This window comes from Pogoniulus pusillus, chromosome 31, assembly GCF_015220805.1.
Source record: "Pogoniulus pusillus isolate bPogPus1 chromosome 31, bPogPus1.pri, whole genome shotgun sequence".
NCBI lineage: Eukaryota > Metazoa > Chordata > Aves > Piciformes > Lybiidae > Pogoniulus > Pogoniulus pusillus.
In genome coordinates, this window is record NC_087294.1 from 10052835 (window position 1) to 10123013 (window position 70179).

Here is a 70179-nt window from a genome sequence, read left to right on the forward strand (position 1 = left end):
GAGAGGGACCTGGGGGTGCTGGCAGATAGTAGCTGAACATGAGCCAGCAGTGTGCCCAGGTGGCCAAGAGAGCCAATGGCATCCTGGCCTGGATCAGCAACAGTGTGGCCAGTAGGACAAGGGAGGTTATTCTTCCCCTGTACTCAGCACTGGTCAGGCCACACCTTGAGTGCAGTGTCCAGTTCTGGGCTCCTCAATTCAAGAGAGATGTTGAGATAGCAGAATGTGGCCAGAGAAGGGCGACAAAGCTGGTGAGAGGCCTGGAGCACAGCCCTGTGAGGAGAGGCTGAGGGAGCTGGGATTTTTAGCCTGGAGAAGAGAAGGCTCAGAGGTGACCTCATTGCTGTCTACAACCACCTGAAGGGAGGTTGTAGCCAGGTGGGGTTGGTCTCTTGTGCCAGGCAACCAGCAACAGAACAAGAGGACACAGCCTCAAGCTGTGCCAGGGGAAATTTAGGCTGGAGGTGAGGAGAAAGTTCTTCCCTGAGAGAGTCATTGGACACTGGAATGGGCTGCCCGGGGAGGTGGTGGAGTCGCCGTCCCTGGAGCTGTTCAAGGCAGGATTGGACATGGCACTTGGTGCCATGGTCTAGCCTTGAGCTCTGTGGTAAAGGATTGGACTTGATGATCTGTAAGGTCTCTTCCAACCCTGATGACACTGTGATACTGTGAAGTGTGTAGTGCTGGAGCTAGAGAGACCAGGCACTGTGTAGAGTGCCAGCTCTGTGTTGCAGGAGGCGTAGGCTGTGAGAGGAGGTCAATTGTATGCCACATTACAACAGAGGAATCTTGTCATAGATTGGCTTAATCCTTGAAAAGATTTCTCCTCCTTCCCCAGCCTAAATGGACTCTTTTTTTTTTTCCTTTCCCCAAAACATTTGAATAATTTCTTTAGAAGTTGCCCTTATTTTTTTGCACATACTGCATGAAGAAACACTGTCTCTCTGGAGGTGGCAAAAAAAATTAACAGCACTGAGAGCATCTTGTACCACCTGGCAGGAACGTGGAAAATAGGTTACACACAAGAGTAGAGCTAGGCTGATTCATTTAACTCCATGCCAAAGGCATTGCAGAAACACATCTGCCTGCCAGAACTGGTGTCCCCATAGCATCTATGACACTCCAGTTTCTGAAGCTGATAGCGAGGCAGCTGCCAGATGGGGCAGTTAGAGTGTCTTTTGTCATTTCATTCTTGTTAGGCAAGCAAGAATGTTGTGCCTGCTCTACTCAAGGAAAAAAAAATGTTTAGGAATTCTGTTTTTTGGAAACACTCCAAAAGCCACCAACTTTCCACCTCTGACTTCCCTCTCAGGCTATCTGCAGGCGTAAGTGTATTAAAACAAAACCAACCAAGACAAAACAGCAAGTGAAGAAAGGGAAAAAGAGCACAAACAAGAAGCCTGCAGCACTGCCAAATTATACAACAGTGATTCCCAATGGGGACAGCTTCCACAGCTGAGGCCAGCAGTTCTGCTGAGAGCTCTTGGAGGCTCCCACACCAAGACTTGGACCCGGACCCAGACCAAAAGCAGGACCAGGATCAGGATCAGAACGAACATCAGGACCTGGACCAGAATCTGGACCAAGATTAGGCAGACAGTTCCTGTGGGCAGCTTGCCTGCATCTGCTCTAGTTTTCCTCACTGCTGCAATCCAGCCTGGGGCCACTGCTTCCACTGAAGCTGGCAGGGATGGAATGACTTCTAGTGAGTCTCAGAATAAAGCCTTTCACTCAGTATGACTGAGACAGTCGCAGTTTTCCCACAAATAACTGACACTGGAAAGGAGGTTGCTTGCCCCTCCTTCGCTTGTAAAATAGCACATGCATCTATGCCGGGAAGAATCCTGACTCCTGCTGCTGCAGTTCGCAATGGGCTGCCACGGATAGGCACTTTTTTTCTGTGCCATCTCTCACCACAACTTGCTCACAATTTACAAGGATGAAGCGAGCTCACGTCTCTCTGCTCCGTGCCCTAACTTTAAGCTGAGGCAGCAAACACTTCGAATCCTCTCCTTCTGTGCGCCTTCGCCCGTGCAAAACTGGTGGGTAGGAAGACCAGCGGGAGAAGGAAAAGAGAAAGAGGGAGAGCGAGAGAGAGCCTTTAAGCTAATGGGTAAGGAATGTGCAGGCAGGGTGGACGCTGGTGCCTCCAACTATTAGTTAAGAGGCAAAAGCAATGCTTCCGACAGACGGCCCTCCCCTCGCCTGCAATAGGCTCCCAAGAATAGCAACAGCCTGTGTCACTGCAAAGGGCAAAGCCTCTGAATAGCAACAAAGTTGTTCGCAGACCACTTTTGTGCTTTGCACTCGGTTTCAGCCACCTTCGGCAACTTGTTGCCATGAGGAAAGGAACCTGTCCTTCCCTGGCCGGCCGGGGAAGGAGCGCTGCCCTGTGAAGAGCTCCGGCCCCAAAGTGCAAAAAGAGGGTGGCCATGGTACCTGGGCAGGGCACGGAGGACCTCGACCAGCAGAGCCAGACGATGAGAGCAGGGGAGGATGAGGAAAGCAGCCGGGGCGGCCGCCGCCGCCACCTCCGCGGGCTCCCAGCTGCAGCAGGTAAAGCGGCCAGCGCCGAATGCCAGCTGCCAGCCAGCAGCTGCCCCTGCGGCCAGCGCTCGGCGCTGGGGGCGGACAGCCCTGCCAAGCCAAAGGCTCTCGGGACACGCTCTCCCAGCTTCTAAAAGTGTGAGAGGGGGCGATGTGAGGAAGGAAGGAAGGAAACGCTGGCTTGGATTTTGAATGAAGCTCTATGTGATGCTTCCCCCCAAAAAGGCCTCGGTTCCGCTGTTAGTGCATGTTGCTGTCTGCGGTGTCAATCCTTTTCCTTTACGAAGTTCAGTCTGCTGAAAGAACCGGAGGAGCCACAGCCACCTAAGAGAACAGTGGTGCTCCAGTCCTTGCGCACGTAGGAGCGATTCAGCCTCTCCCACCGAAGCGTGGGGAGGTCAGGCAAGCATTGCACCTGCTAACGCAGAGGGGAAAGGACAGGGTGGGGGCATGAGGACTCTCTCCAGTCTTTTTCTCCCCTAGCATTTCAGGAAGAAACAAGGTTTCTGTGCTTATGCTGTGGACAAAAAAAAAGAATCAATGTAAAATTCCTTCTGCAAAAGATTTTTGAGTGCTGAGGCTTGATTTCATAGCTCCTCACCTTTGCTGTGCTGTGTCCTGCCCAGCCAGTTTTTCTAAGTTACAGCATAGTTTTGCGTCCTGAGTCTCTTCCACTGACGATAAGATCAAGGGGAAAATGACCTACAGTCATGACATTTCTCACTCCCAAGACAGCTGTACCCAAGACAGGAAAGCAGGTTTGTAAACCAGAAATTACTGTGTCCAAAAATGCAGGTTTTGTTCTCTCTTGAAAATGAATGAACTGTTTAACCTAGAAATGATCACATACCGCAGGCACAAATGGTTTGTTGGAGTGTACCAGTGACTGGCCCAGCAACACCTACTGATGCCTGAAAGCAGAGATTAACCAAGAACAGAAATCCAGACAGTGTGAGATGTTTAACATTACCTTAGGGCACGAGGGGAGCAGTGCAGGTGGTAATAGGATAACATTATCAGAGGGAAGCACAGCAGTTGCTACAGACAGACAGCAAAATTACTGCAGCACAAGGGCTATGGTTAGAAGAGTACGTGCAAATTACACACTTGATCTTGCCCTCAGAAATTAAAGCAGTAATTCAAGGAATTTATAATTACCTAGCTAGGAATTAACAGGACATGTTAATTCTTACTAGAAATAATAGAACAAAATCCAAATCCCGTTTAATGTAATGAAGAGCAGGCTGGCTGTTGACAGAGTGAGAATACATGGCAGAGCACTGAGAGAGGAGAAGACATGTCCAACATGAGTCTGTCCAGGATCTGCATTCCCTGTCTTTCCATCAGTGCCAGCGAGCATTTGCTCATGAAATATGAATATTACACACATAATACCTCCCTTGGGCTTACACTACACAAAGTATGCAGTGCTTCCTACCATCACTGGAATTTAGATGTGTTTAAATGTGTGATCTGTCACCTTCCTCCTGCCTTCGTTTTTAATCCAAACTTTTGGGTTTGCCTCTCTTGCGTGAGTGAGAGGAGTCACACTTGTCAAACAGGCATGGCCCTACGTGGCCTTCACACTATTTGGGGGTAAATAGAGTATTTTCTGAGATTTCCCAGCTCTGATTGCAACATTTGTTTCATCTCGTAGGATCTTGCTGGGTAATTGTTCTAAATCCCGTGCCAGACTTCTAGATGAAGAATTAGATGTATCCTAGCTAATTGGAGAAATGCATGTATTGAGCAGCTACTGGATCCAAAGAAATCACAGGCATTAGAACAGATCGACAGGGAAATGCCTATCTCTTTACACCAGACAACCAGACGAGACACAGAAAGTAACTGTGGCAGTGCAGTAAAGATCATGACAGCACGAAAAATGGAATATTTACCCCATTTTCTCAGAAAAGAGAATGATATTGCATTCTCATTTCTGAGAGGCAAAATCATGATTTAATTATACAGCAATTCCCAACAGAAGCCATTAAATATTTACCTTACAAAGCCATGTGATCCACACACTGTACTCTTCAAGGAAAATGCTCCTCTAAAGAAAAACCTGGGATTCTTAGACACTGTTTCCCCATAAAGGTAAACTTTTTGTACATCAGACAGCACTCAAAGAAAAAAAATGTTGCTACAGAAAGCTTATAATTTTCAGATACAGATGCTGTAGTTTAAGATTTATGATAGATAAAAGTAGATAGCCTCTTCTGCTAGAAAAGGGAGATTTCACACTGTGAACACACATCTCTGCAATGCACTCCACTCGTTGCTATTTTCTAACCTGTGCTTACTAACAAAGCATTGTTAGAGTTCAATCTCACCTTTCAAATGGCTAAACGGATCAAAGAATCCCCAAGGATTTAGAGAAGATATATTTGACCTTTCAGGAAATACTTTCTTTCCCTGCCAAATTGAGACCTATCTCACCTCAGCTTAAAGTCCACAGGAAAAAACTCCACCATGCTAGAAGAGACTCTCAAGTGCCCTCCTATTAAAATAGATGTATTTGCTCAGGTCACAAAGAGCTGACCTCATCCTCCACTCCATCCCACTAGTTTTCTTTGCACACACTGCATGTGCTCTTGGGAGAAAGGAAAGAAAAAAACCACATCACAAAAATCTCAGTTAGTGCTGCCCAGGTGAGCTGGAAAGGGCTCCCAGGCACCTTTCCCACAGCTCTCCTCCACATGAAGTGGGGGAAGAGCGGTGTTGTTTCCCAGCTCAGCCTGCTTACAGATCTTCCCTGGCACAGATCATCTATCCATAATGCTCATAAAATGCACGGAACAGAACAAATCATTTGCCTTTGGAATACATCCTAAACATGTGCTTAAATGTAAGTGAAGGGGCAGACCCTCACTAGTTGGCCCCATCCACTCTCATCAGCAGTAGACTCTGCTGTACTACAACTGTGCTTGGTCTCCTTTTCAGGAACAAAGCACAAACATTTCCAATGAATGTTCTTAAAGATAAGTTTGTTTGCCAAGTAGTGCTGCTTTTGACCTGAGTAACAGTTGTGAGAAACCATTTTGTTTACATGGTGAAACTAGAGAATAGACTTCCAATCACTTGTCACATACCAGCCACATACTCATTAGCCATGGTGTTTGCTGCAGGCAGAAGGAGAAATTTCTCTGAAAGCCATCGTTAAAATATTTCACTCCCTTGGACTGCACACTGCCATGCATTTTGCAGGCATCTCATAAAAACAAGAGAAATATACATTTGAAGAAGCTTTTTATTTTTTAGACAAAGGAATGCCTAAAGCTGCCAGCACCATCATTAAAAGTGACACTTAAAAGGACTGTGAGTACAACTACACCACCAGGCTTTATCTGGAAATGTTAAAGCCAAGCATACACTGAAGTCAGAAGCAATTTTGTCTGGAGGAGGACCATGAAGGAAAAACAGGTGGAGATTTCAGGGTTTAACTCAGTGTGGGCAGTTCTGAGCAAGTCTCAGGTACAGCCGTGGCAGCAAAACTTCACAGTGATAGAAAGATGTTACTTGGCACAATGGTGTCTGTGAGGGGCAAGAGACACTGAGTTAACTGCTGAGTTTGCTGCTGCTAATGCAGAAAGATGATATGTTTCCATTTGAATCACATCAGAATCTCCTCTTCTTTCAAGGGTTTGCTTTAGAAAGAGTCCTCCACTATTTCTTTGTGACTGTGAGTCTCTCTCACTGGACACATAAACAAGGATATTAGCTGATTCAGCAGAAACAAAACAAAGAAACATTAAGGCATTGGTCAAGCTGCCATGCTTGGAGAAGCAAGAAATATATGGGTTTGAGTGCTTCCCTGACAACTTCCCAGGTGTCCCAGTTCCACATCCAGTATGTGCAGCCTCTCGGATTAAAAATAATCACCTTGGTTGCTCTGATCTGAGAATCACAGGCTGAGGAGAGCACAGCCTGGTCTGTAAAGAACCGTGCTGATAGTGGACTCTGTCAAGATATTTGACTTGGCACTGGCATTTTGAGTCAGAAACTGGGACCATACAAAACTGACAGTTGCACATTTAAAGAATTAAAAGCCATGCAGGGCAGAGACCTCTAAGTATCAATAGGAGACACTGACCACACTACTGTGCTTCTGCAGGAGAGCCTTAAACTCAGTTTTTTGTCCCTATGTTGTATAACAGTTATTCTCACTTGTCTGAAAGAAGATAACAGCAGATTGTTTGTGGGTGATAAAGGTGATGGGTGAATAATAAATGGGATAGATCACTGGATGAATGCAATTCGTATGGCTTGGCTTGCTGACTGTGAGTGAATGTGCTGTCTGGGGTTCCGCTCTTCTAACTTTAGACACCCGCATCTGAGCAAGGCACACAGATTCCTTTTATAGGCAATGGAGAGAAACAGGCATCTGACCTACTTCAAACATCTAGAAGTACCTTTTTCTCTACAAGCAGTTACAGCAGAAATCTAGAGATGCTGTAGTTCTCTCATGCTTGTGTGAACTGAACCCATTCCATGTGTTTTGATGTAGATAAACGTAAAGTGATCTGCATTCCTAGGTAGGATGCAGAAGGCAGGGCATAGTTAAAGGAGAAGCAGTGCCTTGGAAGTAACCCAGACAGAAAATAAATTGGCTGTCCTGGAGGGTAACCAGCAGAAGATGAGCTCCTGTATATGCCTACGACAATTCTCAGGCAAATAAAGGGGGAAACACCCACCAGGAGCAGGACCATTACGTCAAGTTTGGCCACAATAACCCCATGCAGCAATACAGACTGGGGGATGAGTGACTGCAGAGCAGCCTGGCAGAGAGGGACCTGGGAGTGCTGGTTGACAGCTGGCTGTGAGCCAGCAGTGTGCTCAGGTGGCACAAAAGGCCAATGGCATCTTGGCCTGTGTTGGGAATAGTGTGGCCAGCAGGACTAGCAAAATCATTCTTAGAGTGGACCTTATCACTCTCTACAACTACCCAAAGGGAAGTTGTAGTTAGGTAGGGGTCAGATGCTTCTCCCAGGCAATTTGTGACAGGACAAGAGGGCATGTCCTGAAGCTGTACCAGGGGAGGTTTAGGTTAGATGTTAGGAAGCACTTCCTCATGGAAAGGGTGATCAGGCACTGGAATGGACTGCCCAGGGAGGTGGCGTCACCATCCCTGGAAGTCTTTAAGAAAAGACTGGATGTGGCACTTGGTGGCATAGTTTAGCTGATGTCGTGGTGTTAGGTTACAGGCTGGACTTTATGATCTCAGAGGTCTTTTGTAGCCTCAATGATTCTGTGATTCTATGTGGCACTGTGCAACCACTGCAGAAGCACTGAGTCCGGCTCACTATTTATTCAAGAAGAATTTATTGAGGAGTTGGTAATATGGGCAGAGTTCAGAGACCAAGGCTTTGAATGCTTAAGGGAATGGTAAACTTGCAAAGCTTCACAGGCTAAGCAATGTATCAAGAGGACATCTGTGGGAGGAATCAATGACAGGCTATAATTTTCTACTTAGTGAACTGCAGCTAAGTGCAGGCAAATGGAGAATGGCTGGAAGCTGAAGTTGCAGGAATTAAGTCCAGAAATAATTTACAGTGAATGCAAGTAACCACTGGGACAACTTACAACTTAAAGTCATTGGCTCTCACCTGCTAGAAAATTTGAAATCAAAGGTGAATAATTTAAATGGCCTAGTTGAAATACAATGTTATTTAAATGTGTCTGAAGGGTTATGGTGTGAGGTTCATCAGTGTCAGAACGGATGACCACAATGGTCTCTTTTGGCCACAATAATACATAAATTAAGGTAAAGTCTTAGGTTAAGTCTACATAGCTTAATGATGTAAAACACAGAGATGCCCAAGAAAGCACAAGCATCAGCACTGAGCTGTAGCTGGGGCAGAGAACCATCCAATCAAATTAGCAGTGTCTCTTCTGATACTTAGGCTCATTCATTCAGCACAAGGCTATGTTGTTACCAGCCCTAAATTCCATGCAGGATTCACTGGAAGGATGTATTCTCCAAATCTAATAAGGCAAGTAAAAAGTGTAAAGGAGGGGAGAAATTAGATTTTGCACTGACAAAACATGTATTCCATGTATTCGTTAGAGGATGGAGCACATGTAGCACAAAGCAGCTTAGCTGGAGTCAGTAGCACATCCCCTGAGATGTTGCTCAGAGTGTGAAGGAAGCACAGAATCACAGAAACATTCAGGTTGGAAGAGACCCTCAGAATCACTAAGTCCAACCAATAACTCTACTTGGCAAAGTCCACCCTAAATCATATCCCCAAGCACCACATCCAAACAACTTTTAAGCCCATCCAGGGGTAGTGACTCAACCACCTCCCTGAGCAGCCCATTCCAATGCCTGACCACTTGCAGTCTAAACCTACCCAGTTGCAGCTTGAGGCTGTGCCCTCTCATCTTATCACTGTTTACCTGTGAGAAGAGACCAGAAGCAGCCTCTCCACAACCTCCTTTCAGGTAGCTGTAGACAGCAATGAGATGCCCCCTCATTTTCAAACTCCTCTTTTTCAAACTAAACAGTCCCAGCTCCTTCAGTTGCTCCTCATAAGATCTATTCTCCAGGCCCTCCACAGCTTTGTTGCCTTCCTCTGCACTTGCTCCAGCACATCCCTCTTTTATTGAAGTACCCAAAACTGAACACAGTACTTGAGGTGTGGCCTCACCAGAGCCAAGTCCAAGGGGTAATCACCTCCCTCCTCCTGCTGGACACAGCATTTCTAATCCCAGCCAGGATGCCATTGGCTTTCCTGGCCACCTGGGCACACTGCTCATATTCAGCTACTTGTTGATTAGAACCCCCAGATCCCTTTCCTCCAGACAGCTTTCCAGCCACACTTCCCCAAGCCTGTAGCATTGAAGTACAGCAGGATCTTGCCCTAGCCCATGTCCTACGTGAAATTACAATGGATACTGTGCACATAAAGGAAGAAAAAGCTCTAGACATATACAGACATGGACAACAATACAAACCAAGACTTTTACCTTGCAATTTTGTTTCTGTCATTTTCTTCTAGCTGCCCCATCTCCATCACAATAAATCTGCCATCCACCCCCAACCTCTGAAAGTCTCCTCACAATACTCATGTTTGCTCCAGGCCTTTACAGCCCATCATAGCAAAACCATGTAATTTTTGACCATCTCTTGTCTGTTTGTGGCTTGCCAGCCACCCGAGCCCAGGGGCAGAGTGGGCTGAGACATGATGGGTGAGCTAACTAGCTCTGGGCTGCTGCCACCTGCATTCTGTTTAGCTCAGATGGAGAGAACTGAGAACAAGGTAGAAGACCTACATGGTCTGGTTGATTGGATAGGGCTGGGTGACAGGTTGGACTGGTTGATCATGGAGTCTCTTCCAACCTGATCTACTCTATTCTGTTCTATTCTACTCTATGATGCTTATCTTAATAGGCTTAATGGGCTTACACACTTCTCCTGGCCGTGGAGATATGTCTTATAGTCACACAGTAATACACTGATACCTTCCAAAACAAACCAGTCTCCTGTAGATTGTTTGTAGAACATGATGGTTGGTCCCACAGGTGAAACAAATTGCTCCCAGAGTTGTTAGGAGAGTGTAAGGTAGTTCAGGGCACAGTCATGCCAGAGACCACATTACCAAGTTAGCAGCACAAATGTCCACATGCCAGAGTCTGGGCCTGGGCTCTGACACTGTTTATTTCAGTAGTGCAAATGTACTACTAGGGCTGGCTCTGCTTCTCTTCACAATTTGTGTTAGAAATGTAATATCCTCTGTCAAATGGGACTGATTCCCCACCACTGTGCCCAAAAGTTATTGGCAAGGAACTCCAGGCAGTCTATGTGATCAAAGAGTCTTAATGCTTCAGAAAAATATGCTGAAAGTAAACAAAGCCCATGTATAAATTTCAATTAGACCACATACCACATTGCTAGGCAAAGCTGGAAAGTTCTTATTCCAGGAGAACCAGCTGAAATAGGGACTCTGTTATGTTGTGAAAGATGCCTCTCCTCATGTCCCATATCTCCAACTAACTGGAGAGTCAGAAGTCAATTTACTCTTTCCTAGCTGTGTGGCAGCCAACATCATGATGAGAGGAAAATCATGCTGGGAGAAAGAGCAAGGCCAACAATAACAAACTGATATATTCCTCAAGGTTTAGGGTGCAAAAGGCTTCACAGTTAGCAGAATGCAATCAGTCAAATCTATCTTGTAACAATAAACAGTGAACCACAGTTGTATAAAATGAGTTTGTTTTAAAGTGGACATTAAAAGGCATATCATCTTCATTTGGTTTATGTTTTGCCATCTGCTTTTTATTCCTGACATCATGACTGCTGTAAACTATGCAAAATATTTGATCCTGATATTCCAAGGAATCTTGAGATTAGTGATAAGCAAAGGCTACAAAGTTCATGAATCTGTCCCTCAAAGGCTGGTTTCCCTAGAATATTCCTGCTATCTGGATCAGTCTGGTGCTCAGTGGGTAAGTTTCCATTAGGCAAAATAAAAACACTGGTACCAGCAGCCTCCACTGCATCCTTGTGTAAAACAAAAGAATTAGTGTGATCACAGAGTCACAGAATTAACCAGGTTGGAAAAGAACTTCAAGATCATCAATTCCAACCTATCACCTAACACCTTCTAATTAACTAAACCATAGCACTAAGTGCCTCATTCAGTCTCCTTTTAAACACTTCCACGGATGGTGGAGGAGCACCACCTCCCCAGGCAGCCCATTCCAATGCCAATCGTTCTTTATGTGAAGAAATTCTTCCTAACTTCCAACCTAAACCTGCCCTGGTGCAACTTGAGACTGTGTCCTCTTGTTCTGTCACTGTGTGCCTGGGAGAAGAGACCAACCCCCACCTGGCTACAACCTCCTTTCAGGTAGTTGTAGAGAGCAATAAAGGTCTCCCCTGAGCCTTCTCTTCTCCAGACTAAACAAGCCCAGGTTTAGCCTAAGAGCTAACTCAACCCATGACAGCTAGTAAGTGGTGAGGAAAACTTGTTGCTTACTCAAGTCGAGATCAAAGCAATTTGGCTGGAAAACGACTGCTTTCCTTTCCCATGGTACACTGGTTAGGTGGACAAGAATTCCTCAGTCCAGGACAGGAAAAAATCAGTCCAGCATAGGAAAAACAATGAGAACATCTCAAGGCGAAAACTGCTTTCTCACCAAAAGATTTGTAGGCAACACCATTCTGATCTGGAAGGTTTCATTATTTAGGGCCTGATCATTTTGGTCTTGTGGAAAGTGTCCCTGTTCATGGCAGGCAGGTTGGATCCTTCCCAACCCATTCTATGAATCAAATACAAATCCAGGCTGGGCAGTGCCTGGCTGGAGAGCAGCCCTGAGAAGAGGGATATGGTGGTGCTGGTGGATGAGAAGCTCAGCATGAGCAAGCGGTGTGCACTTGCAGCCCAGAAAGCCAACCAGAGCCTGGGCTGCATCAGAAGTGTGGCCAGCAGGTCGAGGGAGGTGATTCTCCCTCTCTACTCCACTCTGCTGAGACACTCACCTGGAGTACTGCATCCAGCTTTGGAGCCCCTATTACAAGAGGGATATGGACATGCTGGAGCATGTCCAGAGAAGGGCCACTGGGATGCTCAGAGGGCTACAGCAGCTCTGCTATGAGGACAGACTGAAAGAGTTGGGGCAGTTCAGTCTGGAGAAGAGGAGGCTCCCAGGTGACCTTCTTGTGGCCTTCCAGGATCTGAAGGCGGCCTACAAAAGAGGCTTGGGTGGGGCTTTTTAGGCTCTCAGGGAGTGACTGGACTAGGGGGAATGGAGCAAAGCTGGAGGTGGGTAGGTTCAGACTGGGTGTGAGGAGGAAGTTGTTGAGCATGAGAGTGGTGAGAGGCTGGAATGGGTTTCCCAGGGAGGTGGTTGAGGCCCCATCCCTGGAGGTGTTTAAGGCCAGGCTGGATGAGGGTAGGGTGTCCCTGGGCATGGCAGGGGGGTTCAAACTAGATGATCCTTGTGGTCCCTTCCAACCTGACTGATTCTGTAAATCTATGAAACCTTATTAACATCTGTTCAGGATGATAAGGAGCCCCAAAACATGAGAATTAGAGAAAGTGCTATGATTATTTCTTCTCTTCTTTTCAAACCTAGCCTTTTAGGTCATAACTGCTGCTGGGCTTGTATGCACCTCACTGCTTTGCATTAAAGTCACAAAAATGATTTTTCAGCCTGGTGGAAAAAAAAAACAAAGTTATTGTTAGTTGTTAGAATGTTGCAGAGTTTTACACTTTCAATTTTCTGTGGTTTGTTTTTTTTGTCTTATTTCAGGCTGTGGAACATTTACCTTTCTATCTTCTGCCGTGGCTGCCATAAGTGGACTTCTGATGGGTTATGAGCTGGGCCTTATCTCCGGAGCTCTTCTTCAGATGAGCAGCACATTAGCACTGTCCTGCAAAGAGCAGGAGATCGTCGTAAGCTCCCTGCTTATTGGGGCTTTATTTGCATCCCTTAGTGGTGGATTCCTAATAGACCAGTTTGGAAGGAGACTTGCTATCATTATTGCATCTTCCCTGCTTGTGCTGGGGAGTCTGATTTTGCTGCCCTGCGAGTCGTACGGGGTTCTCATCGTGGGGCGGATCGCCATCGGCGTTTCCATCTCGTTGTCATCAATTGCAACCTGTGTGTACATCGCTGAGATCGCCCCCCAGCACCGAAGAGGCCTCCTCGTGTCGCTGAATGAACTCATGATCGTGATGGGCATTCTGTTGGCCTACATCTCCAATTACGCCTTTGCCAGGGTACCTCAGGGCTGGAAGTACATGTTCGGCTTTGTGATTCCATTGGGTGCTTTGCAGGCTGTTTCCATGTATTTCCTTCCCCCAAGTCCTCGGTTTCTTGTCATGAAAAACAATGATGAAGCTGCAAGAAAGGTACTGGAGAGGCTACGGGAAACACCAGATGCTACTTACGAACTTACCGCGATCAAGTCGTCCCTGAAAGAGGAGCATCAGTACAGCTTCTTGGACCTGTTCCGTTCAAAAAACAACATGAGGGCCCGAATGCTGGTAGGACTCACTCTGGTCTTTTTTGTGCAAACAACTGGGCAACCCAATATTTTATTCTATGCATCAACTGTTTTGAAGTCAGTTGGGTTCCAGAGCAACGAAGCTGCCAGCTTGGCTTCTACTGGAGTTGGAGTGGTTAAAGTGGTCAGCACGGTCCCAGCCACGTTTTTTGTGGATCAAGTTGGAAGTAAAACTTTTCTTTGCATTGGTTCATCTGTTATGGCAATCTCCTTGGTCACGATGGGCTTAGTGAACCGTAACATACATGTGAATTTCACTAATGTTTGCAGAAGCCAGTCTCCCGAGGATTTCTTTCTCCAGAGATCAGGAAATCTCACTGGTGTCATCAATGGGAGTCTCAAGGAGCTCTTTGCAAGCGTGGTTTCACCAGAAAGATTGTCATCTGATGCACAGAGAAGCCCAGATATTGTCAGGACAGAACTGAACAGGACGGCCCTGGCAGGAGGCAAGAGCAAAGCAGGGTCTCTCATGGAAAGTGAGGAGGTTCCTGTTGTCCTGAAATGGCTCTCCCTGGCCAGCCTGCTTGTATATGTTGCTGCATTTTCCATAGGCCTTGGACCAAGTAAGTGTTTCCTTTTTCTGTCTCTCTGTAATGGTTTCCTTACAAGAGGATTAAATGCTGGGATGGCATGCCCAGCTTGGCACCAGATACTTCCCAAGCTGGGCACAGCAGTATTTTCTGCTAATACGTGCTTGTATTGCCATGTAGCACCTTGGGAGCCTGGGGTGCACTTCTTACAAAGAGATGCTGTCCATTAAGGTCAATGGCCTAATCTGCTTTCAATTCAGTGAAATTAACTGCTCCTCTTCAGTGAAGAGCTGCTGTGAGCTTTGCATGGCAAACTGACAGAGCCCCTGGCCATCTTCTTTCCCTTGCCTTGGCTACCGCATCCTTACATTAGGAAGGTTACCACGTAGGCATTTGCTGGTGCTAACTCATAACCCCCTAGACCTCTGTATGGTATGACACTATTGAATCCATGAAATGCCAGCATGCCTGAGTCCCACTTAGGATTTGGTACTCTGACTATGTAACAGTCTTCAGATACACAAAAGACATTCGAGGTGTCATAGCTCATGGACAAACAAAGTGTCAACACCACTGCCTGTGCTGGACACAAAGGTGTGTCACTATGCAAACAAGGTACTGCTGCAGCTACCATCACACTTGCTCCAGAGGAGAACAGTCTGCCATTCCCAGGTATTAGCAACGAAATCCTTCCTTTGTTTGGTTTGGTTTTGTTTCAATAGCACTTGCATCATATTGTACTTTGAAGGGGTTGATTTTTAAAGCCACACTGCAGAACCCACATGCATAGAGCCCATTATTTATTAACTGACTTCACATGCTCTTGTGCCCTGGCTCAAACTTGCCTTGCAAACACACCATACTCCTGCTGCACTATTATGATAAAAAGCTTTCCACAAGAATAAGACCCAACAATTGCACTAACAGCAACTCCCCTGCAGTATTTATTTTAAACATTACTCACTGGGAGAGCAGTGTGAGATGAGCATTCATTGCCAGGGCAGCAAGCCCAACTGTGTTATTGAAGCCTTATTCCCGCCCTTGCACACCATCTTGGGGCTGAATTCTGCTTTCAATTACACAGGTTCAAGACCAGGGCTGCAGCCCTGAAAAGGAAATGTTCTTTGAGCTGTTACTTGGATATTTGGAACACACAGCTAATGACCCTCAAGGCAGAGGCACACATTGAGGCTTGGGCTCCTGTTGAAAGCTACTTTCCTGCGGACCCGGCTGATCATTTGAATTGGCCTAACATATGAAGTTAACAGTAATGGCATCTAGCTCTTTGAGGGCTACAGACACTGAGGTGTCTCTGCCCAGCTAATCTGAGAAGTCTTTGAGACCTGAGCTTATTTTCTGAGCTCTTTCTTGACCAAGATCACAACTGCTTTCAAGCAGTAAATAGGAAAGATCGAGGCACTGCCTCAGCTCCAGCATGTTGAAATCACATTTGATAAAGCCATGGTGAGGCACTTGAATACATTTGTGCAGCATGTGAATCCCAGGGCTAGGAGAGATACAGGTATTTTGAATTGCAGTTAAGCACATCCAAAATATGTCCCTGCCTTTAAAAGTACACTATTCAGTTAAAACTCACAATGTACATAAAGTACAAGGGTCAGAGAATCAAGAGATTGTTGGAATCTGCAAAGGATCTGTTGTGGTTAAATAGACTGGGTAGGGATGCAAGGTTATGATTTGTATGTCATATGTCACCTTCAACATCGGGTTGTTTAGCCTAGAGAAGAGGAGGCTCAGGGGTGGCCTCATTGCTGTCTACAACTACCTGAAGGGACATTGTAGCCAGGTGGGGGGTGGCCTCTTCTCCCAGGCAACCAGCAATAGAACAAGGGGACACAGTCTCAAGTTGTGCTGGGGAAAGTATAGGCTGGATGTTAGGAGGAAGTTCGTGACAGAGAGAGTGATTGGCATTGGAATGGGCTGCCCAGGGAGGTGGTGGAGGCACTGTCCCTTGAGGTCTTCAAGAAAAGCCTGGATGAGGCACTTAGTGCCATGGTCTGGTTGACTGGATAGGGCTGGGTGCTAGGTTGGACTGGATGATCTTGGAGGTCTCTTCCAACCTGGTTGATTCTATGATTCTATGATTCTATGACTTTCGTATTTTAATTATTTTGTCCTTCCCAAGATGCACATCTCTGCAGTCTTACTTTGGAAAACAAATCTGCCTGTCCATGAGTTTGGCTTTCCTACTTCCTGCCACTCAACACATTTACGGAGCAAAGCTAGAGGTGGGTAGGTTCAGGCTGGACGTGAGGAAGAAGTTCTTCACCATGAGAGTGGTGAGAGCCTGGAATGGGTTGCTCAGGGAGGTGGTTGAGGCCCCATCCCTGGGGGTGTTTAAGGCCAGGCTGGCTGAGGCTCTGGCCAGGTTGATCTAGGCTAGGGTGTCCCTGGGCATGGCAGGAGGGTTGGAGCTAGATAATCCTTGTGGTCTTTTCCAACCCTGACTGATTCTATGCTTCTACAAGCCATTTTCTTTTTGTGTTATGAAAAAATTCACAGGACTAGCAAGCATCTGCTTGGTAACCTTGTTGTGTTTTTTTTGCTTCTGGAGTGTTCTGTATTTCCATCACTGACCTTCGGTAAAGAAAAAAGGAGTTTTTCTGCTGCTCTGTTTTGGAGGAATGACGTTTGATGAACTGCAGTTCAGCTGCTCCTTCACACTCAATTTCACACAATGATGAGGGCATTCTGTAGGTGCAACAAAGCAGTGTTGCATCACATCCCAGAACAGCACACACTGTCTCTCCAGAGATGTTTGCAGAGGCGTTTCAAGCTGGCTGTTAGCTAAGGAGATTTACTTGATGTGCATCTTTGTCTTTAGTTACCTTTGTATATTAGAAAGGTCAAATGAGGATCAGCTGCTCTCACCACGGAAAAATGCCTGCAGAGCCTAAAAGAAATCTTTCTCTGGCTGCCACCTAGACCTGAGCAAGGTCTTTGACACTGTTCCACACCACATTCTCGTCTCCAAACTGGTGACACATGGGTTTGATGGGTGGACCATGAGATTGATAAAGAACTGGCTTGATGGCCACACCCAAACAGCGGCTGTCAGTGGGTCCATGGCCAAGTGGAGGCCAGTGACAAGGAAAGTCCATCAGGGATCAGTCCTGGGGCCAGTCTTGTTCAACATCTTTGTTGGTGATGTGGAAAGAGGCATTGAGTGCACCCTCAGCAAGTTTGCTGATGACACCAAGCTGTGTGGTGCAGCAGACATGCTGGAGGGCAGGGATGCCTAGACAGGCTGGACAGGTGGGCACAAGCCAACTTCATGAGGTTCAACAAGACCAAGTGCAAGGTCCTGTAGCTGGATTGAGGCAATCTCAAGCACAAATACAGACTGGGCAGTGACTGGCTGGAGAACAGCCCTGAGAAGAGGGACTTGGGGTGCTGGCAGACAAGAAGGTCAGCATGAGCCCAGAAAGCCAACCAGATCCTGGGCTGCATCAGGAGAAGTTTGGCCAGTAGGTCGAGGGAGGTGATTCTCTCCCTCTACTCCACTTTGCTGAGACCCCACCTGGAGTACAAGAAGGATGTGGAGATGCTGGAGCATGTCCAGAGTAGGGCGACTGGGATGCTCAGAGGGCTGCAGCAGCTCTGCTATGAGAACAGACTGAAAGAGTTTGGGCTCTTCAGTCTGGAGAAGAGGAGGCTCCCAGGTGACCTTCTTGTGGCCTTCCAGGATCTGAAGGGGGCCTACAAAAGAGGCTTGGGAGGGACTTTTTAGGCTGTCAGGGAGTGACAGGACTAGGGGGAATGGAGCAAAGCTGGAGGTGGGTAGGTTCAGGCTGGATGTGAGGAGGAAGTTGTTGAGCATGAGAGTGGTGAGAGGCTGGAATGGGTTGCCCAGGGAGGTGGTTGAGGCCCCATCCCTGGAGGTGTTTAAGGCCAGGCTGGATGAGGCTGCGGGCAGCCTGATCTAGGGTAGGGTGTTCCTGGGCATGGTAAGGGGGTTGGAACTAAATGATCCTTGTGGTTTGCCATATTGAATATATTAGAGTCAATTTTTATCAGCTTGGATGAATGCTTTAAAACTTAGCTAATTTATACCTAAAATGGAACAGATGTTTCAACATGTTTGAAAATGTAACTGATGTGGGAGCCAGATTACTCAGATAATCAGCAAAGGGAAATATTCTCCCCATCTAAGAGGGGCTAAATCAGACTGGGTGATAATATTCCATACATAACATGCTTTACATTTTGGTGGTCAGGCAGCTGAACAGGGTGTGCTACTTACTGTAGGCTGCTTTCAATTCAACTATTTATTCTTTCTTTTCTATTCTATTTGGCTCAGGGGTGACCTCATTGCTCTCTACAACTACCTGAAGGGAGGCTGTAGCCAGGTAGGGGTTGGTCTCTTCTCCCAGGCAACCAGCAACAGAACAAGGGGACACAGTCTCAAGTTGTACCAGAGGAGGTATAGGCTGGATGTTAGGAAGAAGTTCTTCACAGAGAGAATTATTGGCATTGGAATGGGCTGCCCAGGGAGGTGGTGGAGTCACCATCCCTGGAGGTGTTCAAGAAAAGCCTGGCTGAGGCACTTAGTGCCATGGTCTGGTTGACTGGATAGGGCTGGGGGATAGGTTGGCCTGGATGATCTTGGAGGTCTCTTCCAACCTGGCTGACTCTATGATTCTGATTCTATTCCATCCCATTCCATTCCATCCTATTCCATTCCATCCTATGCTATCCCATTCCATTCCATTCTGCATTATCTTCGATTCTATTCCAATTCTGTTCTATTCTAATCCCAGGTAAAATCTAATTGTTTTCTTTATATCTGATTGTCTATTGGTGAAGTAATTTAAATGCATTTTTAAACCAGTATCCTGGACTGTGGGGATGATGGAAGAAGGATCAAGCAAAAACAATCAAGGAGGGTGGAAGAAAGCTCAAGGATTCACAAGAAAAGTAAAACCCATGGCAGTGAGGAAGGGAATAAGTCCCTTTTCCAATGCATCACTGTGCCTCTCACACAGTCTTCTGTAGTCTGTGGGGACCTTTCTTCACTTCTCTTAATGAATTAAGCAAGCCAGAATCCAGAGAATTACACTGGAGGCAAATTTAGTCCCTTTGACTTTGCTCCTGTGATGCTTAGCTTACCTGGCTACCTGAGTTAAAGCATGATTCATTAGCCCACCTAATGTAGAACCTTTTCCCTTTCACCTCAGTCACTAAATGGATCTGTAACAAATCCCAGAACATCTCTTTTCATGTATGACATGGGACAGCCCAAAGACTTGCTTACAGAGGTCAGATCTCTTACCACCACTATGGTCCTGACTGCATAGGGCTGCTTTTTCTCTGCCCAAAATACTCTTTGACTTAATGTTAACCACCAAATACTCTATCAGAAAATGGAAAACTTTATGGGAAAGAGATCTGTCAGTGTGGAAATTCTGACATTCCATGGATTTTGTTGGTTGTTCCTGTCTTTTGAAGTACTGTAAGCTGTAGAGCTTTGCACTAGCTTGGCCTGGCCTTCAATTTCAGATAAATGAGCAGCACAATTTTACATTGTTTTGTGGTTTACTCTGGAAAAAGACATGGGAGTTGGGATTAAATCAAGCACTTGAAAGTAAGCAAATGCTTAAATGCTCTGTTGGATCTGAACCAGGATAATAAACCTTAGATATGTGCATGTTTCGCTGCAGATCAGTACAGAAAGTCCCATTTTAGTTAATAAAAAATTTGTCTTGGATTCTTTATTTTATAACAAGGTTCCCAGCACTGATCATTGTACTGGATCATCTTTTAATGCATGCCTCCATGTGCTTTGAATGTGACACTCCTAGTATTTATCAAGTTCATTAATCCTTTGCAATTCAAATGGTGAAAGGTGAAAATGTGCAAGCATGCAACTTACTGCTGAGGAAGGTGAAGACTGGTAGCCAAAGGGCTGAGAGCATGGCCAGAGGGTAGCTCAGTGCCTGGAGTCAGGAGTCTGTTTCTGAGTTTGGCACAGCAAGCTCTGAGAGGAAAGCCAGGAAGGGCATACAGCAGGTCATTAATAGAATCATAAAATCATAGAGTCAACAAGGTTGGAAAATACCTTCAGATCATCCAGGCCAGCCTAGCACCCAGCCCTAGCCAATCAACTAAACCATGGCACTAAGTGCCTCAGCCAGGCTTTTCTTGAACACCTCTAGGGATGGCAACTTCACCACCTCCCTGGGCAGCCCATTCCAATGGCAAATCACTCTCTCTGTTCTGTTGCCTTTGAAAATCAACCCTAAGTGCATAAAACTCTTCTAAAAGGATGAGAACTAACCAGCATTCTGTAGCAGGTGCACCCAGTCTTCACACCTTCCTCCTGGCTGACTCTCTACAGCAGAAGCCAGAGCAAAGCATAAGCAGTTGTGACCAGAAAGGGACTTTAAAAATAGATCACTGCAAGCCTCTCACTAGATCACTTTTGTAAAAGGCTTCTTAGGCTTTCCACTGGGAGTTTTGTAAAGCATATACACAAATATGGCAACCAGGAGACACAGTCTCAAGCTGCACCGGGACAGGTTTAGGCTGGATGTTAGGGGAAACATTCTTCATAGAGTGATTGGCGTTGGAATGCGCTGCCCAGGGAGGTGGTGGAGTCACTGTCCTAGGAAGTGTTTAAAAAGAGACTGGATGTGGCACTTGGCACCATGGTTTAGTTGACTAGGTGGTGTTGAGTAATAGGTTGGACTTGATGATCTTGAAGGTCTTTTCCAACCTGATTAATTCTATGATTCTGTGAAATATCTATTTTGCAATAGCAAAGGTTTAAATTGCCCCTAGTTGCTGTGTCACATCAGCTCCCTTCTGTTATGCACTCCCCCAAGGACTAACATTAGCCCTTGGATACTCTAAAACCAGGTTCATTTACTCCACCTATCTGGGTAATTTCTCCTTTCCAAACTTTATAGAACTGAACTATGTGATAAGCTAAACTAACTCATGCACAACTTCCTGGCGAATTAGAGCCTCTGGCTTCTAAAGTCATTCCTCTGCAGATGCCTTGGAGGATTATCCTGGATTCGATATTCTGAATACATAAACACCTTCAAACAGTAGTACACATTTCAAGTTTTAATTAAAAGGCCTTTTTTTTTTTAATGGCAATATGTGATTTATTATAATAAGCACATTTCCCCTTGGAAGTCTGGGGGGTCTGTTGGTTTGTGGGGGGGTTTATTTGTTTGGTCTTTTTCTTTTATTTTTCATTTTTCATTTCTCTTTTAATTTATTTATTTTTCTCTTTTTTCTTTTTCCTTTTTCTTTTTTTTCCCTTTTTCTTTTTTCCTTTCCTTTTCCTTTTCCCTTCTTTTCTTTCTTCTTCATTTTCCTTTTTCTTTTCCTTTTTTTCCCCTTTTTTTAAAATTTTTTCCTTTTCATTTTTTTCTTTTTCTTTTTCTCTTTCTTTTTATTTTTTCCTTTCGCTTTCATTTTCCTTTTCCTTTTTTGTTTTTAATTTTTATTTTTATTTCCCCTTCTTTTTATTTTTTCATTTTTCATTTTTCTTTTCCTTTTTATTTCCCCTTTTTATTTTTTTTCATTTTTCATTTTTCTTTTCCTTTTCCCTTTTTCTTTTTCTCTTTTTCTTTTATTTTTGGGGTTTTATTTTTATTTTTATTTCCCTTTTTCTTTTCCTTTTCCCTTTTTCTTTTTCTTTTTTTTAAATTTTCTTTTTACTTTCCTTTTTCTTTTTCTTCATTTTCCTTTCTCTTTCCCTTTCCCTTTTCCTTTTTTCTTCCTTTTCCTTTTCCTTTTCCTTTTTCTTTTCTTTTTCTCTCTCTTCTTTCCTTTCTGCTTGCCCTGCAAATTGCTGTCTCAACAGGACAGTTTGAGTGTCAACATAAAAAGAGATGAGGGAAAGAGAGACAATGGCTGTGAAATCCAATAGCAAACAGAATTGTCATCTCATACATCTGTTCAAATCAACTTCTATTAGGGGATCTGAAAAGCAATAAAGACCATTACCTACCTGCCCAGAGTAAAGCTAGGATATAACCTACTGATATATTTGCTGCTGAGTGCTGTTATTGGGCAAGATGGACCATAAATCACATTAACTAAGGCAATTCTATCATTATTTGGTTTATATCTATCACTTCTTGCCCAGTAATCCTTCAGATGGGAATCACTGTTTATAATAAAGTTCTTCTTTCAAAGTGAAAATGGACACAGTAATCAAAGATGTCTGAAAACAGATTTAAGGGTATACTGAATAGCTTATATGAAAAAGGAAAATCCATACCAGGCATTACATTTTTCCCCACATTTGCAGAGATGAAAATTCCAACAGCAAAAGAAAAAATAAAAATAATTGTTAAAGTGCAGACTCACAGTGGTGAGAAGGATAAGGAGGAAAGTGGCTGGGGAAAATCAAAGGTACATCTGAAGTGGCCCAAAAAACAGGGGAAGGAGAGAGTTCATTGGTCTCACAAGTCTCTCCCCAGAAAACCCTCTTGCTGCTCTGAAGTAAACTGGAGGAGGCATGAGTGAAGTGTGATTTCCACGGAGGAGGCATGAGGGAAGTGTGATTTCCATGGTGTGCTGCAAGCCTCTTTAAAAAAGCACATGTGAGTGTTCAGCCTGTCTACTAGAGAGTGATGCAAATGGTACAACAAATTTTAGATACCCTGATACAGCATCAGAGAGAAAAGATTACATCCCAGTTGTCCTAACATATGGTACTTCAAGGAGTCAGCCTGAGAGATTAACCACTAGAAACAGAAATGCAGTGTCACAGAACAAAAGAAATGCAAGATCTGCTACCCCACATCAGCTCCTTCTAGACCATCAAAGGCTCAGAGAGAACTGCCTTGGAAGCTGCAGAAGGAGCTGCATATTTCCTTGCCTCACAGTGATCAGGGTGCAGTCAGGGGCAGACTAGCTGAGGCTTCTCCTGACTCCCCACGGCTCCACAACAGAGCATTTCCGTTCCTTCTAATGTGCACACACAGGGATTGATTTGACCCTTGGCAGGTTGGCATTCTGCTGGCAGCTTACATACTCTCCAAAGCAATACAGCTGCTCATTTGCTCTGTATTCACTAGTTACTAATTTTGAGCTGGCTTGTATTATGGAGCAGAGCCAGAGAGCCAAACAGCTTTCATTAAGCAGAGTCATTGATTTTAACATCAGTGAAAATCATCTGCTTTGGCCTCTTGCACAAAACCATGGTCATAATTTCAGCCCACTTTTTGTGCACCATATCTCTTTTGCTTGCTCTCGAAAAGGACAAATTGACTCCCCCTCTGCAAACTAAGCATTCCTTACTTCTGCCAGACTACCAGCTGGGGACTCTGCTTCACTGGAGCTGCTGCAAAGCCTTTGTGTGAGTTACATTGTGTGGGTGCTGCGAGCAGTGTTGCAAGGGTGCAGGTCCCCCTCCTTGCCCCAGATTCCAGCTCTGCCCCAGTGCTGTGTACCCTCACAGGTACGCACCTCACCAAGTAAGCCACAAAGCCTTGTGTGATCCCCTGCAATGTGCCCCTGGAAATCAAGGCAAACCAGAACTGAAACTAGCCTTCAATGAGAAGTAGTTTGCCATCTGGCTATTTGTATTAATGCCCAGCTTATGAAAATTCTGTTTGCATAAACATGGGGAAAATCTGGTCTTGGCAAAGCCAATCACTAGCCAGGTCTTTTGACTTCCTCTCATGGCAGTTTCATGCTGGCTTGCTTGCATCCTTCCCCAACACTGAAAATCTGTCACACATTCTTAGATAGTCTGCCTGCATTACTGGTGGGATAATCTTACCCTTATCTTCCTCTGGACCTTATGTTCCTAACAACCCAGTCCACTCTTTCAAAGTCTTACATACTTCTGCTTACTTCCCTCCTAAGCTCTAAGTCCATTTAATCTCTTTCCAGAGTTTATGCCTCAGAAACTTGAATTATTTTAAGTATTGCAAGGGCTGCTTTCTAAATCTCACCATAAAGAATTTGATCTCACACAATACAGGTATAGGAAAAGGAAAAACAAAATGCTAAGCAGCAAAGGAATACCAAGGGAATCTAATATTTCATTAGTGAGACTTGCTGAGCAGCTTCCAACTTGCTTCTCCCTCCTGGCAGGAGTAAGGTCACAGCAAGGACATTTTTCATTCATGTACCTCACTTGAATATTGAGTACCCCCAAGCTCACAGTATTTCTCAGATTTTTCTGCATCTCTGATGTCTGCTATCAAAAAAAAAAAATGCTGCATAGCTGTAAATTCTTCTATTTAGTGCACAGCTATAATGTAAGGAAGAAACTACATAAAAGTTTGAGACATCTCTCTGCTTATGGCCTAAAGATGAAGCTCATTAAGTCTGACATTTTGGCTCAAACAAAAGGGCTGCTCAATCTTTTACCCTGCCTCCAACAACAGCCAGCAGCAGATCCTAAGGGAAAGCACCCGAGAAAAGGCTCACACAACATGCAGAGTGTGTCCTTCTGCCTATCTGTAGTTCAGGGAACTTCAAGTGTTGGGAATTTATTTTTACTGTCATGAACAATAGTTCTTGATGGATCTTTTTTCTGCTTATAAGGAAAAATGATGTTTTAACAATCAGCATTTAGTTGTTGTAACCTGTTGGTATTTTTCACACCTGGAGCATCTCGTGAAAATGAGTTGAAACAGTCTGAAAAATCCTCTTGTCCTGCCTACCTGCTGTCTCTAATAACTTCACTTGGATTTTCTTGGTTCATGTCTTTAAAAATGCAATGAAAGTGTCCTGTCTCACTGTTCCACTTCAACTGTTTCTCTCCTCTGTACATCATTTAGGACAAGGAGCAATGGGTGTAAATTGCAGCAAAAGAGGTTCTGCCTCAACACTTCTTTACTGTAAGGGTCACAGAGCACTGGCACAGGCTTCCCAGAGAGATTGTGGGGTCTCCTTCTCTGGAGCCTTTCAAGGCCTGTCTGGATGTGTTCCTCTGTGATCTGTGCTAGATAGGATTGTCCTGCTCTGGCAGGGGGGTTGGACTCAATGATCTCCTTGGGTCCCTTCCAACCCCTAACATCCTGTGATCCTGTGATCATCTAAACTGAGTTGACCCAACCTTCATGCAGCACAACAGAGAGGCACAACAGGCATGACTGGTGGCACATTGAGTGCTCCCTTCCTAACAATTACCAAGCCTCTGTTAGCATCCATAACCTCTTCCTTGTGGGAACTGATGATGCCTCAGAGCTGCCCAAGGAAGCTCGAGCACTTCTGTTCCACGCAGTGCTGAGGTCCTCGTGTGTGTGTACTGGTGGCTGATTTTCTCTCTGCACGTTATTTGCATGGAATTTATGGGTCATTTTCCCAAAGTATTCAGTACTTTGAGGTCCTTTTTATATTCTTTATGATCCTTCTTGTTGCCTCAACTCATTTTGTACCATCAGTATGTTCTGCATGTGTGCTCACCTGCCTTTATGAATACCTTCTTATCTATCCCACGGCAGTTCACTGAAGATCTTTGCAACCAAAAAGCATGGTAGCTCATTCAATTTGATTCCTATGCTCCTTAGCTCTTTCAAGGAGACATGTTTTTTTCTCAGCAAAAACTAGACAACCCTTCCTTGAGACACTGTACATACCCCTCCTTTTCATTTTCCAGATGAGATTACTTAGCTTAATCCTAGTTCCAGACAGTAGCTTGGTACAGAAGTCTACCAGAGTGATCCCTTCATGCATCACAAAGATGATTAAGGGAATGGAACATCTCTCTTACGAGAGACTGAGGGAGCTGGAGCTCTTTAGCTGGGAGAGGAGGAGATGGAGGGCTGACCTCATTCATGTTTAATAAAGGTGTAAAGGATGAGTGCCAAGTGGATGGAGCCAGGCTCTACTCGGTAATGCTCAATGACAGGAAAAGGGGCAATGGGTGGAAGTTGAGGCATAGGAAGTTTCATGTAAACCTGAGGAGGAAATTCTTTACTGTGAGAGTGACAGAACACTGGAACAGGCTGCCCAGGGGAGTTGTGGAGTCTCCCTCTCTGGAGATAGTCAAACCCCACCTGGACGTGTTCCTGTGTGATATGGTCTAGAGATCCTGCTCTGCAGGGGGGTTGGACTGAATGATCTTTGGAGGTCACTTCCAGCCCCTGACATCCTGTGATACCGCGGTCCTCATGGAACATTTTCTTCAGTGGTGGCATGTGTCACCTCCTCCATCCCTGGCCTCATCCTCTTGGCCAGCAGATTCTCAAAATACCTGTCTGCCTGATAATGTTATTGAAAGTAACTTTTCAACAATTAGACTGTGGTTCCTTTCTTTGGACACGTTTATAGAAGGCACAACTCTATTTCTATCAGGCTTCTTATCCAGTATGTTATCTGTGCTGAACTGTTAATTTTCATTTTATTTTATTGCATTTTAATTTTATTTTATTTTAAGCCTCTGATCAGGTAATTGAACATTTCTCCACAAAGCCATTGAAGCATTTACCCTAATTGTGCTTTTAATTTCTATACAGAAAGCAGGCTTATTCTAATATTGCTCTCCTTTCAAAACAAAATGTGGTAGGCTCTTGGCTTGTCCATTTCTATGAGAATACTGAATTTGGAATGTTACAGCAAATAACACTCTGATGGAAGGAGCTGGGGCTGCTTAGTTTGGAAAAGAGGAGGCTGAGGGAGAGACCTCATGGCTGTCTACAGCTACCTGAAAGAGGCTGTGGAGAGGTTGTTGCTGGTCTCTTCTCATAGGTGACAGAACAAGAGAAAATGGACTCAAGCTGCCACTGTGTAGGTTTAGACAGGATATTAGGGAAAACATCTCCATAGCCAGAGTGGTCAGGCATTGGAATGGGCTGCCCAGGGAGGTGGTTGAGTCACCAGCCCTGAATGTGTTTAAAAGTTGCTTGGATGTGGTGCTTGGGGATATCATTTAGAGTGAACCTTGTAGAGTAGGGTTACTGGTTGGACTTGGTGATCCTGAGGGTCTTTTCCAACCTAAATGTTTCTGTGAATCTGTGAATGTAAGAGAGGATCTTTGTGACAGTTTTATCTTGAACCACCCCTGCTCAGCAGAGAAGTAAGATTTGACTTTTAAAATCTCATTAAGTAGCAGGCAAAGTGCTGAAAGGATCCATCATCTACGGTATGTAAAATGCAGTCCCAGTACTGTGCTCCATTATGCAATTTATTCAGCCCTAATGGAAGCAGCTGAAATTGTCCATCATTACTTTGTTTTCTGCTTTTACAGCTCCTGTGACATTGTTAAGAGGTGAATGGCACCAGGCTGGTCAAAAGGTTGCTTTTATGCCTGGATCCTCTTTGCCCTGTGTGGGCAAGGAATGTCAGGGCATTTTGTTCCTGGATACTTAATGAAACAGTTAAGCTTTTTGTGATTCAATGCAACGTTTTCTTCTGCATTGCAGTGGGTGTCCTTTTCTCCAGATTGTACCATAATGAAAGACCATTCAACTGTACAATTTTTCCTAACTGTTGTCAGCATGCAACATGCTGCAGGTCAGCAAAGGTGAGTTAGTGCATGCAGCTACCACAAGAACAAATCCCACAGCTTTTAATCTGAGAGAGATTCGAGCTGAGTCCTTAGCCTCCTCTCTTACCCACACCTGGCCTGGAGAGCAGTAGCTCTTTTCCCATTCATTCCACAAACACCAGCCAAAGGTGGCTGGAGCAGACACTTGAAATATATTGAGTGTGTGCAGTGTGGTTACTACCACAGTATCCTTTCACAGCACCACAGGATGTCAGAGGTTGGAAGGGAGACCTCTGGAGACCTTTGAGTCCAACTCCCCTGCCAGAGCAGGACCATAATCTAGTGCAGGTCACACAGAAATGCTTCTAGAACGGCCTTGGAAGTCTCCAGAGAAGGAGAGTCCACAATCTCTATTGGGAGCCTATTCCAGTGCTCTGTGACCCTTACAGTAAAGAAGTTCTTCCTCATATCGAGATGGAACTTCCTGTGCTGTAGTTTATATCCACTGCCCCTTGTCCTATCACAGGGTGTGAGTGAGCAGAGGCTGCCTCTTCCTTCTTGACACGCAGTCCTCAGATACTCATATACGTGTGTCAGATTCCCTGCTCAGTCTTCTCCTCTCCAGACTAAACAGGCCCAGGTCTCTCAGCCATTCCTCATAAGGCAGTGCTCCAGTCCCTTCATCATCCTTGCAGCCCTCCCTTGGACTCTCAAGCAGATCCCTGTCCCCCTTGAACTGGAGAGCAATATTCTATGTGGAGCCTCACTAGGGCAGAGTAGAAAAGGACGAGATGCTCCCCTTCACGAAATTATGTTAGATAGCACAGCAGAGAGATGAGAAAGAGGTTATTTGGGCCCTCTTTTCAAGGACCTCACCTGCAAAACGCCACTGCTTAGGCTGGTGAAAGCAGAGCATGGAGCTGACTTTGCAGCGACTTTGGGAGCGCGCAGGTTAAATTTCTGCAGCGCTGTGTGCAAACAGCACACAAGGTAGCAGCAGTCATTTTGAACGGGAGCCCAAACCTCGCTGCTGCCTCTCCAAGAGAAAGCCACGTCCTCACTGCACCTACTGCAGCTGCTGCTTTTTGGCAAAGATACACATAGTGAAAACTAGCCCAGGGAGGTGCTAAAAGCGAAGAATCAATCGTTGTCATTGGTTCAGCTTGAGGAAAGGGATAAACATACTGTAACACAGATCAGATTTCTACAACTGCTCTTTCTCCGTGGGGAATAAGCCTATCCACTCCTTGCCAGCTAAGCAGAGGTCAGGGCTGTGCCAGAGGAAGCAGCTACCATTAGCAGACATGAAGAACAGATCTGGTGTGTCAGTGGGATCTGTCTGAATGAAATAACTAGTAGAAGGAAGAGTAACTAAGCACTGGTGTAGATGATGCAGATCTGTATTTTGGTTTCTTAACAGGAAGACAGTATGTTCCAATCCTCCAGACAAATCACAGTTAGCCTGAAAGGGCCAGTTTGCCCTTGGAAAATGCACAGTACTGGAGCTGCTGCGGTGCTGCATGTTTCAGCTGTGGTATAAGCTGTCCACTAGTGCCTGTGAGGCTGCTGAAGCTTGCATAGCAGAGTTCACCCAGCCTGGCAGGACTGCTGTGTCAGTGCACAGGACTAGTTCCTCCTCGCTTTGTGTCTCTCTAGGTAGCCACTGCCAAGTTGCTCAAATGCAAGGATATTCTAGAAGAAGCAACTGCAGACTCTAGCACCCACAGAAAAAAAAGTTTATTCTTGGTATGTGCTTTATGTTGGGCAGAAAGCAGGCTTGAACTCTTTCAAATGTGATTTTAATTCTGCCTAAGGTGACTGTGAACAGCCCTTTTGCCAGTCTCGGTGTATAATCACTTTTCCAGCCAACTTCTGGTGCTGGTTGCCAGGCTACCCTGTGGGAACAAACTCCAAGGGTTTCACATGCGCCACTCACTCCTTTGCATCTCACTTAGTGGCTGCTTTGGAGTTTGGCTAGCACTTCTTTTCATGACGTATTTTATCAACTGTGACTGCTGAGGAGTGGCAAAACACAATCATGAGATCTGTGTGCATTGCCAGGGCCTGGTTTTGCCCAGGTGCAGGGCTAGCTGGCCTGGCAGGGTGTCGTGTTACAGGTAAGAGCCTGAAGTCTGCCTCAGAGTCCAAGACTCTTACTGGAACTATTTGTCAAAAGGAACATTTGCCTCTCTCTTTCCAGTGCCCCAGTAAGGACTTGCACTGGCACGGGTTCAAAAAGTTACAACAATCAAATTGTTTAATTTATTAAAGCAACAGGTACAACAGAATTGGGATTCGGGGTGATAAAATGCAAGATGATTGATCTCAGGAGCAGCAAATCCTGGGCAACATCAGATAAAGTCAGAGACACAAACATTTTCAATAGGCTAACATACAATGGTAATGCACCAAAAGCTAAGCCCAACATTGAAGGTGCAATTCTTGCCAAGAAAGGTGTCCCTGTCTTAGGTGCAGGAAAAGGAGAACAGCCTGTCCTCCTCTCTCTCCTTCCCTCCCAACTGCTGCTGCGCCTCTTGCCACTGGTCTTTCTGCACCTTCTGCTCCTGATGCTGGTGCCAGTGCCCATGCACACACTTGTTGCAGCTGCTGCCCCTGAGAGATATTCCTCCCCTGGGTTTTATACCCCAGCCTCAGCTGTCCCTTTCTTCTAGGTGACTTCTAGCATGGCTTGGGTGGAGAGTCGAGTAATACAGTTATATGTGTTTAGCATGTACTCAGCTTGGCTCATGAGCATAGCAAGGGATGTGAACTTTCATATTAACACTGCAGTTAACTAGGCAAAGGGCTTTGCTTGGGCACTCTGGCCTTCCAAGCCTGTTTTGAAGTTAGGTGTTTCTGTTATTTTAGCCTTGTTTCATCAGTTTTAGCCAAAACAGGGCTGTCTTATCTTCACAAGACTCACTCCCTTGGCGGTTGGCAAGCCAGCTTCACAGATCTTCACTTAACACAAACTCCTGCTGATTGCAAGTGACCTTGGTCCTGAAGTGTGCTAAATCAACTTGTCTCCCTGTCCCAGGGTAAAGTAGGCAGTTATCCCACACAGGGGAAAGCATCTGCTCGGGATGCCAGTTCCCTTCTCCTTTGCTCCCCCGTCGTGTGCAGACACTCCACGGAACACACCCAGGGCATTTCTTCAGAGCAATGTTTGCCTTGCCAGCAGTGAGTGTATTAAACTCTGCTGTGATCCAAGTCAGGAAGAGAAAAAAAGCCTCTCTGTGGCTGCTGTTAGACGCAGCAGCTGTGATAGGACTAAGTGCCACTTGACTATAAGAACATTGTTAGGCTGTTGTGCAGTGTGGTCTTGATTCTTCAGAACTAAATCACCACTCTGCCAGATCACTCCCACTGGGGGGAGTTAAGAGTTTGTTTTGGATTTTTTGTTTGGGTTTTGGTTGATTTTTTTTTGTTTTGTTTTATTTTTTTTATCTTCCTTTAAAAAAAAAAAAAGAAAAAATACATTAAAAATCTGGGCCAGCTCCATGAAACTTTATTTAATCCAAATCTGTGGTACAAAGACATCTGGAGTGTGCTCAAATCTGCTGTGGTAACTGAAGACTCAGGGTTTGGGTTTGTGCTGGTAGGGGGGGGTGGTTGGTTTGTTTGTTGTTTTGGTTTTTTTCCCTTTTTAGTTAGCCTTCTAGAGCACATTTTCTTTTCTACCTTTACCAGTCACACAGGGATCCTACAACTATCACAAGGGATGCTGCAGCACGACACACACTTGTACATAGAGGAACCTCTTTCTAAAACCTGACTTTAAGACTGCCCAATGCAAGTGTCTTAGGGAAGCTCCCATCTGTCATTTTGCAGAAACAACATCCCACAGGAGCAATTCTTAAAGGCCATGTCTGAGAGCCTGAAGACACTTCACCCATGTATACCTCTCTATTTTTGTGCTGGTCATCTGCTAACCCACAACCTCTTTGCACAGCAGCCCCTTGCTAATGTGTCTTATTAGAACAAAAGGAAGGTGCCAGGTTTTTGTTTGGATTTTTTTGTTTGGTTGTTTGGGTTTTAAAAATAATATTATTGTTAATGTTCCTGTTATTGTTATTTTTTTCCCCCTAATAGCCAGCAATCATACAGAAATGTGCTGCTGGTTTTTTTTCCCCTTTTGAAACTCTCTCTCTTGCTGTCAAAGTGGTTACAAAGCCAGCTCTTTATGTCTGAATTTGTTTTTGTGGGCTAGCAACATCAGCACTTAGATCACCTGTGGTGTGGTGTGATATGAAGGAGCCAAAAATCAGGCCCTCTCTCTTCATTTGTACCTCAGCAATCTCAGTTATATGAAGCAGAGAGCTGGAATAGCAAATACACTTCAGAGTGGCAGGTTGATTTATAAGGTGACACAGACACATAGGGCCTCTGCGAGGCTGAGGATTACTTTGGTTTGCTGCCCTACTTCCATTAGTGTTATGTCACTTGAGAGTTATTTAGTCAGAGCTCCCTTTCATACACAGATGTGCAGGCAGAGCTCACTTCCCCAGTTCCATGTGCTCTGGCAGATCCAGGGAAGGGATGATGCCTCTGGGCTGATGCTGACTGCTGCACATGCTGTTTGAAGACCATGGGTGGTCCTCTAGGGCTTGCACCCCTACAACCCTACTGTCCCTAAAAATGACCTTATTCTTTCAGGTGGCCTCACCTGAGTTCATGGACTACCTAAATTTGCAGGAAGGGAAGTCACTGTTCTGAAGACAATATCTTCTAATTCTAATTATTATTTATTTCAGTGTCCTGGCTGGTCCTGAGTGAAATTTTCCCTGGTGGGATCAGAGGTCGGGCCATGGCTTTGACATCTAGCATGAACTGGGGTATAAATCTCCTCATCTCCTTGACATTTTTGACTGTAACTGGTAAGATTTCTCTTTTTCCTTCCAAGCTCATAATATTCCCCTAGTGGACAAAATATTTCCCATACAAACAACACTGCTAAAACTGCAGCTATGATGCTCCAGGAGCCAAATTAAGAGGTCCATTTAGGTGCTGTTTGTTACTTCATCATTTCCACCACATCTTTCTGAGTTTGTGCTAGTAACTAAAGCCTCAGGATGATGCCTATCAGAACATCTTGCACATCAGCTCCACAGGCTGTGAACTACATCTCTTAAAAAACAGCATTGCCTTAGTACATATATTTGAGATTTAGTCATGCATCTTCTGAAGTCAATGGAAATCCTGCTCTGTTCTGACCAAACATTTCAAAGGACAGTCCCACTGAAACAATTCCTTTTCACAGGATTCTCCTGGCTGAGAAATTCTTCTTCAGAAAAAAAAGGTGTCTTCACAAGTTAAATATGTTTCATGCTTTAAGGTGTGAAAGTAGAGCACCACACAAAGGCACAAACGAGGGGAAAAGTTAAATACTGATGCTGAAATTCAATGACTGGCAAACATTTTTTTTCTAATTGTGTTTCACTAAAAGTTTTGCAAATTTTAGGCTTTTTAGCTTATTCTGAGGAAAATAGCTGCTGGAAACCAAAATATATAAGGGAAAAGAAATACAATGTTCCCTTTAATGCTGTATCACTTTCCATAGAAGCAGGCAATCAAAGTCATAGGATCATAGAATGTTTATGTTGGAAAAGATCTTTAGGATCTTTGAGTCCAACTGTTCATCTAGCACTGCCAAGTCCACTGCTAAACCACGTCACTAAGTACCACATCTATAGGCTTTAAATATCTCCAGGGATGGTGACTTAGTCACTTCCCTGGGCAGCCTGTTCCAATGATTTATAACCCTATCAGTGAAGAAATTTTCCCTGGCACAAACTGAGGCCATTTCCTCTAGTTAAGTGGGAGAAGAAAGAGCCCTCCACTTTCCCCCTCAACCTCACTTCAGGTAGTTGTGAACAGCAGTAAGGTCTTCTCTCAGCCTGCTCTTTACCATGCTGAATAACCCATTCCCTCAATCAGACCTCATAGGACATCATCCCCAGTGAGATCACAGGACAGGCCATGGTCTCTAGGCTCTTCACCAGCTTCGTTGGCCTCTCTGGACACACTCCAGTAACTCAGTGTCCTTCTTGTAGTGAGGGGGCAAAAACTGAACATAATATTTGAGATGTGGCTTCACCAGGGGCACAGTCACTTCTCCACTTCTGCTGGCCACACTGTTCCTGATACAGTTATCAATTGTTTCACCTGAATGTCTCCTCCTCCTACCATGCAGCAGTGCAGAATCACAGAAAACATTCAGATGGAAGAGACCTCAACGATCATGCAGTCCAACCCTCTACCCAGCTTAGGGTCAGTCCTAAACCATGTCCATAAGTGCCAGCTCCACAGGCTGCTTAAAAACCTCCAGGGATGGGGACTCCACTGCTGCCCTAGGCAGACCATTCCAGTGTTTGAGAACCCTCTCTGTGAAGAAATATTTCCTAGCATCCAGCCTGAACCTCCCCTGGCATAGCTTGAAGCCATTTCCTCTAGTCCTGTCACTTGACACCAAGGAGAAGAGGCTGCCCCCTCCTCGCTCCAACCTCCCTTCAGGTAGTTGTAGAGAGCAATGATGTCTCCCCTCAGCCTCCTCTGCTCTAGACTGAACAACCCCGGCTCCCTCAGATGCTCCTCCATGTGCTCCAGGCTCTTCACCAGCCTTGTTGCCCTTTTCTGGACATGCTCCAGAACCACAATATCCTGCTTGTATTGAGTGGCCCAGAGCTGAACACAGCACTGGAGGTGTGGACTCACCAGTGCTGAGTACAGGGGGATGATCACCTCCCTGTTCCTTCTGGCCACTTGTTCATGCACACCCAGCCACTGTTCTCACCTATGTTTCAATGAATCTAAAGCCACAGTAACTCCTTTGGCTTAGCTGGGTCTAATCTGCATTTATGAAAGTGTAACTACAAGCCAATATGTGTCCTAGTCCATGGCAGACAGGCAGAAGTGGAAATTTTGTCTTCAAATGAATACGTGGAGGTCATGGCAGCCAGCAGCACCTGCACCTAGGTATTTGATGCAGAGGATATCACCTAAATTAGCAGCTTCAGCTGCAATTTCTAGCTCATGACACAACTGTCAAATGTCTCGACTGTCTGGCTTAGTTTTAGCAGGGAAAAGGGCCAAGTGAGCTGCAGCAGCCTGTTGGGTTTGTATCTGCTTTACTTTCAAGGGGTTACAGAGTCCATCCCTCAGCCTGAGGATCTCTCTGCTCCTGGAGTGTAGGTTGTCACAAAACCACCTGTCCTTGGCTGTCTTGGATGTCTTTGTAGCCCAAGTTCCATGACTTGCAGAGGCAATGCTGGAAATTGACAGGGGCTGGATTTAGTCATAGACAGTTGCAACAGTGTGGAAAATACTCAGTTTTGCTCCATGGAAGAATGTTTAACAAAACCAGGCATGGGTGAAAATTCAAGGCACCTGTGATCATCAAGTGCCTCTGCACAAACAAGGAGCAATGGCTTCTTCCTGTTTTCATCCAGCGTGACCACAAGCAAAACACACAACCCAATAGGTCCACGCTAGATGGGTCAATGTGGGCTCATCAATTTTCTTTCATAAGGAGTGCTCAAAAAAGCAAACCCACTCTTCTTTTCCAAATTATGGCCAGGCACAAATAAATGGGTCAAAAATAACAGGGTAACTTCTTCCTGAATTCTCCTGTGCATTAGGGGCTGCATTCTATAAACAAATACATCATTGGAAAATTTAGAGTACCTGAAAATTAAATAAGAGATGTTTTCTTCCTTTGTAGAGCTCATTGGCTTGTCCTGGGTGTGCTTCATTTACACAATAATGAGCCTAGCATCCCTGGCTTTTGTCATTGTGTTTATACCAGAGACCAAAGGATGCTCTTTGGAGCAAATATCCATGGAACTAGCGAAACGGTAAGTACCAAACGTGTGACTCCGGGTGCCAGAGGGACAAAACCTTTCATTGCTGCATGCAAACAGAAAAGGAAACTGCTAATTTCTCTCTGGAAAAATCAGGTTTTCTCAAGGCTTCAGTGTGCACATTGATTTCAGTGGCCAAGAACACGTTTTGGTGACGCTGAAGGACTGGTCCTAAAGGGATGGTGGTTTCCAGCATCCCTGTGAGGAATGCCTGCAGCTAGATCTGTTTTCCCAGCACTTTTGCTGGCTGGTGTTCCCAGACAGGAGGGAAACTGTGTTCCTACACTTAGAGCTATCTGTCTTGTTTCACATGCAGAAAAAGGACTGTAGTGGGGATCTATCTCCAGTGCTTCAAGGCTCCATATGCATTTTGATAGCTCTTCTAGATAGGGCATTTTTGGGTGCATTTACTAAGTTCCACGTCTCTGTAGACTCACTGCAAAAGGTTTTTCACCATGAATTTATATCCCCACTTCACAGGCTCACAGGATGTTAGGGGTTGGAAGGGACCTCCAGAGATCATTGAGTCCAAGCCCCCTGCCAGAGCAGGAGCATAGAATCTAACGCAGGTCACACAGGAATGCATCCGGATGGGTCATGAAAGTCTCCAGAGAAAGAAACTCCAAAAAACTCTTGTGATGGGCCAGGCTGTGTTGGTTTGGGGATTTTTGAACACTCGAAAACACACATTCTAAACCGTAACATGCAAGGCAGCCTGGCTTGAAGGAGATTGTTTATGGGTTAATTAAGAGCAATTACCGCTCTGCTGCAAGCGCCGAACTAGCTGCGCAGCCCAGGCCCCCAGGCCGTCCCTGGCAGAGGTCAGCGTTACGGGCTGCGCAATGGCCCTTTCCGCTGCAGCCTGTGCGCTCTCCCACCGGGCGCCCTTTCCGCCCTCCTCCGCAGGCAGCCGGACAACCGCCCCGCAGCCGGAGCGGCTCAGGCGACAGCAGCCGAGCCCGGCGCGGGGAGCCTGGCCAGCAGGGGGAGCCAGAGGCGCCGGGCCCTGCGTATCGTGCTGCCGGCGGCGGGCGCCCCCGCGCGGTGAGGCGGGGAAGCGCCGCGGTCTCCGGAGCATCCCGGGGACGTTCCGGTAGCCCGGCGCGGTACGCCCAGCCGTCGTGCTGTGTGTTCTTGGAGTGAGCGGCCGGGAGAGCGCCCTGCCAGCGGTGTTCGATGGTAAAACTGTGTGGCCTTTGTTTGTGATTCCCTAGGAAGTACGGGAAGAGCCCCTTGTGCTGGGCGAGCCAGCGCAGAGAGAAGCTGGTGCCGGTGGAACTTGCCAAGCGAGAGAAAGAGCAGCTCTACTAGACCCCGGACAGTCAAAACAGCCTTCACCGAAAAAACAAAGTTCATTGATGTTCGTGCTCTGATGGGACACACGCTGTCTTTGTTATACACAAGTTATTCTTCCTTTCATTTCTTAGTAGAGCTTCTTTCAGTGGCACTTTACAGCCAACATTAAAGATTGTTGTAGTTTATAATTCTTTTGAAATCCAGGCTCTGTCTGTTTCAAACCAGTATACTGCACTGCTTGTGAGGTTATCCACCTCCTACATACAGGAGGTGAGTGGAAATTGTGCACAATCCCAGTGACTAATGTTCAAGTACGGTTCAGCCTGGGAAAGGTGCAAAGAACAACTGGGGTGCCAAGGAGAAGCAATAGACTCACTGCAGCCCACCAAAGACAGGTCTGGTTAGCCTAGCAATGAAAAAAAGAAGAGGGGGCTGAAATGAGTTGATAGCTCTGTGCCTTTGGGAGAAAAATTGGGCAGCTACGAAGTCTAAAGGACAGTGCTGATGCAGAATTAGGTATTAACTGCTCATGAAATAATTTAGGCTTCAGCTAAACAAGACTTGAGAAGAATTCTTATTCATCAGAGTTTAATAGTTTGTAACACAGAGCATGCTCAGCTCATAAAAGAAACTTTACATACAGTAAAGTATGTGTCAGAATTCAGTGACCTAGGAAATACTCCTCAGAAAACAGACACATTTTTTAATGAGGGGGCATTTGCATAATCAGTTACTCTGGACTGAGGATGGTGTAGCAGAAGCGATAGGATCTCTGTGGCTTCCCGGTCTCAGGAAAGTTGGAAGCTGGAGGTGCCAGAGTTGATGCCAAAGTAATTCTATTTCTCAACACAACGCACACTAGACTTTGACTTCTGGATTCACTAAGCTGCCACAGGGCAGCACAAAGGAAGTTCAGACACCAGGGTCACTGCAAATCATAAATGACGTCAAATTCTTGGTTACTGCTGAGCAAGTGTACCCTGAAGTACTCTGCAAGCCTCTACAAAGAATTATCTATATTGCTCCCATAAAAGAACATGGGTCTTTCTTTTTTTTTCTTAGAAGGTTAATAGGTTTTGTTGGAATGATCAGTAGATAAACATTTATTAGCAGATAAATAAAGGGCTCGTTGTTTAAAGAGAAAAAGAAAAGCATTCTTTGAAAGCATGCTGGCTCTCTCAGCAGCCACACAGCGACATTGCTTTGAGCATGTAATTGAGACTGACACTGTCAGCTGGAGTGCAGATACTACTCCTCACTAAGCACATGATCTCACTTTATTTGCTCTTATAACATTAAAAACACGTGACTGTGTCCTGCACTGAAGGAGCAGTAGCTTACTGATCCAGATAAAGTTTTACTTCTGAGCCGAGCACAGAAATAATCAAGTTGGAAAAGACCCTCAGCATCACCAAGTCCAATTGATAGCCCTATTCTGCAAGGTGCACCCTAAACCATACCCCCAGGCACCACATCCAAACGACTTTCCAACGCATCCAGGGCTGGTGACTCAACCACCTCCCTGGGCAGCCCATTCCAATGCTTGACCACTCTTGCTGTGAAGATGTTTTTCTTAATATTCAGTCTAAACCTACCCAGTCACAGCTTGAGGCCATTCTCTCTTGTTCTATCACTAAATACCTGTGAGAAGACACCAGCAACAACCTCTCCACAACATCCTTTCAGGTAGCTGTAGACAGCAGTGAGGTCCCCCCTCAGCCTTCTCTTTTTCAAACTAAACAGCCCCAGCTCCTTTGGTTTGTCGTCATAAGATTTATTCTCCAGCCCCTTTCATTTGCTTCCTTGCCCTCCTCTGCACTGACTCCAGCACCTCAACATCCCCCAAAATGAACACAATACTCAAGGTGTGACCTCACCAGAGCTGAGTGTTAGGAGACAATCACCTCCTTACTCCTGCTGGCCACAGCATTTCTAATACAAGTCAGGATGCCATTGGCTTTCTTTGCTGCTTGGGCACACTGCTTGTTCATATTCCATTCTGAGCAGATTCCGACGTGGTCACACTTCTAGATACTGACACTGCAAATTTATATGATCGAGTCTGTTTAGACAGTAAGCATGTGTTCAAACCTGAAAAGAAACTGTTGAGCCTAAGGACATGATTTGCCAGAAGTCACTGGATATATAGCTGTCTCAGGATTGGAGTCTACTGAGCAACTCTCTACCACAACATTCCTGCACTGTAAGCTTTAAGGGAACCAATATAAAATATCCTGTTGGACTTTAGGCACAAAGGTCAGGTGAGTAGCTATCACAATGCAGGACTGCTTAACTATGCAGATCTCATGCTATCTATAAAGCCCTGAATTGCTAGGCCACTGGCTTCTGCCTGCCTTCTTTTTTTTCCTGTCCTGATCCTACAGCCAGTAGTCCTCACAATAACCCATGAGATCAGGCTGCTTTCAGGGATGCTTATGGTAGGAATGCATAAAGCTCATGTGATGGTTTGGGTGTTACCCGCCCCCCCACACTTTAGAAATCACCCAGACTACCCTGCTTCAAACTAGCACACCTCAGCAAGATACAGTTTTTGGCATACACAACATACTAAAGATTAAGTAAAATCTTCTCATAAAGGGCCACGAGTCCTTTTTGACATAGTCTCTAAGCAATGACATAGTCTGCAAGCACACTCAGAACACATGGAGAAACAGAGGAGCTGTATACCTGGGACAAAGATGGCTCAGACCAGTGGCCCCATCAGAAGCAATAAGCCTGAAAGCCTTTTGTTTTCATTTCCTATGGTTCATTGGCAGGTTTTCATCCCATGCTAAAATTCCACACTGGATTTCAGGTGCTTCCACAGCCACAGAAGAGTTTTGTTCCTTTTACTTTGAATTTTACAATAAAAAGTGAAGACCTGCTTAGAATTTTGAGCTCTACATTTCCCATATGGACCAGAAGAGGCTAGAAAAGGTCCCTGTGCCACTGCATGGGTGAAAGCCCTTGCTCCTTCACTTTCCCTGACCTCATCAGCAATGATTTACTCCAGGCTGCAGCAGCAGCAGTTGACAAAAGAGCATTCCTGTAACTTCCACAAACAGAAAAAGAATGCAAAATGCTTTAGAAGCTACATAGAAGTTGCGCCGCAGTGTGAAATGGGGAGAGCTAGAGCTGGATTTGGAGTGGTGGTGGTGGGAGAGAAGCCATGGATGAGGAAGGCACACGGAATGCAAAGAAGATGAAGCCAGAGATTTGCTCTGGAGAGGGCAGGGAAAGGAGCTGAAGTTTTCAAGCCTAGATGTTTCATGCATATAAAGTTGGTTACCGTAAATTTTCACACTTGGAGGCATGAGGAAATGAAGAACATGGCCCAAAGTGACAAGATTCAGTGAGGTTTGGGGGTTATTTTTGGCTGTTGTGATTTTTGCACTTCGGGGATCTGCTTTTATTGTGAAAGATCTGACTCTTTTATTATTTTTTTAAAGGATGCTCAAGCAAAGAATAATTTATCAATCTGCAGGCAATACTAAACTGGGAGTGACCAGGCTGAAATTCATAGCTTTGTAAATCCATGAGAAGAGTCTGAAAAAAGCAGGATGCAATTATCTAAGTGTATTTTTTTTTAAACACTAATTACAAGTCAGAGAGTGATAAAAAAAATGGGGCTAGAAACTGCAGGAAAAGATCTAGCAGCTGTGATAACTCACAAGCTAGCAATGAGTCAGAGTTATCATCCTGCTGGAAAAAGGAGCTCTTAGTAGGTTGTATAAATAGAACCAACTCTTCAAGGAACGTGAAACAAACTTTTTAGGGCACTACAGCTGTGCACCGTGCAGTTTTGCATGGGATCCACCAGGAGGATCCAGGGACAGATGAACAATGCTCTAGAAAAGAGTCATTGAGGAAGATCTCACTGATTGACAGAGAAGTTTAATCCAAACCACTGCTCCTCACACTGCAGGTGAGAGCCAGCAAGCTTGGGCATGCTGCCCGTCCTAGAGTCTAAATGACAATTGCACAAGTTGACAGCTGAAGCCTAGGTGAAGGCAGCACAGTATGGCAAAGAAGCACAGACTAATATCTGAAGATGGGTGTGTGTGCATTTATGCATGTAAAAATCATTACCAGCAGCAAGGCTTATTTCAGACTGAGGTGGGGACCTGCTGATGTAAAGCAGTGATAAAAAACAAGAGCAATATCCCTAAGTGTACACTGCCAAATGCCCTTCCTCATGGGAAGTTTTAAAGTGTATTTGTCACCAACAGTTTGAGGTCCTCTTGGAGCTAGGATAGATGAGCACACAGTTCAAGGCATCTTTTATCTGCTGTTATTCTCTTTTTCAATACTACCCTGCAAGTTTAGTACTGTGCCTTTTTTGTTCCCTTACAGGCTGTCACAAAGACCTCAAACTGCTAGCATGGATCTAACCAGCACTTCAAAAAAAAAAAAAAGCAGTTATTTTAATACATTGCAGCTTATTATTACCTTTCATTTTTGTTATAACAGGCACATTTCATGCTAAGTGACAGCACTAATGAAAAAGCAAAATGTTCCTCTTTCACCATGGATAAATTTAGGAGACACATATGCTTTATAAAAGCTCTAGAATTTCACTGGTACCACTCAAAGTGCTTTGTCAATTTGATACAAAAAGGGCAAGTCTAATCTAAGACACCTAATGTAGTTGTAATGACCAAACCCTCATTTATTTAGGACTACACTTTGTTCCTGCAAAACCCATTATAACTTTGTTCAAATACCTTCTGCTTTTTCCTTTCTTAAATTGTAATAGTGTTCTCTAAGGGTGGTCTACCCCTTGCTTTCTCTGACTTTTCACAACATCTGAGGTCCACATTCTCTTCTACACAATCTGGAAAGCTTGCACATTAACCATCCCTGTTCTTCATCATGAATTCCATGACTCTTGAACTCAACTTAGTGGTTTCCTAGTTGCATGTTCTCTCTTCCCTACACTGCCTACACTTAGCTTGAAAGGCCTTTTGTGAATCTATCACTTAAGAATTGTGGCAAATTGCTGCTTCTTTTTACTCTGACAGATTTGAACCATTACATCAGATAGGTCAAATACATTATCATAGGCATCTGCTTCTCCAGGATGTTCTTTCACCTTTCTCTTGCAACTATGACTTCTGGTACAGATCCAGCTCCTGGTTTACTATTTTTATGCTCACTAACTTACACAGCACACAATAAAAGTGTAACATTTCTCTTCAATGAGATAGGGAAAAAAGACATACATACATTTATACATATTTATTGTAACTTTTTAAAAGTATCATTTGCAGTTATTTTTAAGCATTCACCTCTCTTTTTGCTTCAAATGTGCACTTACTGAGAGAAACATCTACTGGCTTCTGAGTCCAAGGTTAATACCAATACATGCCACAACCAAGCTTCGTTGCTTGTTGGTAGCTCCTGTCATGAAAATATACAGTAAGAAGAGTGTAGAAAAGGTCTGTGTTAATCATTCAGCAATAGGCTGGGGCTGGATTAGTGTGACCACGCCATCTTCTTGCACTGAAGCACAACACCACCTTCCTGAAAACCGAAGCTTACGCAGTAACTTGTTCTGTTTTGCATCCAGCAGGTGGACAAGGCAGTCGTTTTTTTCCTACAGTAGCTTCTTTAGCTGACAAAGTTTCCTCATCATCTACAGGAAAACACTTGCTGTAGATCTTTACATTTAGAAATGTCTTCTCATCGTGTAACAGCAAGAAAATACTTGAAGTCTGGCAAGTAGTTAGGAGAACTGGGAACAAACCAAATTTCACCCTCAGATAAACATACTTAACTACTAGAGATCTCTAAACCACACACAAAATCTTACACATACTACGAATAGAAACAGAAGTTATCAGCAAAAGACTATTCTTACATTGTTTCAAATTAATTTGCAACTATACAATTTTAACTGTAATAGAAAAAGGGGAAAGGAATATAACGGGTATGAAGAGAAATATTTTCCAAACTTTTATTTGTGCACATTCATCAGGTGAAAAAGATAACTTTTACAGCTTCTTTGGTGCCCAATATTCAGCATACAAAAATGTAAAAGGCTATTCACAAACAAAACACAAGCTCAAACTGAAAACAAAAAAAAGGAAAAAAAAAACGTTTTAAAGGTAGTGCACATCGTGATAGCTTTGCTTATGAATACACAGAAATTACTGCAAAAATAAATAGAATGTCTTTTTTTTTAAAGCAGCAATTTCATATCTTGTAAACTTCCATTTTTACAATACAGCACTGTTAAGAGTAAAATCCAAAAGAACTGGAGTCTACACTGTAGCCATGAGCAAGTAAAAGTCCTTATTCCTCTGCTATGATTGGTCCAGTTTTCCTTTTTTTTTTTGCTTTTAGTCCAATGTGCAGCAGTCTTTAAAGGTGCTTGGTTAGGGAACCTAACCATCAAGTGGTGGATTATGAAAGTTATTTCCTGCTTTCAAACACGAATGGGTAAATCTGTTCCACGGCACTGGCAACAGCCTTTACGTTTGGCCCTGAGACATATTTAAAACAATAAAAGAAGTAGGAAGAGAAAAATCAGGGAAACAGAAATTAAAACAACAGCATCTCCAAAATAACATTAACCTTTTCAGCTACTTTATACTGTAGGCAAAAAGAATTTCTTCTCCGTTTCTCCCAACCTGAAGCGTTCCTCTAATTGCTTTAACTTCCAAGCAAAGACTCTGGCATGGAATCTGCAAGAGGTTCTACACCAGTCAGTTTGACTGAAAAATAAGCAATAATGTAATTTAATTTCATAACAACTTGGGGGCTTTTGGATTTACTGGCTTAAACAGTCAGCCCAGAAGGCAGGGGCTGTGTAGCAGAGGTAAAAATAAATACTAAGCTAATCTTCTAGGAATTTTTATTACTGAGAGCCTAGCAATTTTTGTGTCTTGTTTTGAAAGCTTACCAACAAAGACTACTGCTAAATAATTCCTGATTTAACTCAAGTATCTTTCAAGACAGACTATTTTATTTTTCACAAGTACAGACTCTAACATTTTAGTCCAGATTTTGCATATAGATTCACCACTGATCTTAGGGTAAAAACCTGCAAGTCAGGGAATGGTTACTGTCTCAGGATGAAGCATCTGAAGGTTATCTAACATGATCTAAAAGCATTTGGGGAAAGAAAAAGAAGAATGAACTTACTAGAGCATTTTAAGCAGTGAACAATTATGATTGCAAATAAGCAAGCAGTAAAATGCCAGAAATTCATCCTGGATAGAAGTTAGGTGATGCAGATAAATGAAAACAGCAATTTCTCATGTGCTTGGATGCCTGTGAACTCAGGGGTTTTTTTGCATCACTCTAACACTTCCAAAGTTTCTTCTGAGTATAGAGAACTGTTCTAAATGGTTCCCCAAAATAATCATAAATACATTATAAATTTGTGCTAGTTTGAAGATAGCTAAAATGTTTTGGTGAGAAGAACTAGAATACAGGCTGTGAAAAGGAAACAATGGTGATATCTACTTCACTCATAGGCTTGCTGAGATGTGTAAGAATAAGAACAAAAATCGAGATAAGGGAATTGCTGTCTGGGCTTTGGGCTGAACATCTCTCTCTATCCTAACCTGCCGTCTGTGTGACTAATCCATCTGTTTCCTAACTCCCCTGGCCAATCCACCATACTACCTTAAACAGAAGGCAAGATCTTGGGTAAGGTTGAGGAGTGGGAGGAAGGTGGAAGGGTGATAGAGAGCCCTTCCGAGGGACTCAGGTTTCTGGAAGGGCTGCTGTGTTTCTGTATTACCTTTTAACTTGTATATTTCCGTATCTATTGTAAATACCTGCTTGTCTATTGTGCTAAGCTGTAAATATAAAGCTTCCTTCAATGTGACTGCTGTTACAGAAATGCAAGTGTTAGAGGAAGACAGAGTTATAGAAATATATATGAAGTTATGGGGTTTATTCTGTATCATTTTAACAGTGACTCTATAAAAAAATCTGACTTTTCCTATCTGGAAACCTCTGGTGGACAGCTCCACATAGCAAAGAGTGGAAAATGAAAATTAAGAAGAGAGGGGAAAAAACATGGCATGGCATGGCATCTTCGAAACTGAGGACAACCTAGTCTCTCATTACTGTGAACAGTTCTGGAGCCCTCGACATGAGAAGGATGTCAAACTGTTGGAGTAGGTCCAGAGGAGGGCCACCAAGATGCTCAGAGGGCTGAAGCACCTCAGCCATGAGGACAAGCTACAAGAGTTGGGGCTCTTCAGCCTGGAGAACAGAAGGCTTGAAGAAGACCTTGTAATGGCCTTCCAAGTATCTGAAGGGGGCCGACAGAAAGGCTGGGGAGGGACTATTGACAAGGTCTTGTAATGACAGGATGAGGATTAATGGTTTTAAACTGGCAAAGGGGAGATTTAAACTACTTATTAGGAAGAAGCTCTTTACAGTGAGGGTGGTGAGACACTGGAACAGGTTGCCTAGGGAGGTTGTGGCTGCTCCCTCCCTGGAGATGCTGAATGCCAGGTTGGATGAGGCCTTGAGTGACCTGTTCTAGTGGGAGGCTGCTCTGTAGAGGGGGGCTGGAACTAGATGATCTTTGAGGTCTCTGCCAACCTAAACCATTCTATGATTACAAGGGAAAGATCACTGATGCCTAGAATTCGCATGGTGGTTCACTTTCAGTAGAGTCTTAACAGAAGAGAGAGCAGAAATGTGAAGAATGGCAAGCATTGGTTAACCTCATTTATGACAAAATGCTGTGCTACCCTAAAAGTTTTTGTGAATGACAAGTTAGGAGACATGTATTTATGAAAGGTATGTAAATGTTACAGTCAGCATAGTTTACAGCTCAATGAAGCCAAAAAAAGAAAGACAATTCTAATATTTAAATAAACACTAAATACTTGTATTCCCAAGTCCTATCTCACTTTTGTTTTCATGAAAAAGAGACTATGTACTTTCAGTCAAAGTAATTTTTGAACCTACCAATAATAACATTTTCCCTACAACTCTTCCAGAACTCAGAACTTGCATTCAAAAACAAACTGAGTGCTAGCACTGGGAAACAAAATCTCTTCAACATATCCATTTCAAATATCTTCCCTTCCTCAACCTACTGGCCCTAAAATTAAATATTCCCAACAAGTTAAATATTTATTTTTGACATCAAAATACCTGTAACTGTGATACTGCCTGTGGAAAAAATCTGTAAGGTAGCTCGGAGAGTTTTTATTCTGTAACATACGGCAGGATGAAGTTCTGGTTCATAACTAGAAAACAAAATGAAAGATAAAAAAGAGAGATCTAGAACTGAAAAAGAAAAGCTTATCAAGTATACCAAGACAATAAAATCCTACTGTACCTCGCATGAGGTCTGTTATTCTTCGTAAATTCTGGCAGTCTGATCTCAAAGGGCATGTTGCACACTGCTAAAACATTCACAACTTTAAAATCTGTGAAAATTACCTTTTCAAAAGAGAGGGAAAAAAAAAAGACATTAGAAATTCAGTTTATGGCAAGGCAGAGATATGGGCAGCCAAAAAAAAAGTAAGTTAGAAGAGTATTAATTAGAATTACTTTGATGACACTTCAAAATGAAAATCTCAACAGTACTTAGACTCCAATTGCTTCCTTTATCCTTCTACAGTACAGTAACTGTTGAAGTAGGTATTACACAGTCACATTATATGGTTACATTACAGCCTGAGGGAGAAACAGCTCATATTGCTGCACTAAACACCTCTAAATTGAAAACAAACTAAATTAAGTAGCTCATGGAACACTAAAATAAGCAGAGAAAAAGCTTAAGTTTCATTGTTACAAGAATGCTATGCAATTTGAAAACTTCTTTAATGCCTTATTGCTAGGTAACATTTTTATCAAAGCCAAAACTAATGGTGGTAATTGGTTTAAATTTCCAGCGGTCAGTACAGCAAGCTGCCTATTCCATGGCTTTCTGAAAACCAGCTCAAACTATTAGCTTTCAGTTAGTCTTTACCACAACCACTTCAGATGACAATAAAACAGCCAACAGACAATTCCTAAATCAACAAGTAAGAGTGCTGAGAAGTCAGTGCTGGAGACATCACTGAAAGAACTTTTGTTCATTATCTGAGATTGCCTAAACTTCAGTATTCCTCAGTCAAAACTTTTTAGAGCGATACTAGCAGTAGAAGCAATTTATCCTTATTACAGCTCAACTATCAATTTAATCTTAAGAATATATTCCATTTAACCCATTCACTTTGTAATAAAACTGTGCATCCAAAGTGAAACACTGTTCAGTTCACTGATTTAATGTTCTATCCCATCTTCAAGAGGATGGGTTTTATGTATGCATGCATAACAGTGACCAACTTCTGCTTGAGTCTGATGCAGCATTACCAGGATGCCTGTCACCACTGCTTTTATGTACCACCACAGCTAGCCCCTGCCTGCCAAAGGACAGGCACTGTGTCTATTGAAGTACCTGCCCTTAAACAGTTAGGTAACCAGCACAACTGATTGCCAGGAAGTTTCAGAGTACTGAAATCTGTCATTTTAAGTCATTCATCAGTAAAGGCTGGGTTTAGCCTTTACTATGAATTGCAAATGATGGTGTGTGCCTAGTAATGTTAACCTAAAATCAGAAAAAACCCAGAGGTTTCATGTACAAAGTATTTCATTTGGTTTCTTTCCTGCTGTGCAACCTGACAGTGCAGAAGCATTTTCCTCCCTTTTTAATTACAGAAGTTCAAACTTGCTCTTAATACAATGGACATGTATCTGCTATTCCACCAGGTATGAGGAAAATTATGTTTAAATGACAGTTAGGATTTATGCTATTCAGCACTTATTCCAAATAAATCTGTCAAGATATTGTAAGTGCTGTCCAAGAAACATCTGTAGGTGGTTCATTTATTAAACAAGTTTTGTTGTTCATTAGCCAGTGAAGAGGCACTGCTCTAAGCTGCCAAATGAAACTCAGATCCACAAAATAAATCAGCATCTAGAAAATGTATGCAGACACAAAAGGGGCATCTGAGGGGAAACATGTTCATTGCTAAATAATTATGATCCCTCATTTTTCTTTCTTTCTAATCAACAGACTACCAGCCTTGTTCAAGTCACACAAGTCCTTTTTCATTAGAATTACCTGAAAACCTAGTTTCTGTAGACTACGAGCTAATCGTCTGGCACCAAATTTAGCTTCTTCTTCACTATAAAAGAGAGAGAAAAGAATGTAGCATTAACAGAAACAGACTGTATATTTGAGTGCACACATACCACAACAGCTATTCATTCTACAAAACAAACAGCATGTAGTGCATGAACCATGATGGCGTGAACAGCCTTACTTTCATCCTACTGTATGCATCACATTAGAACTATTCAGATGGGGTTCTTTATGCCCTATTTGAACACTATCTTCTCATTTGGCCCCAGCTAAAGTAGGAGATGTATTCTGATCATCCATGATACTTAAATACTCTTAGGAGACAATTCTGATCATGAGTAGTCTGGAGTTAAAATCATCTTGGACTCAGTGATCTCCTTTGGTCCCTTCCAACCCCTAAAACCCTGTGAACCTGTGATTTTCTACTTTGAAACAAAGATCATGAACAGATAGTATTCAAGTTGACTACTGTACTTTATCCTCACTCCACGCAGACATAACTTAAAGGAATTCAGCTGTCAAATAGTTTAGCAAATCTCAGATGCACCTGACCTGACAGTCTGCACTTGCACCTTTCCAGTCCCTTAATACTGTATAACTCAAATTCAGGTGGGGGTTTGGGTAAGAGATATCTATTCCTCAAAAAAGGTTATATCTTCCCCAGTTTCAAGTTCTGACTAAAACTAGGATTCTTAAGGGAGCTGTCAAATAAAGTGTCCAAGATTTTCTTCATAAAATGCTTTTCACTGCTGGTCTCCTAGAAGGCTGAACTGATGTTGCTTAAGATTTCAACTCAGTCTGAGGTAGAGATTTTTTCACATACAAAATTTCCTCCTAACCACGCAGCTTGGCAAGGATCTATGTGTAACCCAGTGTGAGTGAATCTCAGCAGTGGCAAGTACTGTCTCTTCCCATCTTTTTTGTTACATTAAAAAAGGCAAGAATTTACAGCTAAAGAAAGAATCCTCATAAACTCACCTTGTGGCTCCTGTGCAAATAACTTTTCCTGAGGACCAAATGGTGGCCGTAATCCTAGGTTTCCTAAGCTTCATTAATACTTTCTAAAGAGAAAAATAGAAGTGGAAGAGCTGGAAATTAGTGGTAGTTCAATTTCATACTGGAAAATAAATAAACTGTTTGCCAAATCAACTGCCACACCAATACTTCTTTTATTTTTGAGACCCCTGAACTGTCCCTTCATCTCTTTCAGTAATTAAGAAAAAAAATACACAAACAAATCAAACACCACAAAAACTCAAACTCATCTCCTGAGAAAAGCAAAATATGTATGTAATATCTTGGTCAGTTTAGCATTTACAAAACAGATAAAATGAAACTATTCTCCTCTGAATAAAATGTTGAAAGCCAGGAGCATTGTACTAATTTTTTTTCCTTATTACAGTGACTCCCATGTTGCTGACTTCTCATCAGGATATATTCTCTTGACAAAATTAACAAAAGGGAGTCAACGCTGACCCCGAGGTGTAAGATTTCTCACCTCATCTTATACTAAATATTCGCCTCACCATTTGCAGTCTTCTGAGACACTATTTACCCACTCGTCCTACCCTATGTTTAGTATACCACACACCAAATATCTATCATGACAGAAACTCTGAGGTAAACCTGTGCTTTTCTCTATCCACCACACACAGATATCAGACAAAAGAACGTTTATCTTAAGGAATGTTCTTCAAACCAGCTAAGTTAGGTATGTTGAATCTCTTACCCCAACATCACGCTTGTAAATCACATTTGCTCCCTCTAGCGCGATCTTCCGCAAGTTTAAATGACATCTTGTTCTAAAAACACACACTACATTTGTGATTAAAATGTCCAATGCAACATCACTGTCCGCATCCATTGGGGTGATTTACAGCTCAGTTTTCCCACCAGCTCACCATGAAGATCACATCCTGAGAAATGGAAATTATAGAAGTTAAACACAGCGGTAGAAAATGGCCTACTAATGCCACTGTATACATCCTTCCTTTAAACGAGACAAAAAGCAGAAGTGATTACACTCTGACTCATCTAAGTTAACTGTGTGTGGGGAAGGTGGGTGTCTGTATGCTATAAAATAGGTTACTTGTTTAAAGCCATGTTGCCAGACTTAACAGCAATAAAGTGTGTATACACATATACAATATTTAAACTTGCCAGTTAAATATGTTACAACTCTTACCAACTATATTAGGACACAGTGAAGATTACTGAAACTTTTTCCATAGCTCCAGTGGATAATCTTTCCTCAGCTCATTTGAGGATGTCATTAGACACCTCAGGAAAATGCATTTCTCTGACTGCTGAAGTTGATAATTCCGAACAGCTTGACATTTGTGTTGGAATGGATGAGCCTGCCGAGTAACTTTGAACTAACACGGGTTACACAAACTGCAGCTTGTAGACAGCCTGCTATCACAGCTTTCCCATCTTCAGCCAGCACTCTTGGCCTATCTCCCTCAGTGTAATAGCATAATGCAAGCTATACAAAATGTCCTGGTGGTAGCAGCCGTCTGGGTTGAGCTGCAGTGGCCTCTCATCCCCATCTGCACTGCCTGCAGGAACTGCATATTGTACATGAGGGGCAAAACTGAGTGGTTTGGAGGAAAAGGAGTTAATCATGAAGGCAAAGGATGGCTGTCCAGTGCACGCACAGTACACCTAAGGCAACAGAAAATGTCCAGTCTACCAGTGCACACTGAAGGTAACACTCCCAACACATCTCAACTGGGGAGAAGGATCATGAGATGAAGAGTCGGGTTACCATTCAGCCCAGCCTGAGATTGCTTGACATCTCAAACCTCAAGTGAAGTTATTTGGGGAAAGGAAAGGAGAGAAGAGCAAGACTATATACAGTGGAAAGGACTTAAAATATCTCACTGTTTGCAGAACAGTGTAAAAATCTTAGTTTTACTTAAGGAGAAGTACATTGTAGCCTAAGAGACAGCGGCAATATTATCTAGATCCATTCAGCTAAAATTTTAGTATCAGAAAGCAAAGATAATAATCAAAGAAAAATAGTCAGATACATGAAATGCTCTATATGGTTACTGCCACGTAGAGAGCAGGTGACTACACATTGAGAACAGCAATATATGTAAATAGACTGCAATGTATTTATCACTTCAGCTGTTTGGCCTACATTCTATATGAGAAATCTTCAAGATACAAAATTAATGTCACAATTAGTATTTTCATCTGACTATGACTTCTTGAACATCATGCCATATTCTCCAATCTAAAACTCACTCCAAGTGCACCTTTGACTAAAATTCACTGACAACACAGAAGTAATAAACTACAAGGCAGGTGTGCATAATGTACTTGGTCAACTGCTGTGACAGTTGCTGCTTCTATTGTGCAGCTTGTTCCCAGCTGAAAGAATTCTTCTGTAACTGTTGGCTTGTCCAATGTGAGAAAAAGCAAGAGAGATGAAAACACAGAGAAGAGATGAAGAAACAGCAAGAGAAAAGCAGAAAAACCAAAGGGTATGTGTAGGGATTGGGGGGAAAGCAGGCGAAGAGAACAAACAGTAACTAATTAGTATTCCTGGATCCTTCTTTTAAAATTAAAAATTACATAAATTCTCAAAGATAGAAATGAGTTACCCCATCTGGTTTTGATGGACTACTACAGATTGGGTTAGCAATTTATGGCACCAGATCCAAAGATAGCACATGTGCAGATTTTGAATGGCATGCAGGCAGGGCCAGCACAGAGCTGGAACCCGTGGCATCCTCAGAGAGGCATTTGTTTTCACCCTGGCTCCAACTCTTGGCTCTCACTGAGTTCACTTACTGGAACCCAGGAATGACTGCTATACATGAAAACAAGATACCTCAGATCAACAGTGTCTCCCAATTATCAGCAGGTTTCTGCTGGCACCCTCTATCTCTACACTCTGAACTAGTATCAATGCTATACATAACACCTTTGAAAGGTTGCTAACTGCTAAGCAAACCCTAATACTGTATGACAATGTCCTCATAAAATTCTGATGGCTTGTCTCACATCAGGGGAGAGAAGTCATGTGCTTATTCAGAATAAAGGAAAATGTGGTTGAAAGAGAGGAAAATTACAATTTAAAAGGAAAAGATCTCTCCTTAAACAGGTATCTACAGAGGAGGGGGAAAAAAGCACATTAGTATGCTGTGAAGCTGTCAGTAAGGATGTTTTCGGCAATGATGGTGTACCTTGGTTAAAAAGTACAGCCTACTCTCACAGATTTTAATGGGAGAAAAATCACATGATTTTACAGTAGTGTGCCCCCATTTTCATTACCATATTCTGAAAGTTCAAGACAACTAAATTTGAGCTGTAGCTAATATGCTTTGTGATATTCACTTAAAAAGGGACATAATTTCTTATAGAATCTGTATCTAAACATAGCATAAAAATACTGAAAACTGCCTTTAATGTTATTTGACCTAACAGAAGCATTTAACTGTTAAACTTACTTGAACACTGAACATTTCAATTAATTGCCAAGTTTTTCTAATCTGTATTGAGAAAACCTTTTATTTGCTGCTGCTAAACAGCAATGTTGTTGGAGAAACTGAATCCAAGTGTTAACAATTTTGAATGCATCTATTCCATTTAGCATAGAAACACAGCATTAACCTCTTCCAAGGCACAGCTCAAAGGCAGCTCAAAGTGCTTCTAGACTGCAGTACTTCTGTTCAAGCAGTGAGTGAGCACAACCTATTACAACCTCTGTCCTGAACATGTATTTTAATGTCTCACACTGTACAACAACAAAGAAACAAAACAAAACAAGAAGACAGAGACAAGACATTCTGCCACCTTTCTTTGGGAAGTCTCCAGGAAATACAGATCCATAGAAATAATGGGAATGGAAGCAAGCTAAACTTAAAAAATATCCACTATAGGAAAAAAACCCTTCACAATCTATTCTGAAGAACGTGTTTATAAAAAAAGGTATTACACTGATTCTCTTTAAAAAGAAAGAACCCAAGAAATCACAACAATAATATGCAGTTCCTATGCAGGTCTATGTCCAGTTGCATGAATTGCTGGAGCACAGAAGTACTAAATAGCGTTACTCTCTTCCTCAGTTTTCTCTTGGCTCTGTGCTATTGATGCACATTACTGTATCCCTGCTGCATAGTCATGATTTGTTATGCCATACCTCAAAATCTGCATTTCTGTCTCCTATCTGCAAAATGGAGAAGGAAATGCTCCCAGGCTTTTACAAATACATTTTGAGGCATGCAACAGCCTGACATAAGCCTGTTACTATTCCATATTTATGCATTACATTTGCAGAACAGAGAGACTCAGGACAAACCAAATATATTGTTCTTTTCAGTTCTGGATTTGCAAATGCCTAAGTTGATTTCATTGAGCTCAGCCCAGGTTTTGTAGATTAATTTTGCTCAGAGATTCTTCCATCTGAACCTTAGAATTTTGGCAGCTTAAATCTCGTTTCTAAAATTATCTTTTGCCAGTTAATGCTAACTTAGTAACAGACTAAACTTGAAAATAATGTACTAGTCTATATTGCTTACAGAAATATTCTGTATTTCTTTTGAATTATATACTTCACTCAGCTTTCTCCAGCACCAGAAACTAGCCTGCTTTGATTTCAAAATCTCTTACATGAGCATAACACAACTACCCCAACAAATTAAAAGGGTTAAATAAGTTTCTGCATAATTTTACCAAGTAAATGTTTTAAAGTTTGTTCTTTCTTTTCAAAGTAGATTTCAATGTAAGTTTCAGGGATACAGCTGGAATATTACCCCAACAATAAAAAAGGAGGAAAGAAAAAAAAGTTGATAAGTGAAGCCTGATAATAAACATAAAACCAACAAAACCTAACTCAAGGTTACTGGACACTGTAAAGTAATGTATTCTACACTGAAACATGATGAACTTCCCAGAATAAGCAATACTTTGGAGGAAGGAATGAGCACTCAGGTTCTCAAACAAAGCATTAACCACGCATCCCCAGTTAGGGCACAGCCACACTATTTTAGATACTATATAAAAACACATGAAGACAATCATTCTGCACTGAAAGTTTATGATCTAAAAAAAGCCAGCACTCTCTGCCTTCAAAAGTTCCAAAACAACCACACTATCATCATCAAAGAGAGAGGAAAGGCACTTGGGATGGAGTATGTAAACAAAGTATTTTAAGCTTTTGTCTACCTTTGATCCAAGAAACTCAGAGCTGTAAAGGTAGATGAGGGGTATCTAACAATGGTTATGTTAGTGTCAGAACAGTTTAATAAACACCTTTTTACCAGCAGTCCAAGTATAAGCAACTTCCACTGGTTATTTTTAACTTTGCTCCAAAGCAGTTCACCAACTGACCAACTCCACAAACAGTTCCAACAGCCCAGCTGAAGGCATATCTATCACTGCTGCACAACAGGCATTCATCAAACTAATGCTTGAAGATCATTTTAGAAAAAGCCAGCCAGAATCTTCAGAGGAGGACTGCTTATAAGAACAGAGAGTGTACAAAATAAAGCCAATGGGGAACAAGAAGAATCGATTTACATCCATCCACTGGAAGTGCATTTTTTTAAGATCTGTGTACAGCCCCTCAGGAAGCAAGTCCATATGAAATGCTAGAGGTGACAAATTCCTGAAGCTTGCTTGAATTCTTAGATAAGAAACGGCCAGGGTAGCAGGTGAACACCTCTCCAGACCTATGAGCAGCACGACTACTACTATGCTTAGAGAAAATCCTCTGGTCCAAACAACTTTCTAGTTACAGCCAATGAGCAAGTGGGACATGCTTTCACTTCTTGTCTCTACTGGCAAGTTAAACTGTCCCTAAGGCAACATGCCATCTTGAAGCTAATATTCTCACCTTTCGAGATCTGCACAGAATGAAACAAGTATTGGGGAAAAGGAGAAAATTTGCAAGTACATAAAACCAGTACCAAAGTCTGCTCAATTAGCCCAGTGCCCAGAGTGACGACACCAGCCATTATCATAAGCAAGTAGGGCACAAATGCCCAAACCCTGCTGTCAAATCCCTCAAATAAACCTACTGCATTCCCACGGATCTGGGGTCTTCCTGTACAAATCCAGTGGCAGGCATAAAGTGAGTTTATAGAACAAGACCAAGAAATCTGTTTTTTAAATAATTCATAGAGATTTTCCTCAGATCTTTCTCATAAAAAAAAGGTCTATTCATATTCAACGCAAGATTCACTTGCACCCAATTTAGTGCCATCTTTCCCTTGCAACATCCAGCTACAGCCAAATGTGAAGCATTAAGAACAATCCTTCAATCCTTCAGACCTTTATGGTGCGTAGAAGACTGTCCTAAGTATGACAAAAGTATGAATCGATGGGTTAGGTGACCATTCCAACTAGATAAAACAGTGCAAAGAAATAAACATTTGGTTTGCTGTTACAAAATATTCTAGCACAACAGGTAAGCCTCTCTCGAAGAGGTACCATCGGCGTGTCTCGAGTGAGGAAATTTTAAGCACTGTTCCTATTCACATAACTGGGAATCTCACTCGCAGCTCTCCATGAACCAGTGTCACAATACCCAGGTTAACGAGTAATTTTTTTCCCCTTTAACCCCAACCAAAAAACTTCTCCGGCCACCTCTGCGAAAACAAAGCGCATGCAGAGGCGGCCTAGCCACGCCGGTCTCCGCCGCTCGGCAGCGCTGGTTTACGAAGCGCTTCGCTACCTGGAGCGGCGCCGGCAGCCGCTGCAGGGGACGGGGATGTTACAAAGCCCCCAGGGCCGCGCACGCTATTTCGGGGACTCGGGTGAAGGGGCAATCGGTGGAAACCTTATAGCAACCTCGCCGGCTGCTGGAGATCGACCCGTTTTCCGTGGAAGATGCTCTGCCCCCTTCCTCTCTCCGACACAACGGCCCCAGCCACGCACCTCCCGCCGCAGGGAACAACGGACCGCGGCGGAAGGAGACAGCAGGGCCGCGGCGATGGGGGAGCGGGAGGAGGCCGCATGCGGCCTCCCTCACCGCAGTTTGAAGGGACGGGTGGGAGCGGGGCGGTTAGGGGTGTGCACGCGGGGACCCGACGGCCGCCTCGGCCGAGGCGGTGGCGAGGAGGAGGAGCGCGGCCCGTCGGCGGGCGGCAGCCGTTACCGTGCGGGCAGACGGGCAGCTGGGCAGGTGGCGGTGTTCGGGGCGGAGCGGGGTGCCGGCTGCTAGGCGCCCCGCCGCTGGCGCCCGGCGGCGTTCCGGGTCCTGGGCCGACTCCCCCCGACAATAAACATCCCCCAACGCCGCGGGCATAGACACGGCGCCGGCTAGAGCGGCCGCCGGAAGTCACGACGGCAGGAGGGGAGGAAGGGGGCCGCGCTAGCAGCGCACTTCCGCTTTCGTCTGCCACCCTTTGGGGTGCTGCTGGCCGAAAGCGCCAGCACCGCCCGGGGCGGGGAGGGGGAGCTGGCGGCTCCGGGCCGCCCCGCTGTGGCCTAACCGGGCAGTTACCGCGCCGGCCCTAGCTCCGAGGTGCTGAAACCCGCCAGCGCTAGCCGCCTGTTGTAGTGCTGGCGCTTGACTCAGCGCCCCAGTTCGGGCGCGGAGACTGACTCTTAGCTGTGCCAGGGCATCTGTCGCGTACTGCTCCGGAGCAACCGCGTTGCCTCAGCTCCCTGGGGAGCTGGCGAGGCCGCGCAGCCGGCTGGGAGTTGTTTTTGGGTTTGTTTTTGTTGGCAGTGCAGCAGGAGGGCTGGCCTTAACGCCGCTCTGGAAACACCTGTCTGCAGCCAGACCGTGGTACGCTGGCTTTGCCAACTGATCCAGGCTTTATCCCTAACACACTGCCTGCGGCAGCATCTTTGGCGGCAAACCAGCGGGAGATCTGATCGAGTTTGCATATCGGATAGTGTGAATGCTCATGGCACATACGTGTTTTTTTTCCGTGAGGCTACTTACCCTTAAACCACTAGAGCTTGCTGCAGCTTTGCTGCTATGTGCATTCTGACCGAACCAAGTGGTCAGTGCTGGTTCATCAGCAGCTGGATTGCTGCTTTGATGGGAGACAGAAGGTGATGGGAGGCCTCAGTGAGGGTGCCTGAGATGACACTGTTTCTGTCCACACTTCTGTCTTCCAAATTCAGCACCGTGTCACCTGTCTGTAAGGTTCAGGGTCTGTGTTGAACTGCCTTACAGCTATACTGAAATTCCCATTTTTTGTGGAAAAAAAACATGGATCTGGCTCAAAGGTTCAGTATTTAGGGGGAAAAAACAACTTTTTTATGTAATGGGAAAGGGAAGAATTTCTTATCAATGCTGAGAAACGAGCATTTTAGGCTCGTGGAGTTAATTTTTGGTAGGGTTTCTATGGTGGGACTGGCACCTCCACTTTTTATCTTTTGTTTTGGAAAAGCTCTTTGTTCTCTTGGGAACCGAGAAACGAATGTGACTGCAGCATGGCCAATTAAGGATTCACCATCCAAAGTGAAGAATTAAATAGTCAGGTTGACTTTAGGCTTATAAAGTTACATCAGACATTAAATATATATACGTGTGCATATATATTTGTATATGTGTGTATAGTGGAGAGTCTTCACTTGTACTGATAATTTTCTGAAACCGAGGTTCTGTAATTAATGTAGTCTCTGTGTGTGAAGTGATGGCAGAAGAGCTCTCATTAGGATAGAGGGAACAGTATGACACATGAAGTCTTCAGAGCTGGGATGTTTTCTTCTGCAAGTCTCACTGAAATCCTCGAAATGCTTTACTGGGTTAACTTGTCAAGAATAGTTATTTCGGATTCCCACATCACACCGGCCGCGACTACGTCAGTGACGGAGTTGCTGATGCCAGGTTCGCCTCCCGGTTACAAGCGAGCTTCAGGGCACCGAGCGGCTCCGCTGCCGCCCCGCGGCTACTCGCAGAAACAGATCTGCCGCACGTAGGTGAAGGTGGTCAAGTCAATCGAGCTTTTGGAAGGAGGGAATCCGAACTTTGAACAGCTGTTACCACAGTTCAGTAACTGCTCAGGATCTCCAGCGCTTTTATGGAGTGCCTTAAGGCTGTTTTGTTCTGGGCTTCAGCGCAAAGGCTCTGAGTCATTGCAATTAACACTGCTACTGGGTGGTAGATTGTTATGATGTCTTCTTGACAGTTCTTTTGAGGTTCTGTATAGCTGTATCACAACAGATGCTAGTGGTTGCTTTTTTTTCTTGAGTGCTGATCACATAGTCAAGTTATGAAGAAAAGCTTTTATAAACTTTGATTTTTGCTTGAATTCTGACTGAGCTGATGGGAGTTTTAGCATGCTCATGGAAGTCCACATAAATTCAACAAAATGTGTTCCAGCAAATATACATCCACTGCCTATGCACTTGCTTGCTCTTTTCAGGATATAACTTTTTTTGTTGGTTGTGTTTTGTTTTGTTTTTGGGTTTGGGTTTTTTTTTTTTTCCATCAGGTGTACCACAGAAGTGCGTGGTAACTGCTGAACACTTTGCTTGTTCGTCTTTATTGATAAAGAAATTAACCTTATCATTTTAAACTCTTGTCTGCATTAAAAAGCCTGAGCATTTCCATTTTACATATGCTCCAAAGACTGCATCTTTAAATTTGTTTTTGCAAAATGTGCAAGTAGTTATGATCCCATTGACATGGAATGCAAATAAATTTGATTGCTCTCCTATCTAATTTGACAAGTAAGTGTATCAATTATGCTTGCAATTTTATTCCACATGTATATAGCTACCAAACTGTTGTTCTTGTCTTTATGTTCTCCCCCTCCTGGTCTCCATCACTCTGTGTAATTCTGATGTGGCTCCCTGGCTTCCTCCACTAGTATGACAGAGATGTTAAGGATTTCCCACCTACAGGAACTGTGTCCTCATCTGCCTCTTGCTTTCGCTTGTTCTAAGTTACCAGATGCTGTTGTGATATCAAGCAGGGAAGGCACTCACAGGCCATTTCTGGCACTGTTGTTTCCTTACTATGTGATTTCATTTTCCTATGCCTTTGTTTTTCAATCCATTGTTTGGGGACTGAAGAGGAGATGGAGCTGTAGGGAGGGTGTTTCCTGTGCTTGGACATTCTGGAGTGTAGAATTGTGGCCTGCTGGGGACCATTGGTACTGGTAAAGTTAAAACAAGGATAATCAAACTTTAGGACACAGAACATATTTTCATTCTGTAATTATAGCAGTAAGTGTGAATAAAGATGCAGTTTCATTATATTGTTATCATTCATCAGACTGAAGTATATACTTGGTTATCTGTATTCTTCTATTTGTGCAGAGCTAATTTTCTGTCAGATAAGATCCAGTGCAAGGTAGACAGTGGGAAAGTGTAGTGGGGTGAGTAGAAAGCTGGGTGCCCCCTTGAGGCATACCACAATGAAGGTGAAATGAAGAGTTTATACAGCTGTATTTTAAGAACTGTGAGCTCTGTGCAGAAGACTATTGAAGTATTTGTGTTCAAAGAGATGCAGCCTGTATCTCCAGCAGTCCACAGAAATGACATTGTGTGGAATGGTCATCACCTATGTGCATATGTTGCTCCAGGCTAATGATGAGACATCTCACAGTATCACAGTAGTGCCCAGGGATTAATCTTAAATCTGTGCTAGGAGATCAGTCAGGGAGGGGCTTCTTCACCCCGGTGCTTACTTTATCAGGTGAGATTGTAAACTCAGCTCTGCCTCTACACACTTTTCTGATGATGTGCAGTGTGATAGCTCATGCCAGCATTGTTAGACTGGTGCCTCCCTGCCCTAAGTGGTACTTCAACCAGCTCCACAGCATTCAAACATTGTTACATTTTGTAATAGATCTCATTTGATGTATTTGTATTTATATAAAAATAAATATAGGTACTCACTAGTATGTAATTATTTATGCCATAATTCTAATACAGTGTGTATATATTACATCATGTATGTATATAGTTTGTAATATCTGTAGCTGGATATACTATTTCATATAATATAAATATATGAAGAAAATGACAGTCAAGTACCCCATAATAAAAGTCAAATGATCAGGATGAGGTTTTAATTTAGAAAACTGTACAATAATTTAATACACATCTGTAATTTCAACCTCTACAATTGAAAGACAGTTACAGATTATGCCTACTGATCTTTGTTGGCAGTTAAAAGGGAAACGTGGTGGAAATAGAATCAGAAGACTGAGTGCAAGAGGAATCAAGAAGTTTACAGGAAGATGATACTGTTGGCTCCTCAGCAGTTTCCCTGCTGTGCTGTGTGTAGCTATAGCCAAACAGTTGTGTGTGTAGGGGGGGGGGGGGTTGCCTTGGCTCACTTTGCCAGCTAGCTCCCTACTGGAGCAGGAAGAAGTTAGTGTGCACAAACAGCAGCATCTGCTGACTTGTCTCAAGCCTTCCCATACACTTAAGTAGGGGAATATCTCAATTCTGGATCTCAGCATAAGTTTAACATGACGCTGCTTGACAGTGGCAAAAAAAGAGATACTCTGAGGGCATATATAAAATTTTGGTATCAGGGAACTTGTAACTTAGGTAGAAAGGGAATTGCAAAGCTTACTAGAGTTGGGCAACAACGGAACATGATTTAGGATATTGTTTAAATCTTGTATTATGTTTGTTCTTGAACTTGACATCTTGCTTCTAGTGATCTCTAGTCTTAATATATGAGTTATGAAGTACAAATACCAAAGAGGGTACCCACTAAGAATTTTTGACACATAAAAGAAGATAGCAGGTTGATCTAGAAAACAAGTGAGAAGAGTATGCAGCTAGAGTGAGACAAAGGCATCAAGTACATTTGTCACTATAGCTCCTAAGACTAAAGTGATACTGATAAGTAAAACAGGGCCAAAGCTTATTTTACTTAGTGCTTGGTTATTAGCACAGTCCTTGGCACACCTGTGCACCTATCTGACTTTCTCCTAAAATAATGTGTCTAAGCATGTTTTGGGAATAGCACATGCCGGAGTGCTGGAAACTGATCTCATCCTTTGGTGACAGTGGAATAAAACATAAGTGTGTGTGTGTCTGTGTATGTGGTCCCAGCCACAGCACCACAGCACTGCATATATCTATATCTATATATATATATATACTCGCAGCTTGAAAGAGAGGATACTTCCCTACACTGTCATTCCTATTTTACACTGAATTTGAAGAGCAAAGATCTCTGGTGATTTTGGTGATTTCAGCATGCCTAAGAGAACAGCTCATAATTGTGCACTAGAAGACCTGGCAGCCTAAGGTTGTACCAAGCTCACATGTTAACCTTCAGCCAGTCACTTGTCAGCTCTATGCCTTTTTTTTTATCCCATCTGTAAAATGATAGCAACTTCCTATAGAAAACCATTTGGTCATGAGTTGATGGCAAATGCTTCAAGGTCTACTGTCTGCTTTGAATTGCAGGCAGTAAAGTCTGCAGAAAGTCCTCGTGTAAGAACAAAACAACACGCTGTTGCTGAGGAAAAATTCTTCACATTCTGGTCAGCTTGGCCATCAACGAGCATCACAAGAAACAGGATGCTCAAGCAAGAGGCTGTGTTGACACTTGGTTTGCTTGTCACACACAATGGTCTTTGCCTTATGCCTGATGGGGGAGGGAAGTGCTGCTGCAGCAGCCTGGGAAGCCGTCCAGTGGGAGAGTTATCTGCGTTGAGCGCATCCCTGGGAACGCTTGCTGCCTGTGTCTATTCCTCCTCCCCTCCTGCTGCTGCGCAGGATTTTGCAGATGTTCCTCCCAGAGAAGGCAGCTGCAGCTCTCAGCCTCCTGGTTTCCATCTCCCCGGTGGTCTGGCTCCACCCGGCTATGATGGAGCTGCTGATAGTTGCTCTTTTCCCTAGCTCATCCCTTCACAAGGACTAAGCAGTAGTAGTCAGAGGAAAAGGGATTGTTCTGCACTTCCCCCCCCCACCTTCCTCTTACTTCCTGGACATGTAGCTGTGCCCTTCCCTGATTTTCCCTCTAGTGCTTCTGATCCCATTTCTTAAACAGCATGTAAACAACTAAGAGAAAATTTGAGTTTGCGGATAATCTATATTTACGGTCAGATATGGTCTTATAGTTTACATAGCAGCCTGGGATGTAAATAAGTGTTTTTTTTTTCTCCTTGCTCAAGAAAAATGGCCTTGTAGAATTTAAACTGAAGGAAAGGTTTACATTGGTTTACATTGGGGTTTATTCTCATGCTTTTGTTTCGATTTTATTGCTTTTTTTCCATGCAAGGAGGTTTGGATCTCTCCATTCCTCACGCAAGGACAGTGTGGCCGTTTGCTAGCATGCACTTCATCTTGAAAACGCATTTCATCTGTTTACAAGTTTCATTTTAAGGGCAAAACCCTAAGGCAAGAAAATGCGTCATCTCAGGACTGCTGTGACCCTAGGGTATGTCCATGCCGCAGTTGGGAAATGTGATGACTGCATGTCTCGGCCTACTCAAAGTTGTTTTTATACACTTAGCCGAAACACACCAGTGTCTGAAGTGAACCGAGGAAAAAACAGTTACTTGCAGAACTTTGCCGGGTTTGGAGCCTGCTGGCAGCAGTCCTCACAAAGGTAACATGGATTTTATTTCCCCCCATCCCTCCCAGAGCATAACTTCAAGGTCAGACCTACGACATCTCAGGGTTGCAGAAATTCACCAAGCCATAGCACACTGGCAGCTTTGCAGCACTAGAGACAAGAAAACTTATTTGTTGTTTTGGTTGTGCCATTTCCCATCAATAGAGCACGCAGGGGCTGAAGAACATGAAGCAATCCATGAGCAAACAGTCAGCACAAAGCTGTTTTTACACTGGGGTTCTGCATTTGGCAGTACAGTCTTAATATGAGAATAGTCAGTGTTACATGGCCGGAAAAGAACAGGGACAAATCAAATCACTGGCTTGGGGAGAAATTCTGTATGGTTTTTTTTTCTAGGTGTGTAGATATGTGGAAATTACAGAATGCTTTTGTTTGCTGTCACAAATTTCCATTTAAATGAAATTCAGTTTCATTTCAATGTCCTTAAAATTTCTTTTTTGGAAGACTAAATGTAATAATCTACATTCAGATATCCACAAAGAAGCTGGAAGTACTCTGAATTTTTAGCACATTATGCCCTCCACTTGTACACTGGATATATGCAAGCTTTATTCTCTTTTAGACAGCTTATTACGTGCAATTAACTAATGTCTTCTGCATATTTTTTTTACTGCAAATAATAATGAATGGCGATGACAACTTAGTTTTGGGAAAGATTGCCTATTTAAAAATAGATATGATTCATTTACAAGGAAACACATTTCTCCAGGCAGGCACAACTGTGAAATCACCAATGCATATGCTTCAAACAAACCTATGCTTCAAACAAACCTGTGCTTGTGATCGTGTCATTCTGTCTGGGATTCAAACCAGCTTCCCTGCAGAAGAAACCACACAGAATTTCTATGTCTGTCAATTTCTGGGGTGAGCTTGGAATTCTGACCTCGGAGGCCCTTTAATTTATCTAGCTTTTATTCCTCTTGTGCATCTTGCATCTTGAGTGCACGACCATCGCTGTGGCCTCGCCATGGCCAGGACTGTGAGGCATTATGCAAGTGCCTGCAAAGTGGCTTTCCTGCTGTGCTGATATTTCGAGCTGGAAGATTTCCATCCTAGCAAAAGGATAAGATAAGACTAAAATGTATTTTCTGTAAGGGATGGAAAAATGCTTGCCCCTAAAGACCTTATGGACTGTAAAAACTGCTGCTGATCAGTACAACATAAGCACCAAATGCAGAAGCCAGAGCGTGGAGTGAGGCTCTGCAAGTAAAGGATAGTTTTAGTCTCTAGCTAAGATTGAAGCAGTCATGAAGTAGTTGGGTGGAACCAGGTTTCCTTCAAAAAAATAAAAAAGCATTGAAATCAGATGAGACTGAACTATTTTTAGAGAGTTTTTATCTTAAAGTACATAGTCCATAACCAGGTTTTCTATGAACTCGTGTCCTGTGACTGATGCAACATGTGAAGCTTTATCTACAGCTGGCACTCCACTCTGTAAGTTCTTGTATCTGATCAGGGCTGAGTTCATGCTGAAACCTTTCCCTTAGTTGCAGAATTGAAAGATCTTTTTTCTACTCTCTCTACTTGCTGCCTGTTTTTACACACACACACACACACACACCATTTAAAAGAATTAGAGCAGTTTAGTTATCTTTGAGACCTCTGTCAAATTCACTTGGAATCAGGCAATGAGTTCAAACGTTATTAGGAGGGAATGTATACAGACACTCATGCAGCTGCATCTACATCCATGTAGATACAAAAGATAAATCAAGTCAGCTTTGTTTCCACATGGTGAAGGGGTACATTTCAGTAAATATTAAAATGTCACTTTGTACAGAAAAACAAAAAGAAAAAAAAATTCTTTAAAATCATTGACAGAAATCCTTAAACCTATTCCATTTTCCCTTACCCTATTTACAAGTTCCTTTAAAAATCATCAATTGCTATAGTCAGACTAAACATGCATTTTCTGTTTGCAAATATTTTTCTGTAAGATTGCACTCAGCAGAAGGGAAGAATGATTTCACTCTGTTATCCTGAGATACATGGACTCTTAATTCATCTAAGGAACTTGTGCTGTTGAAGCTAACCGCCAATACTGTCAGGACTGTGCCCTTACACAAGAAACAAGTAGACTAAAGGGTTTCAAGCCTCATAAATGCCTCTGGAAAATATGTTCATTGCCTTCAAAATGGAGATAAAGTAACTAATTGTTTTACAGTTAGAGTAAAGCTGTTATTTACCTTTGTGTGTAGTGCTGGTTGCTTTTCTGAATTGAGTCTTGCTTTTTGTGTTTTCGTTTGTTGATGAACTGTAGCTCAGAGGGAAGAACAGAGGAAAGTGGAGGATGCTTCAGGAACAGTTTAGTCCCCAAGAGGCTTGCAGTCTTGACTGCTGCATAAAGTGAATAGCAGCATAAGAAATAACAGAGTCTACGCCTTCCCCTTACTGTTCTGCTTTACTTTGCAGGTTTTGGCACCTGGCTATGGCTGTGTTCCTCACATTGCATGGGGGACTATGACATTTCTCCATCCTGTGCTTGAGGTGACAAGTGAACACTGAACATGGCTAACTCAAAAGGGTTGGAGGGATGTTGAGTGCAGTTGGTAAGCACTGCAGAGCAGGGTGGCAAAGAAGTGCATGTGAGAGTTTCTGCTTTCTAGACAGCATCTTGCCATGAATCTCTACTTGGGCAGACATTAATTACATATGGACATAAATTGAGATTTTGAGTGATTGAATCAAATGGTTAATTTTAACTCAGTAGATAAATTCAGTGGTTTAAGTGATATTTCTGCATTTGCACTTAGCTTAAGGTCGGAGGGCTCTCTTCTGTCTCCCTTTAAGAGAACAGCAATTCCCCTTGGATTTTCCAGTGCCTGTGGTGAAGAGATCAACACTTTCCTGCAGCACTTACTGAAGCTGCTCTCACTTCAGCAAGAACTGTGGCTGTTCAAGGTGACGCATTTGGCAGTAAAGTCAGTCATTCTGTGACACTGTGTTTCTCAGATGGCAAAGCCCTGCTTACAACGGCGAAGTTGCACATAGTTAGGCCAGGCTCGGAGTTCTGTTTCTAATTGTGCAAGATGGAGATAAAGCTGTGAAAAAGTGAAATTAAACAGCTCTCCCCTTTCAGTACCATTAGGACGACAGAGCAGGTCCTGGCCCTTTCCCTAACGAGAGCCAAGATGTTTGCACAGCCCTCGGCTCACAGCGAGCTTTAATTAAACGTAGCCCACGCATGAACCCGACTGGTGGATTTGGGTCGCCTGGAGGACGCGCTACCTCACCCAGTTATCTCGAGGGGGAAGGGGAGTATAAGAACATTATCTAGCCTGCCGGGCTGCCCGGGGCGGCTCAGCGCCCGCCTGCGGGGGGTGCCCGGGGTGGGGGCGCAACTCCCGGGAGGGTCCGTGGCTCCCGCGTTGCCTGTGATCGCGCCCCGGGCCCCGCTGCCGACCCCCAAAACGAGTCGGCGACGGAGTTGGCTTATCGCTGCCTCTCTCCGGCAGTGACTACTTTCGGCCTGAAAGTGCCCAGGTATCACACGAAACCCGGGGACGACATTGAAAGAGCAAGTGAAGCGGAAATTTAAAGCCCCTCTGCTAATAATAACAGTATAAATAACCGAAGACGTCTTGTAAACAGTGCGGTCATAACCCTGGAACATTAAACAGCGCGGTGGGATCTGGCGCATCAGCTGCCGGCGGCCGCTGCCGGTGCAGGGGGAGCGCCCCGCAGTCCTGTTTATCTCAGCCTCATCTCCCGCAGGCGCGCTGATCGATAGAGGGAAGATAAATTTAAGCTAGAAATTCTCAGCACCAAGGACCGGGGCCAGAGGGAGATCCTCCGTCCGACTGTACTTCATCAATACATCACTGCTCCCGTTCCCGCGGAGCGGCGAAAGCAGCTCCCGCGGCGCCCGGGCGCCTGGCTGCGGGGCCGGGACGTGCTCCTGTGGCGACCACAGGTCCCGGCCCCGCCGTCACCCCCACTCCCACTCCCCCCTCCCGGAGATTTGCTCCGAATCTTTAGCTCCGGAGAAAGCCCTCCCGTGGCTTGAAGCGGAGAGGCGAGTTCCCCTCAGCGCGGCGGGTAGGCGCGGCCGCAGGCCGGCGGAGGAGAGGTCCTCTACCCTCACCGAGCCCGAGAGCTGGGAACGAACAGCACACCGCGCCATGGTCGGTGGAAAGGAAGGTTTATTCACAGAAATAGAGCAAAACCTGCTTGAAGAAAATATATCTATATATCTTTAGGGTGAATTGCTTCATAGAGATGACTGTCAAAGTCAGTTTTTCTAGGCAATCTACATATCTCACAGGTCTCAGACAAAAGATACGCGGGTGGTAGGTTTTGTTTGATCTCTGTCTCTTCTCTAGTAGCGCTTGAACCAGCAAGGCTGTTGTTGCAGGACACTCGACTGTACACGATTTAATAAAGTTAAATAGAGTCGGGATCTCTCAGGGTGGAGTCTTTGCTAGGACACGTTTGGTCTCCTCTGCGCCGGGAGAGCGGCTCTCCTTACTGCTCTGCCCGGGGCGCGGAACAGCGGCGGGGCCGCGGCGTGTCCCTGCCTACCCCGCCGCCCGCTCTGCGGTCACGCCGGGACGCTGCTGACCCGGCCGCCGGGGCTCAGGACGCCGTCGGGCCGCACAAGCGGTTTGTGTTCACCACTTCTTTCAGGTCACTCTCGGGTTTGCCGGCTACCATAAAAGGCCAAGTCTGTAGCCAGGAAAAGACACGAGTGGGAAAGGGGTTACACAGGGGAAAATGCACATTGCAAGGCTGATTTCGCTAGCGGGTACAGCTCGGAAGCGCTCCAGGGCATGGAGCTTCCACCCACCGCTTGAGCACTCGTTTGGCAGCGTTCAGCGGGGCTCGGGATTGGGGCATTCGCCGCCGGCTTTGGCCCAGGCCTTTTGCCTTTAGCCGGCGGCTGGTGCCGCTTCGGTTCCCTGCCGCTGCGGGTTGCTCCCTGGCGTCCCTGGTGCGGCGGGGCCCGTCTGAACCGTTGCAGCTCGGGCACCTACTCGCCCCCCTAGCACAGCCGCCGCCTCCCTGCCTTTGCCGTGACCAACGTGGGGCCTCTGCCCCGTGGAAGCTGTCTCACACCCCACCACCGCTGCGCTATTCGGGCACAGGGGCCGCCTGGGCTCCCCGGCATTCCCTGGGCCCCGGCGGCTCGGAGAGCAAGTTCTGCTGCGTCTCTGTGAGGGCGGCAGTTGTGTCTGGTTTGGGTGTTGGCCTTGTTTTACTTTGTTGTTTTTTTTTTCCCCCGTGTTTTTGCGCTGAGTAATTTGGATTTAGCCAAAAAAGTATCTCCCAGGCCCTTATGAGCTAGCACAGTGGGCAGTGTTCTTTCACCCAGAAGCTAGAGCTCGAAAGGCAGCGGCAGAACCTGGTGATATGTACCCATGGATCCTCTGCCATTCTTTTATCCAGCAAGGTCCAAGCATGTGGGCAGTGTAAAGAGAATCTTGCCCACACCCAGCTTATAGCAGCTGGTGCATTTTTAGAGTTGGAAACTGGGTGTTTCTGGTGGCTAGGTATGGAGATCCTGGGCTGCTGGGGAAAAGTTCCTGCGGATAGTGGGAACAGCTAGAGGGATGCCATGCTGCCTAGGGAGGCTTTGTGGAGGCAGACAGCCCCCCTTGGGGGTGCACACTGGTACTTATTTCTCCTTTGCCACTTTACACAGATAGAAGAAGTGTCCAGGACCCAGGAAACCTGAGCAGTTGAGCACAGAGCCCCAAGAGCTCTGTCTTAAAAAAGCTAGGACTTAAGCGAACTAGTATGGCAGGAAACATTAAGGAGGGATAGGAATAAATCCTGGGTCCATCCTAAGGCATACTTTTCTCTACCAAAATGCCTATACCCGTCCGCTTGCAGGTAGAAAGCTGCCATCAACCTGCTGAGGTTTCTTATGTGTTTCTGGGGCAGTAAAGCCTGTCCCTACCTATCTGGGGCCTGGGAGGCTCAGCTTTCAGGGCACAGGGTTAGAGGGCAACTGGAAGCTTATTCTCTCACAGAGTACCCCTTGCCACCCCACTGGCACCGTGCTCTCTGTGAGAAGCACAGTGAAGATTTCTTCCCGCGCGTGCCCCATCTTAGCTCCTCACCCGCCTCTCCCCCTGCACACACACACACACACACAGACACACAGAGTGCCTGGCTGGGACTTACCAAGTTGACTGGGTGGATGTAGCCATTCTCATATTTGTCATTGGCCAGGATCTGCCGCAGGTGAGCGATGTAGCTGGAGGCCAATCTCAAGGTGTCCAGTTTGGAAAGCTTGGTGTCTGGGGGCACCCAGGGTAGGGTGGTCTTAAGCCTGGAGAAGGCTTTACTAAGGACCCTCATCCTTGCCCTCTCCCTGGCGTTGGCAGCATTTCTCTGGACCTGCTTTCCCTCCTGGCTCACTCCATTTAAAGGGCTCTTCTTGGGGGGAGCTTTTTTCCTCTTGCCTGAGGCCCCTCTCCCCTTCAGAGGAGAGCCATTCTCGCCATTGGATCCCTCCTCGTTGCTCTCGGTGGACGCCCCAAACTCTTTGTTAGTATCCATTTTCAGGCCATCGCACTCCAGCATCTCCACCTCCTGCAGATCTTCCACATCACTGAGGGACCCAGTGGACATGGTCTGGAAGATGCCAAAGGACCAGCGGGAAGGGGGGAGGGGGAAGGAGGAAGGGCAGCTCCTCAATTCTACTTCAAGACGGCAGAGGAGAGAAGGGGTACCAGTATTTTCTTCCCCTTCCCTCCCTCCCCCAGCTCTAAGGCACGATACCAGTCCAGAGAGGATCCCTGCCCTCCCACCCCCCAACTCTGCTTTGCCCGTGTTTGAGGGAGGGAGGGAGAGTGTGAGAGAGGAAGAGAGGGAGAGAGGGAGGGAGGGAGGAGGGAGAGAGAGAGAGAGACGAGGAATTTAGTGAGGACACTAGTAATTTATCTGGGGGATAAGAGAGGCGGATCCAGCCCAGGGGAGGGGCCCTGCCCGCTGAGCACACCACATCCCCAATCACAGACCTTTGCACAGGACAGGGAATGAGGTACCCCGGCAAGCCTTTGCTGAGAGCTCGGAACTGGGATTCAAATCTTCACAACTGGAGCAAAGCAACTCCCTCTGTCTCTCCCCCGGCTCTGTCTTTCTATCCTCCCCCTTCCTCCTCCTCCTCCTCTTCTCCTTCCCCATTTCCCTTTCCAGCCCAGGGCTGCTCTCCCCCTTCCTGCCTCCTAGATGACCCAGGCAGCTGGTGTCATGATTCTTGATGAAAGCCAAAATGGGTCATGAGCAGAGAGTGCAGCAGATCCACCAGCCGAGCCTTCCAGGGAGCTTTGTAATGCGTGCCATCAAAACGCTGTCCTGTAACCTAATCTGGAGGAGATTTGTGGATGATTATATTTGCAAACACATCCTGTCCAGCTACTAGTGTATTCCAGGAAGGCAGCGCTCTGCTGCCCAGCCGGTCCTGAGGACCTCGCCATCACAGTCCAGGGGCTGGAGGCAGGAGGAGCTGACTGTGTGACCTCCAACACACCTGCCTGGGTGACCTCCAACACATCACAGTCCCTTCCTTCTCCTTGAGTCCACTCAGTTGCTGCTCAGTTCACAGGTGTGGTGGGCAGTTGAGATCCCATCGGTTTGCTGAACCTCACTGAGCCAAAGAAGAGCACCACAGTGCTGCGGAGGGTCCGCAGGGCTGTGGATGAGGCAGCAAGGGTAGGCACTGAAATGAAGGCAGAGGGTTATCAGGTGGTAGAGATCACACAAGAATCCCTCCTTTCTTGGCATGTGGTTGCAGTGCATTTGTTGTTCTGCTGTACTTGTGGAGCATTTTGTCCTCTGATTCGTGCATACTCAGAAGTCAGGCAGTTTTTTGTCTGAATAAAGAGGCAAGATAAGGCCCCTTATGTGGGAGCAGTGGGAGCAAAGG

The 70179-nt window shown here is 44.5% G+C and overlaps 3 protein-coding genes across 7 annotated transcripts; 1 reads left to right on the forward strand and 2 right to left on the reverse strand.

Annotated features, from left to right (window-relative positions):
- The first annotated feature begins 2292 nt into the window (after positions 1-2292).
- On the forward strand, positions 2293-36874 carry SLC2A12 (solute carrier family 2 member 12). Of its 2 annotated transcripts, none has more exons than XM_064169145.1 (5): positions 2293-2556; positions 12805-14124; positions 32275-32397; positions 35241-35373; positions 36594-36874. In XM_064169145.1, the coding sequence occupies exons 1-5, from the start codon at positions 2433-2435 to the stop codon at positions 36688-36690; spliced, it is 1797 nt and encodes a 598-aa protein (XP_064025215.1). In that variant the 5' UTR covers positions 2293-2432; the 3' UTR covers positions 36691-36874. The 2 variants fall into 2 exon arrangements, with proteins under 2 accessions (XP_064025215.1, XP_064025216.1); XM_064169146.1 differs by lacking the exon at positions 2293-2556 and adding an exon at positions 3207-3305.
- A 5024-nt stretch (positions 36875-41898) lies between these two features.
- TBPL1 (TATA-box binding protein like 1) lies at positions 41899-55981 on the reverse strand. 3 transcript variants are annotated; one of them, XM_064169512.1, is made up of 7 exons: positions 55893-55981; positions 49512-49698; positions 48761-48843; positions 47762-47825; positions 45989-46092; positions 45802-45896; positions 41899-43160 (listed from the first exon to the last, which is right to left on the reverse strand). In XM_064169512.1, exons 2-7 carry the CDS (start codon positions 49644-49646, stop codon positions 43090-43092), a joined length of 552 nt encoding a protein of 183 aa, XP_064025582.1. In that variant the 5' UTR covers positions 49647-49698; positions 55893-55981; the 3' UTR covers positions 41899-43089. The 3 variants fall into 3 exon arrangements, with proteins under 3 accessions (XP_064025582.1, XP_064025583.1, XP_064025584.1); XM_064169513.1 differs by lacking the exon at positions 55893-55981 and adding an exon at positions 55767-55862; XM_064169514.1 differs by lacking the exon at positions 55893-55981 and adding an exon at positions 55470-55646.
- Positions 55982-66431: 10450 nt separating this feature from the next.
- TCF21 (transcription factor 21) lies at positions 66432-69345 on the reverse strand. 2 transcript variants are annotated; one of them, XM_064169194.1, is made up of 3 exons: positions 69272-69345; positions 68433-68862; positions 66432-66971 (listed from the first exon to the last, which is right to left on the reverse strand). In XM_064169194.1, exons 2-3 carry the CDS (start codon positions 68832-68834, stop codon positions 66882-66884), a joined length of 492 nt encoding a protein of 163 aa, XP_064025264.1. In that variant the 5' UTR covers positions 68835-68862; positions 69272-69345; the 3' UTR covers positions 66432-66881. The 2 variants fall into 2 exon arrangements, with proteins under 2 accessions (XP_064025264.1, XP_064025263.1); XM_064169193.1 differs by having other exon boundaries at positions 68433-68885; positions 69272-69325.
- Positions 69346-70179: the final 834 nt, after the last annotated feature.

What these genes read in the sequence shown, in the direction of transcription:
- SLC2A12 (XM_064169145.1), top strand. Translation starts at nt 2,433, where the DNA reads ATGGTACCTGGGCAGGGCACGGAGGACCTCGACCAGCAGAGCCAGACG. An exon ending in GACATTTTTGACTGTAACTG is followed by an intron (nt 32,398 to 35,240) that starts GTAAGATTTCTC and finishes CTTCCTTTGTAG; the next exon opens with AGCTCATTGGCTTGTCCTGG. An exon ending in TCCATGGAACTAGCGAAACG is followed by an intron (nt 35,374 to 36,593) that starts GTAAGTACCAAA and finishes GTGATTCCCTAG; the next exon opens with GAAGTACGGGAAGAGCCCCT.
- TBPL1 (XM_064169512.1), bottom strand. Translation starts at nt 49,646, where the DNA reads ATGGATGCGGACAGTGATGTTGCATTGGACATTTTAATCACAAATGTA. An exon ending in TTTACAAGCGTGATGTTGGG is followed by an intron (nt 48,844 to 49,511) that starts GTAAGAGATTCA and finishes TTTTCTCTTTAG; the next exon opens with AAAGTATTAATGAAGCTTAG. An exon ending in ATTTGCACAGGAGCCACAAG is followed by an intron (nt 47,826 to 48,760) that starts GTGAGTTTATGA and finishes TCTCTTTTATAG; the next exon opens with TGAAGAAGAAGCTAAATTTG.
- TCF21 (XM_064169193.1), bottom strand. Translation starts at nt 68,882, where the DNA reads ATGTCCACTGGGTCCCTCAGTGATGTGGAAGATCTGCAGGAGGTGGAG. An exon ending in ACATCCACCCAGTCAACTTG is followed by an intron (nt 66,972 to 68,432) that starts GTAAGTCCCAGC and finishes TCCTGGCTACAG; the next exon opens with ACTTGGCCTTTTATGGTAGC.